The sequence below is a fragment of the Nansenia antarctica genome (genome assembly GCF_963989245.1).
Source record: "Nansenia antarctica genome assembly, chromosome: 14".
Classification (NCBI taxonomy): Eukaryota; Metazoa; Chordata; class Actinopteri; order Argentiniformes; family Microstomatidae; genus Nansenia; species Nansenia antarctica.
In genome coordinates, this window is record NC_137684.1 from 24556337 (window position 1) to 24628425 (window position 72089).

General features: G+C 41.9%; 2 protein-coding genes across 2 annotated transcripts; both read left to right on the plus strand.

Annotated features, from left to right (window-relative positions):
* Nucleotides 1-3207: 3207 nt before the first annotated feature.
* LOC308170010 (polypeptide N-acetylgalactosaminyltransferase 18-like) lies at nucleotides 3208-56472 on the plus strand (the record flags this gene model as incomplete). Its single annotated transcript, XM_080544741.1, has 11 exons — nucleotides 3208-3454; nucleotides 28721-28916; nucleotides 29985-30151; nucleotides 33627-33810; nucleotides 38697-38894; nucleotides 39409-39523; nucleotides 41995-42180; nucleotides 42748-42885; nucleotides 44677-44772; nucleotides 48897-49061; nucleotides 56326-56472. The coding sequence occupies 11 exons, from the start codon at nucleotides 3208-3210 to the stop codon at nucleotides 56470-56472; spliced, it is 1839 nt and encodes a 612-aa protein (XP_080400867.1).
* A 14390-nt stretch (nucleotides 56473-70862) lies between these two features.
* Nucleotides 70863-71270, plus strand: LOC308170380 (phosphatidylinositol N-acetylglucosaminyltransferase subunit Y-like). The gene has a single exon (XM_080545166.1). It carries the CDS (start codon nucleotides 70989-70991, stop codon nucleotides 71199-71201), a length of 213 nt encoding a protein of 70 aa, XP_080401292.1. The 5' UTR covers nucleotides 70863-70988; the 3' UTR covers nucleotides 71202-71270.
* The last annotated feature ends 819 nt before the right edge of the window (nucleotides 71271-72089 follow it).

Here is a 72089-nt window from a genome sequence, read left to right on the forward strand (position 1 = left end):
TCAGGACTCTCCATTTCATTAGTCCTCCACTCTGACACATCCGTCTACTTTGTACCACCCAAATCATTGCACTTGGCGAAGGCTGCACAAGCAACACATACACTGACATTCTAGGAGACTTCTTTCTTTAAAATAAAAATAAAAAAGCAAATTTACAAAGTACATCTGTCATCACTTTTGATAGGATTGGTTTGGCATTCCGTGTGACTATAATAAATGCTTTTCCAATTTGAAAAGCCTAGACATAATAAATGACAGAGATTATATTGGAACCCAAATTAATTTCCATCAAGTAAATCACTCTGAATGCCTTCAATAGAGCCATTTCAGTTCAAAACCCATAATATATTCAATAATTTGAAAGAGAGCATTTTCCTTCCATTGAGAGTCGATATATCTGAGGACAATGGGCTCTCTAATAAATTAATTCCATGACAAGAACATACATCTAACTGTAGCGGGGATTCAGAATCAGGCTCTTGTGATGAAGCAGCCTTGCCTGAGACACGTAAACTCACGTGTCCCCCTCAGACCTTGAGGGTGTCCTCTTGGCCTAATGATAGATGGTTGTCTCTTCCACATGGAAGACCGTGGTTCTAAGCCCGCCTGTCACATAGTGATGCTTACATACTGTATGTGCTCACTGTGAGACCTGTCCTGACCACTTTTCTTATCTCAACATCTAAGTGACAGTTGAAGCCTTCTTCCAAATGCGACAGAGCAGGAGGTTAAAGGCCATTCCTATTTCCGGTATTCCGTCTCTGCATGGCCATTTCGAAAGGTCACAGAGACAATGCCCTGTATTAGCCTCACGCCAAGCTATTGTGCGTGAGCTACTCTCATACATTTCTTTGTAAATCCTGTGTCATTCAAACACGCTATGCAAAACCTTGAAAGTCTCTTTCATTCTATATATAACACACCAACCCTTTTCATGGAAAAGCCTTAGATATGACAGTTGTATGCAAAAACCATTCCAGTAGCAGCACGTACACATAATGGATGTTTCACCCGATTCTGTGACTGAGGCATTGCATTAAAGGGACTCTGCTATAGGCACACCACTACTGTGCAGTAACCTTCTATATAAACTACAGTCTATCTCTATGTCATCAACGCCTGTTGATTATGTGATTAGCTAGATTCCAGTGCCCGGCCACTCTGCCGCTGCTGATCCTTCACTATGAGTAAACACTTATCAAGACATAGAGCTTTTCAATTGATTCAGCCACAGCTTGATTTAATTAAGGCCCTCTCTCCTCCAACAATGGAGCATGACCCTACATAATCATCTGATATTGTCTGAAAGCTGTTATAAGCCTCCTGTGGATTTGAAATATTATTAAAAGCCTCTCGGGGTCGAAATGAGACACCCTCGTGTCCCGTAGAGATTATTTTCCAATTACGGGGGGGGGGCCGTTGTTGGTTCCATAACAATTTACACAATATCCTGTCATCAATGAAGAAACATGATGACAAGGGGGGAGAGTGTCTGGAGACTCCTCCTGTGGCTGCTGCCGCAACCATAGAAATCGAATCAATATGGCTGCTTGCTTACGTCTGAAAGCTAAGCACTGGGCTCGAATGTTATTGGACATAATGCCAGTGAGGATGTCAGTGAGAGCAGGTGGATAATTAAACTCAGTCAGAATAGAGGTATATATTTAGCTAGTTACTATTTCTGATATCTGCGTGACAAGAACATAATCAGATAACCTAGACAGGAGTATAACAACACTGTGCAATTACAGGAACTGGTATTGATGCTTTCTGGATCCAATAGTTCTAGTATCCTAATGCACATTATGACTGTGACACCAATCATTTGGCCGGATTGTTAAAAAAACTAAAACAATGATTATGTTCTACCAGAAGAGAAGCCCACCAGAATTGTGTTTTTCTCCTGAAAGAGATTGAAAATGTTCCTGCTTTCTCAGAATATATAACAGCTCAGTACCTCGGCTCAGAGTGGGCTGTTTAGCATGGATCCTAGGCTTCTGGTCAGAGCAGTAACATCCAACCACTTCTTAAGCAGTCTTAGCTGCTTCTGTTGTCACCACAAGGGACTTTCCAAAAATCTTGAAATGAATATAAGACTTTATAATGTTCCATGGTATCGAGCTATAATACTGTACTTCTCCTCTCCATAGAGAAAGTGAACATTTCAAGTCGTATTTCGATGCTCATGCATATTTCAGTCAGAAGTCAGCTGCCTTCTCTCCAGCGCTCATTGACAATGAGGTTTTAGGGTGCCGCCATAAAGGTGAAGAGAGTAATTTGGTGAATCATTGAATGAAAGACAAAGATCAAAGCCACCGCCTGAAGGCACTATCTGTGGGATCCATCTGTTGGTGCAGCGTTACTCTGAAGTTCTCTTAGCTGTAGGCCAGCAGGTCTCCCTGGAGACAGCAAGGTGATGGAGATGAAGACGTTTCTAGCACTTCTTGCCTGTCACATCACCTGTCAGCTGACCTATCACAGTCAGCATTGCTCCACTCTCTCTCACCTTGAACCTGCTGTCTCCTCTGTTGGCCAACCTTACCTCTCTATACAGTGGGGTATATACTATATGCTATATATAACTTCAGTCTTCTGTGTGTATCTTACAAAATGAATACCTGGTTTGAAGTTATTATTGGTTAGCCTACTTACTTGGTTATTTTGAATGTGAACCCTTTTATGTGATTATGATGACAACACGCAGGCACACACACACACACACACACACACACACACACACACGCACACACACACACACACACGCACGCACACACACACACACACACACACACACACACACACACACACACACACACACACACACACACACACACACACACACACACACAAAACTCAGATTAAGCTCACACTATCTGCCTCCACTATTTGAAGGACGAGAGAGAATTGCAGAGAGAACACGCCTCCTACGGTACAATTGGATTGTACATTTCCAGTATAATATTTCATTGGTCGCTATGTTTCCCCTCGTGTCTCTCTGATGACTTCGGAGCGTCGAATTTTTAGCTGGTGCGCTTCCAATCGCAGTTGCACGCGCACAAGCGCATCTGTATTTGCGGTGTTTTGGCTCTCTCTCAGCGCGTAACTGCAATGTAACATTATTCACTTCTGCAATGAAACTGTCGCCCTGTCACTGAATACAATTTGGTTGTATTGCGCACTGGACTGTATGGAGGGGATGCTGTCGCGATGGTTTGCAGCAGGAGAACCAAAACTTTGGTGTCGACATGCGTTATTCTGAGTGGCATGACCAACGTTGTCTGTCTCCTCTACGTGGGCTGGATCACTAATTATGTCGCTAATGTGAACACCAAAGTCAAAGTCCCAGAGCCCGAGCCACCGGAGAAAAAGTTTGAGGACAATAATAAAGGAGAAACTCTTAAGATCATCCAGAGACTCGACCGACTGGAGAATGTTGTAAACCAACACATTCAAGGTAAAAGCACATGTTTGCTTTATGTACGTCTCCGGGCGAGTTATTGCCTATTCAAATGCCATCATGTCATCATCACGAGGAAATAATATGTCGCATTTCATCTCAAGGAATTGCAACAGATTCCATGATGCTGAGTATGATCAGTAACCCAGACAAGTCGTGACGTTAGAATTATAAGGTTCTATCTCCATTTTTGTGAAAATTGAGTTTTTTTTACATAATCTGATCCATTAGGTGTTTATTAATGCCTGTGTGGTGTTATCTTTCAAATGTTGACATTTTTGAGTTAGTAGTTCATAAAATACAAAGGTTCCATCTCACAGAACATACTGGAATGTAAAAACTTTGACGCTCAATATCTCTGAACTGCCCTAAACGGAGATAGAACCTTATCATTCTAAACGGAGATAGAACCTTATCATTCTAAACGGAGATAGAACCTTATCATTCTAAGCTCACGAAATGCTCTAATGATCTTGCAAGGTGGACTATTTGAAAATGCTTTAGGCTATGTAGACTGCAACTTCTAAATCAGGACAGGTGAGATTAATTGTGCCTCAAGTACATTAGATAACCTATTATCTTATAAAGGCTTACACCACTCGAGAACTCGTGCTTAATCATTTCCAGACGATAAGACATGACAAAAATGGTATCCTAAGATTAATGGCAGTAATTAGTGTCATTCTTTAAATTGCTGTCAGTTCCTAGATTTTAATCTAGAAATTAGACCAATAATATACTACTTATAAGCCCTTTACAGACTCGTCATACACCCTTCAGAGAGGGTAGCTTCAGACTTCAGAGGGCTTCTCTGAATTGCATGCAGGTAGCCTACAGTTGTCATTTAGATTGTGACATTTTTTGGTGTGTGACAGATTTACAGTTTCTGGTTCATTGTATTACTATTGTCACAATATTGTGTTTACATCCAGTATCATGCAGTACATTGGTTTGTAATTGGCATAGTTGTTCAGCTGTGGGTGGCATTACTTAAGTGGAATAAGTATCAGTTCTTATTCCACTTGTGTGATAACAAAAGTCTTTAAATTTCATCGCTATGTAATTAATATAGCTACACCTTACATTACAACGGTATATAGACATATATAGGTTTTATATGCATATATATAGGCATCCCAAGTGAAAGAAATGTATAGGCTACTTAAGTGTATTGAAAATAGATTCAAAGTATAAATAATATGCTTAAAATATATTCATGAATTTCTATACTAACCTAAAGTACACTTAAGTTGTACTTCTGTGTAGCCTACTTATTCAAAGTATAGCCTACATATACTTTAAATTGTACTTTAGTATTCTTACAAAAAGTATACTTTTATTGTCCTTAATAAAGGTTGAATATTAAAATGTTAATAAAAACATAAATACTGATGCATTTCTAATCTAATTGTGTTCTTTTAGTATACACAGAAATATGCTAGTGACACAGTGAAAACATCCATATTTTAGCTTATTTCAAACAATATCTAGATAAAGGTGATGTAATTGAACCAAAAACTAATGAAAATGTAACTTTGTTATCATTTATTTAACAGAAAATGAACACAGATGCCAATTCCTAGTGAGGAAAAACGTAGGACTCCCTATGCCCTAATACCTGATATTGCCCCCTTTGGCACCTAGACATTTCCTATAACTGTCTACCAGTCTCTGCTAAGTCTTAAGCTTACATTTTTGGACGGATGGTCTCACATTTTCCTCAAGCTTCCTCTGATACAATAAATAATTCATAGTGGATTCTGTGATGTTGAGCTGGCCAGGTCCTGCTGCAGCAAAGCAGCCCCAAACCATGACATGTCCACCCCCATACTTCACAGTTTGTATGAGGTTTTCGTCCTCAAATGCTGTCTTTGGTTTGCGCCAAACATGTGTTCTGTTACTGTGCCCAAATAAATAGTCTTGTCATGATGGGTTTTTTTACCTTGTACACCTCCCATAAAAATCAAACGTGTGCAGTTTCTTTGTGGTGGTAGATGCATGTACTAGAGCTACCTGTAGGTCCCGTGATGACATTTTAGGATTGTTGGAAACTTCTTTAAGCATCTTGCGCTGAACTCGCTAGGATAGCCTGACCTGGCCATGTTGGTAGTTGTTTTAAATGTTGTAAATTATTTTCCCGGACAGTGGAATGGCTGATTTCTTTTTCTTTCTTTTTTTGAGTGGGGCAGTCCCACTCATATAGTGGAGATTATGACAGGAAGGATGGGTGAGAGAGAGAGAAGGGATGACATGCAGGATATGACCGCGAGCCTTGCGAACCGGGAGCCTTGCGGTTCATGGTCAGCGCTTAATCCACTATGCCATTTTGATCTCTCCATGGTGATACCACTCACTTCAACAACCAAGAGCAAACCAAACAACATGTCTGAGGTTTAAATAAGACAGGCTCCTCCAAAATCCTCTCTAACTATGTCCTAATCATTTGCACCTGATGTGGTGCACTTGATTCTAATTCTAGGCATTTTAAGTAGTAATACATGTGTGGGGTGTTTTTTTTCCAGTTTTATTTGTTTAGTTATATTACCTCCATCTCTCAATGTTGTTAAAATGAAGATTAAATTAACATATGTTTAAATATTAAATCTATATAGGCCCATATACTGTATATTTTATTTTAAAATTGTTTTATCTACATCATTTAGCATTTTAGTATATTAAATACAAATCTTTGTACAATTTAACATCGGTCATTTTAGTATCCTTTTAATATATAATGATATTATCCTTTAAATATGTTTTAATTATTTAAACTCAAGTATACTACAAAAATGGTACTTAAGTGTATTTTGTTTTGCTTGGGGTTGCAGATTTCACATTGTTGAGGTGCTTTAGAATGGTGAGGTACTTTAGAATGGTGAGGTAGTTTAGAATGGTGAGGTACTTTAGAATAGTGAGGTAGTTTAGAATGGTGAGGTAGTTTAGAATGGTGAGGTACTTTAGAATGGTGAGGTACTTTAGAATGGTGAGGTGCTTTAGAATGGTGAGGTGCTTTAGAATGGTGAGGTAGTTTAGAATGGTGAGGTGCTTTAGAATGGTGAGGTAGTTTAGAATGGTGAGGTGCTTTAGAATGGTGAGGTAGTTTAGAATGGTGAGGTACTTTAGAATGGTGAGGTACTTTAGAATGGTGAGGTACTTTAGAATGGTGAGGTACTTTAGAATGGTGAGGTGCTTTAGAATGGTGAGGTGCTTTGGAATGGTGAGGTAGTTTAGAATGGTGAGGTGCTTTAGAATGGTGAGGTAGTTTAGAATGGTGAGGTGCTTTAGAATGGTGAGGTAGTTTAGAATGGTGAGGTACTTTAGAATGGTGAGGTACTTTAGAATGGTGAGGTACTTTAGAATGGTGAGGTACTTCAGAATGGGGAGGTACTTTAGAATGGTGAGGTAGTTTAGAATGGTGAGGTAGTTTAGAATGGTGAGGTAGTTTAGAATGGTGAGGTACTTTAGAATGGCGAGGTAGTTTAGAATGGTGAGGTAGCCTACTGTACTGCCAATACTGGGGGTGAGTGAGCACAGAGCAGATGAGTAAATTTAGCACTTAGAGCATTTGGCAAAGTACTCTCATAGACAGTCCCCCTGTAGCTGGTGCCATATTAGGTTACTGGGCAACAGAGTGATCTGTTTATGTTGTCATCGATAGGGAGCCGAGGGCAAGGAGCTGAGGAGATGGCTTCACAACATGTTGGACCTCGAAAAAACCGTATAGTCTATTGATTCTCACCAAAATGTGCATGTTCAGTTTCCTTCTGTATGATGATAATTGGAAATAACTCGCAAAGCAGAGATGAGCACATTTTATTTAATGTACGTATTTTATTTCACCTTTATTTATCCAGGTTAGTCTTGTTGAAATAGTCAAATCTATGTTTCAGGAGAGATCTGGACATGAAGAGTGTCGCATCTTATCCACTTTGGGCTGGGTGAGAATCTTATGTTAGCCATGTGTGTTGCCTGCATTTGTCGAAGGCATATCGAGTCTTGCATTATAAAGAATATTTCTCGACACAAGTAGAGAAGGTTGCATGATTAAAATGAAATGCGAATCTTAACTATTGGGTCGTCCCACAAGATATGGCAATATTTAATTAAAGACATCAAGACTACCATACTGCAGTTCAGTGCAGAGCTTCACTTAGGAGATTCATAATGGACTGACACTCTCTAGGGACGCTCAGGAGTGGTTTAGGGTTATAACACGCACGCACATGCGCACACACACACGCACACACACACACACACACACACACACACACATACTTCACCAATACTCATCCATGCATACGCCTGTCTCATTCCTACCTAGCAGAGTGTTTTACCAAGTGTGTAAAAAGACTTTGGTATGATGACAGGTTGCTCAAAGGGCCTGTTCCCATTTCACACGTGATCAGTTTGACTTGGAATCTAATACTGCATGACTCTGTCACTGTCGTTTACTGTCAATGGAGACTTGCTCACTGCCCGCAAGATGGGACGAATCCCCCCCCCCCCCCCCCCCTTCCCTTCCCTTGGGTCCTACAGAGTGACAAATTGGGAGCTTGTCCTCCAGTTCCTATGTTTCAAATCTTAAAGTCAACTTTGTAGAATATACATCAGAGATTGTGTATGCTCAACATTCGTAGTGAAATGCTGTGGTGAGTTTTTTTTTAAAAACAGAACGTTGCTGTTGTAAAGTAGTTATAAAGTAAAACACGTGGAATAATCATTGTAGAAGGGGAAAGCTCACGTCTCCATCATACCCTCTCCCCCTCCCCTCCCCTTCCCATGTGTCCCCAGCACTACCGTAATTAGGCCCCTATACTTTCTTTTTATTTATTTGTTGTTTCTTTTTATTATTACTACTCGATCTTCTCAGTTTGTAAAGCGTCTATGAGTGTCTAGAAAAGCGCTATATAGGTCTAATGTATTATTATTATTATTATTATTATTATTATTATTATACCCCAGCCATCTTATCTTGAAAAGGAGATAATCAGCCCATCTCTATTTTGCATGCTCACTCCCTCCCTCCCTCCAGTTTGAACAGCAGTCATGGCCTCTTGCCTGACAGGGACTTATTTCCCCCAGAATCAATTTAAAGAGGGAGTCCAGTTTTCACGCTTGTCTGAAACGTCTGATTACATTGTCATCTGAGGGAGAATGACACAGTAATGCAGCAGCAGCAGCAGCTCCTGCTCTGAGTCTGGCTCCTAGAAGACACTGCTGCTCTCCTGAAGGGGAAGGAGACATCATTATCACCTACCTTATTGAGCCTGTCTGTCTCAAAGTGATCAGTGCTCTTGAATTCACTCTTCTCTGCTGCTGGACCAGTGTTGGTGGTTGGAGGTCGCCCTGGAAATGCTCAGGCCACGGTTACCCAACCGCACTGATTGCTTCCTCTGCTTCCTCACTTCCTCAGTGAAGTGCAGCGCAAATTATTCTTCAAGGTTTCAAGGACCACTTGCAGTACATTCCATTCAATGGCGGATATGCATAAAGGTGGAGTGACGTCATTCACGGCTTACCATTGCTGCCGTTAGTCCTCCATACACATACTATATACTGTACATCCCCTTGTACAGCGTCCTTGGGTTTTTGAAAGGCGCTATATCAATTAAAGTTATTATTATTATTATTATTATTATTATTATTATACCACAGTGCAACACAAACCTTTTGTAAGAGCATCTGTTGGGAAAATGGCAACATGCATGAGCAAGACAATGGTCACATGTTGTGGCCTGCTGACGCTTAAACGAGAATGGAGAAACAGAGAGCAGCTAATGTGTCTGAGAGTCTAGCTCAGAAAGATTGCTGCTGTTCATTGAGTAGTGAACTGTCGGTGTCCCCTTTAGTCATCAGGTGTTGCTAACTCCCTCTGGATCGGAACTACAGTGTGCACTGTAACGATAAGCATCCTGAAGACAAATAACATTTTAGTTTTTTCCATATTCATAAATCCATAGGTGATTTCTGGGGGAGGGGGGAGGGGTTAGGGAGAGTGGTGTGTGTGTGGGGGGGGTACAATAGGAAAAAAAGCAGCTGATTTGTTTTGTTCGAGTGTGCAAGTGTCTTCAGGGAGAATATTGCTGCATGGAGCAGAAATAACGTGTTCATTTTCATCCCATTTTCTCACTGTGGCTCCTGGAAGGGACCAGCGGGGAGTCTAGAGCAATCTTAACGGAGGGGGGGGGGGGGGGGGGGGGGTTCTGAGCCACGTTCATGCACACTGCAGTTCTAGTAATTTATTTTGGGTCAGCTAATTATGTTCTTTTGCTTGACAATGAATTGCTTAGTCTTAATTTGCCTGAAGAGGATTCCAGCTCTTTTGACTGTTTATTTTGCATTCTGTTTCCTTATGATGACATAAAACACCCCAGTCTTGTCTCTGTTTACGTCATGGGTGACCTTTTGGAAAGAGATGTTATGTATCGTAATTATGGAAAGCAAAAGCTTTGGTATATTAAAAAGGTTGGCATGAGAAACAATGAGTGAGATTTTCCTCAATCAGATGTTTTGAATCTTGATTAGCTCTGCAGATGGTACTTCTTTGAATTAGAAAAAAAAAACTGATGCAGCAAAATCATAGCCATTGTCTTATGTCTGGGGAGCTTTACATATTCACTGTCTGTCTGTCTGATCTCTGATTAGACATTACATTTCTCATTTCTATAATCACCATCAGGCTGAGATTCTGACTACTTTCTGACTTTTTTAGAATGTAAAATATGAGAAATATTTGGATGTGAGCGGTATGAGAGATACTTTGGTGATACTCCAGTTGAAAAAATGAGGAAGGAAGGCATGAAGGACAGAAGAAGGAAAGAAAAGAAGGAAGGGAGGAACAGTCCAGGATGCCCTCTGGTATTCTCCTCTGATTGGTGTATGGCGTACATTTTTTATGAATTTATAATTTCTAAAGAAATGCACAAATAGATCTTGTTTATAGTAAGTTATAATCATTTAGGGTGGCAAAATTACAAATTACTAAAAAGTTCAGAAACATTCCCAAACCATGGTATTTTTCTGTAATTTTGGAAATGATCAGAAATTGTTCGTAAAACACTATGTTGGCAATCTCCACTTCGCGTTTAAATTGTGGTTAGGACACATTTTTGTTTGTGCTTATTCTTGTTGCTTTTGCTTATGTTTGCTAATGCCTTTCCGTGACAACGTACCCTAACCCTAACCACTCAAAGTTAGTGCCTAATACTGCCTCACCGCAAGTCACATTTTTGGCGTTTCATACAAACCGGGTCGTAAGATTTCATACAAATTTGGTGCCGATCTTTTCGTATGTACTCATAGAAATGTGGTCCCGTTGCCTGATCGCCAACAGCAACAAGACTGCCTACAGGTAGGTAGGAGCCCTGGCAGAATGGTACCAGGGCAACAACTTCTCCCTCAACATCAACAAAACCAAGGAGCTGATCATGGACCACATGACATATACGCATACGGGGGGCGGGGGGGGGAAAGCCATCCACATTGACAGGATTGAACTGGAGAGGAGAAGGTCAGCAGCTTCAAGTTACTCGGTCTCCACACAATTGACGCATCACACCGGCACAGTGATCAAGACACCTCAGACCCTCACCAACTTCTGCAGAACCACCATGGAGAGCATCCTGTCCAGCAGCGTCTCTGCCTGATATGGCAGCTGTCAACTGCGATCAGGTATGCGGCTGGCAATACGTCAAACTTGCTCACTCATTTGAGTCGGCATTACACCCAGATGTAAACTTCACAGGTACAAAAAGAAAACGGAGTGAAATGCAAACCCAGCTACCCATGGCATTTAAGCAACCACTCGATAACAATTCAGACCGGGCCACAACAATAACAAACAATTGACCCGAACTACCCACTGTACATACTTTGTGTTTTGTCCCCCGCCCCCACCTGTGGTGTATGTCCCCACCTGTCCTACCCGCTGTACATACCTTATGTTTTGTTGTATTGTTCTTCCCATGATGGATGTGTGTTTATCTTGTAGATAGTAATAGTTATTTGTCTGTATTATCTTGTAGATAGTACTAGCTTTTTTGTCTGTCTTACATGTAACGATGAATTGAGAATCAAGGACCCCAATTGAAATAAGCCAGTGGCTTTCTTGGGTTTTTATCCTGTTAGTTGACCTTGTATGTAATATGTACTTTCATGTACCTACTTCTGCAAATCTTCTAATAAAGTTTTCAATCAATCAATCAAACGCCATAGGTGTTTTTATAGCAGCGGACCATACTCCATTGTCGAAAACACAGGATTTAAACATAATGTTGAAAGTAATGGAGCGTCGTTACGTGGTTCCCTCTCATCCGCATTTTAGCCAGGAAGTCACACCAGCCATTTATAAACAAAAATATGAAAATACTATGTATGTCAGTACAAGCTGGCAAGTCCTAATGTGAAGTTGAAAGCTGCTTGAATGAATGAATGGACTTTATTGTCATTGCTACAGTACAGGTACCAAACAACGAAATTTAGGAGGGGTGGCTCCCCTGGTGTTAGGAAAGGAAAAAAAAATGCTTATGTGAATACAAGTACAGTACAGTTCATTTTCTAAATGCTGCACTGTAATGGATGTTTATTTTATTTTATTATTTATTTATTTGAGAGAATATTCATTTTGATTTGCTTTTCAGTAAATGTAACTTTATTATGTAGAGTACTGTTCATTTTCTAAATGCTGCACCTTAAAGGATATATTTTCTTATATTTTATTTATTTGAGAGAATCTTTATTTTTGATTTACTTTTCAGTAAGTCGTACTTTTTTATTAGTAGGTTGCAGCAGTATTGACTGACTTTATTTTATTTATTTAAGAAAGAGCCACTGTTTGTTCAGTAAACCACTGTTTAATAATAATAAAAAATGAAAAAAAGTTATGTTTTGTGATAATTTTTACCCTGCTATACCGAAAACGTATCGAACCGTGACTTAAAAACCGAGCTACGGACCGAATCGAAATATTTGTGAACCGTTACTGTACCCCTACTAAATATACAGAATGAGAACGATTATAACATTATTCTCCTGTCTGACGAGATGGATTTCACACTAGATTATGTTTAGGGGGAGTCTGGAGGCTGAGCACAGCAGGGATGCTTTGCTATGGATGCCCTTGGCCTGTCAACTACGATGTTCTTGCTTGAATTAAAAAAGAAAGACAAAATAGCTTTTGACAGAGAACAGGGTCGTGAACCTTGCGAATCCACTGAAGTAGTTTGTCAGTTTCTCAGCGATAACTGCTCCCTACAGTTTTATTATTTTCTGTGAACTGTGAATGGCAAATTAACCAGGAGGAGGAGGAGGAGGAGGAGGACTGACTTCATTGGATGTTCTCTCTCTAGTTCTGTCTCTGAGCACATGCTCACAGTGGAGTGCTCTTTAGCTCTGTAGCCGGCTGAGGCTTTGCGCTCTGCTTCTGCTGTGCGGAGGATAAATCTGTGTTGTCACCCATCTGTGCTGGACAGATTATTGACCCTAATCCCCCCCCTGTCGAAAGGAGAACAAATGCACCGACCTCCAGTTTTCACTTGATCTTTATGTTTCACATCAGCGGACAGTAAGTGGACAGACTGCCCTAATCTGAGGATGAAATGTAATTTTCTGTCTGTCTACGCAGAGAAGAATCCAAGTTTGCAGAGCAACAGACTATTTTTTATAGCACTTAGAGAAATTAAGTCGTTTATGTTATTTTCCACTGGCGATGACTGAGGACGTACCGTGGGGGCATTAGAAAGGAAATATTCACTCAGGGCAATACATACTATACAGCACTGTGTACACATTTAAATTAAATGATGAATTTATGGGCGAGGTTTTCACAAGCTTTCTGCTCTCCTATGATCTTGATTAACATTCATGACATACAAACATATGTGTTCTACGCATTTCTGGATGTTGATGTTCTCTGGAGCTTAAGATATCCTCTTTATGACAGTTGCACATGATTTATCTTCCCGGCCCCACATTGAAATTGCTGTAACAGAAATCAAATTGTAGAGTAACCTAATATTCCCCGTCTCCCTCAGGGGACTTGCTTTTTGATCAGTGTTTTTCAGAATCAGAATTCTCCAACCCCCCCAAGCAGATCTGTAGATCCGAGAGGATTGGATAGTATAAGCAATAAGGGGGGAAAGTGTATGGCAGAACTATACTGTATAATGCTGAGACTGCCAAAGCAGGGTGTGACAGTTAGCAGTGAGCACTGTTCTATGTTCTATCTCTATGGGGATGACTCTCGAGATGAGGCCCAGGCAGCACAGAGCAATAATGACAATCTTCCCTCCTGGATTAATGTATTCATGTATGGCTGGATGTTGTAAATAGAGGCAATGGGATGTACTGTAACGCCAGATGAATTAGGCAAACTGGGAAACCTGGGAGTGCTGGATAAATAAGAGAGAGAGAGGAGAGAGAGAGAGAGAGAGTGTGTGTGTGTGAGAGAGAGAGAGAGAGAGAGAGAGAGAGAGAGGGAGAGAGAGAGAGAGAGAGGGAGAGAGAGAGAGTGTGTGTGAGAGAGAGAGAGAGAGAGAGGGAGAGGGAGAGAGAGAGGGAGAGAGGGAGAGAGAGAGAGAGAGTGTGAGAGAGAGAGAGAAACCCTCATCTCAGCAGCCGAGAGGGTGAAGAATAACAAAGCAAGCAACTACATGTGCGTGCACACACACACACACACACACACACACACTGACACACACACACACACACACACACACACACACACACACACACACACACACACACACACACACACACACACACACTAATCTACACAGTGCGCAACTGATTCCTGATGCAAATCAGAGACCCTATAAAAACTAAGATATTAATTCCCAAATTACATTGCATTAAAATGGACTCAATTCAACTTAGTGAGTGATTTGTTGATGCCATTTTTGCATTTTAGATCATTTTAAGAGTGTCATAAAGGGGTCTGAATACTTCTGTACGTATTATGAGGTATTTATTGTGTTTGTAATATGAAACACATGACACAATCGTAGCATCAATTTCAATGTTTGTTTATATCGAGCGACAGAACAGAGCCCCCCCCCCTCCCCCGGCAGGATTTCAAACATGAAATGTTGAGACAAAGTCCTCTAGGTGGCCAGAGTGTGAACGTATGCGAGCAGGCCGTAGTGGGGGCGAGGAAGGCTGAGGCAGAGGAATGTCCGGGACATCCGAGGCACAGGAGGCACATCCTACCGATGCATCTGACCGATCCTACCATGATCAACTCCTCCTTATCCACAGGATCTGTCCTGGCTGCCTTTAAGATAGCCAGAGTCAAGCCTATCCTCAAGAAACCTACCCTTGACCCGTGCTCTGTCCACAACTACAGACCGGTATCCCTTCTCTCCTTCCCTTCCAAAACCTTTGAACGTGCTGCATCTAAACAACTGACTGACTATCTCCGGAAGATGGAACATCTGGACCCCCACCAATCCGGCTTCAAGGCTGGGCACTCCACTGAGACTGTTCTCCTTGCTGTCACGGAGGCCCTCCACTCTGCTCAAGCTTCCTCCCTCTCCTCTGTTTTCATCCTCCTCTCGACACAGTCAACCACCAGACCCTTCTCTCCATCCTCTCAGAACCCTCACCACTGGGGTAGCCCAGGGCTCTGTCCTAGGGCCTCTACTGTTCTCCCTCTATACAAAGTCTCTTGACTCGGGAATCTCCTCACATGGGTTCTATTATATATCTATCCACAGCTATGCAGATGACATGTCTTGCAGACATCTCTACATGGATGTCGACCCACCATCTCAAACTCAAATTTGGAATAAGGCGTCTGCTAAATGCCAAAAATGTAAATGTAAATGTAAAATGAAACATGATTAGCAGAAAATAGTTGATTGGAAATTGATGTCAACTCAGTTTGTCTCAAATAAATCACATGAAATTAAGGAGAGGCCTCCTAGATGCCTAGACAAGACATCCTAGATGCCCTCACCATATTAAGACATAATTCTGTGTGACAGTTTGGAATTGCCTCAGATTTGTATTTATCCCTGGAGGGACATAGCTTGCTCCCTTCCCTCTCCCCTGTCAAGGATAGTCGACTACCCACCTAGAGATACAATGATTACAACAGGGAGCAATATCACTTAGAATATGGAGCATTGCAGTGGTTTAGATGTTAGCGACTAGAAAATGCCTCTAATGGAAACTGTCAATCTTATTTTTGGGACTTTCAGGTGCAGTGATCTCTTCACTCCAGTGCTTTACCCCCGAAGCGAAACAAACTAATAATATCAATACGCATCACATCTGCTGCTCTTCTCCCAGATGTGACTTGAAACTGAACTTTAAATCTGGAAAACAACACCTGTGAAAAAAAAACATCAAAGTGAGCAGTAGAAACACAGAGCTCGAATTTTCAGGCCTGAGTGGTTAGGCATCGTAATTACCTCAAATCCCTGTTGCCAGTAGCACCTGGATCCCCCTCAGCCTCCCCAGGGGTGGGAGAACAACCATCTGCCCAGCACTGGCTGCTCTCCGGTAAGGCTTATTATAACTCCAGGACCCCCTCCATGGAGCAATGTTATGGAGGCTAATTGGTGATCCGTTCCACATACAGCACACTAAATCATCTTCATCTGAAGGTCTCAGCTTTTCATCCTATCTCACCTAAACAATAACGTGAATGTTGGAGTGGATTAATCAATGCTATGAACTGACCATTGATGTCAGTACACTGGGTCTTGACTGCGTGGGTGCTGTTTCTAAGCAGCTGTGGAGTGGAATATACAGTACATAAATCAACTACAGACACAACCACTTCGACCAGAGAGATCCTCCTTCGGGGCTTAGCTGCATACTTCCAGCTAACTAACCACCGGGATAGCGATCGGCAATTTTCCAGGAACCCCCTGTTTCAGACATTTGCACTCATCTGATTCATTACCCAAATCCCCCAGCTAGACCCACTGTGCCACACACAGACAGCGCTGATTTCTGTGTGAACTGTCCTTTTGGCATCTGAGGAGGAGAGGCAATGGCTTGCGTCTTGAAAAGTAAGACCAAAGCCATAGTAACAAAAGAAGAAGAAACAAGGAACTCAAAAAAGTCCCAGCCCCTTCTTCTGAGTTGAGTGATCCTTGTCATGGATAGGCAATGGGGATTGATACAACGTCGATGTGTCCCATGATGCTCGCTGGGTTGCGTCAGGTCTGGGTAAGGAGTTGGAGAGGGAAAAAGAAAGAGGGAGAGACTCTGCCTTCGAGGCATTTCAAGTGATTGATGGAATGGGAGCTTTTGGGGATCTGATGCCCTGTCTTGTGTTTTGAGCATGTCACAAAGGGAAGCGGGGCAGGCGCTCCAGTGTGAGGTTCAGATTCCTATTTGATGTGCGGAGGAGTTCGGTTTTGATTACATCAGTGACTCAGTTACACCCCACACATCAGATCCTGCCTCTCAGGCACCTCTGAATATTCTATTGTGCTTATGGATCTCAAAACAGGACCGGCAGATACTACAAACACTACACTGCACAGTATGATCATTGATTTAATGTTGCCCTCAAATGATGTGTGGGGGCGATTCCTACACGTACCATACACACATGCAGGCACAAACATACACATGCGTGCACACACACACACACACACACACACACACCTCCTACATTACCTTCTGGCATTTTTCTTGGATAGTAGAGGGAAGGTATGGAATAGACTCTTAATATTCCTCAGAACACTGAAGGTTAAAACAGAACCTAACAGTAACTAATGCTGCCAGATTATCCTCTCTGTCTAGTCTCTATCAGCTTTTCTTCTTCTTCTGCAGCACCAGAGAATCAGGGAGTGAAGGCAGACACTTTCATAACTGTTGTGACTGAGAATATTGGCCGTTATCATGGTGTCACTTCTCTCCTCTCTGTTTGATTATGATCGTCATCAGGCCAGGCTGATACTGAGGGCAGGCCAGACAGGCACTCCAGGGTGACACACATACTGTATCTACACAGTGAGCACACTCTCAGTTGTATTAGCATTTTCTGTCGGTGAAGTGGAACGGCTGTGACGCAGGAGGTCGAGTCGGCGTTTAATGATCGCATAGGTTGGCAGATCGGCGGTTCGAGCCCCGGCTGGCCACATGCCGAGGTGTCCTTGGGCAAGACACTGAACCCCAAATTGCTCCCAGTGAGCGGGCCGGCACCTTGCATGGTAGCTTGCCGCCATTGGTGTGTGAATGTGTGTGAATGGGTGAATGAGAGGCCATTGTAAAGCGCTTTGGAATAAGGCGCTATATAAGTCAGTCCATTAGAACAAAATGGATTATAAAGACTTAGTTTTTAGTAGTTAACCGCTGTATATATCCTCTATTTATTATGAACTAAGTTGACCAAGAAGTATTCGTTTTGAGCAGTGAAATGTCCTTCCTGTACCGTACATTCTGTTTGTAGTATTAGTTTGTTGTGAACTTGTCGGAGTACGGATTTAGGGTTAGACGATTTAAGACGATGTTGGGTACTGGCATGATATATATATGAATATTATTGTGTCGATTATGATTACTGACAGGTAGGTAAGTAGCAAACTCACTACATGGTGGGGTAGTGATGGTCTAGGGGATAGTGAGTTGGAATGGTGATCAGAAGGTCATGAGTTCAATTCCCACCTGGGAACACCACTAGTGGGCCCTTGAGTAAGGTGCTTAGCCCTAAATTACTCCAGGGAGACCGTCCTTGTAATCTCTAATTGTAAGTCACTTTGGATAAAAGTGTCTGCTAAATGGTTAAGATGTAATCTCTATGATTAAATGACACTGAAAGTTAACCATGTTCTTTCGATAACACGTATTGTTAGTTTATTGTTTTACAATTCATTTAATATTGATTAAATGTAATTATCGTGTGCGTGGTGTTATCTCCAGATACCAGTTTTCCAGCTAACAGGGTTGATCATTTAAAAGACTGACAGTTTCCTCAAGGCTTTCATCCGTTTGGAGTCATCCTCTCCTTTCTGAACTACAACTCGCCTCTGCTTTAGCAATGGACTGTGCTTGCAGTGGTACCACGGTTCTGGTACCACAGTTGTCTGTGACAATTCGTGATCTTAGAATTATAAGGTTCTATCTCTGTTTAGGGTAGTTCAGAGATATTGAGCGTCAAAGTTTTTACATTCCATTATGTTTTGTGAGATGGAACCTTTGTATTTTATTAATTACTCACTAAAAATAACACCACACAGGCATTAATAAACACCTAATGGATCAGGTTATGTAAAAAACTCAATTTTGACCAAAAATTGAGATAGAACCTTATAATTCTAACGTCACGAATTCATGACGATTCAAGATGACAGCGCCCATTCAGCGCCCAACAGCATTTCCTGGCTTCACTGCGGCAATTGTATCTCTCATAGGAAACCGGTGGGCTGTTGTTCCCTGTATCTGGTCATTATAGATGATCAAAGTCTACAGCGCTACCCAATCCATCTCTGCACCACCTCCCAGCCCAACACAGCACAGCCCTAGCCAAGCTCAGCAGAGCTCCACCATACATACCAGCCTCTCAGCTAAGGGCCCGTCCTCCCCAGAGGTCTGAGGTAAATGCGTGTCTGCAGGAAGTGAGTAAAATATGTATATTTCCCAGGATACACGTGTGGGCTCTCTGTTCCCACAGGCCTCTCTGGCGGAGAGAGACGGTGAGACGTGAGATGGTGAGGAGAGGAGAGGATATGCAAATGTGGAGCTTAGACTCTCAAGACACGTTTCCATCCCTGGCCTCCGCCGAAATAGGGTGTCTCTCCCCTGCCCTCTCTTGCTGTAGGTCACACCTCATTATTTAATGATTTCATATGATTGCAGTGGTCTTGACCCTGGCTTCATTACGTTGCTTTATTTTCACAGTTTGCTGCATTCCCGGGGGTCTCAGACAACGTGGCGTTTGTGTAGCCTGTTTAGACGGTTTCATAACAGCTCCTACCTAGCAATCTTAGCATTCCCTTCTCAACCTTTTAGTAAGTAAGTCAAATGTATTTCTATAGCACCTATCCCAGACCAGCGGTCACAAAGTGCTTTACATAATAAGAACATAATAAAAGAGCAAAAGACGTGACTTTCAAATTAGGCATTTTTATGATTTTGAAGCATTTGTTTCCCTTCAGCCTCATAATGCCTTGAGAGACGCTGACTGTTTCAGAGAAAATAAGTCTTTCTGTCAGCCTCTCTGGTCAGTCGCTGCACCCTCTCTCAACCTGCTGCTTCCAGTCTACCGTTCTGCACAGGACATTAAATATTCACTGCTGCCTCTCTCATGCAAGTGCAGTGGAGTGAGAGAGATAAGGGACAGAGAGGTGGACATATCTTATCATACCAGCTCTACATCAACAGAAGATAACTTGTATGTTTTGATGAATGAAGGAAGATGCAATATAGAATAGATTTGTAAGTACCTGAGCTGCAAATTAGCTATTTAGATGCCTTGACTGTGGGTAAAAAGTCAAATGTAAGCAATGGAACTTCCTTGTTGTTTCACGTTGTTTCACTAATAATTAGCTAATTAGGATAATTAGCTTGTACTTACAGTAGCTCTTTTTGCATAAACTGTCTCTGTAGTAACTGTTGAGACACTCCGCCAACAATAAGTTATTATCCCTTATTATCCCCCTGTTTATCCCTCATCTGATTTTGAGAGGAATGTCAGTATATTTTGCTGATGCACACACAGACACAGACACACACATACACATACACACACCCAGTCACACACACACACACACACACACACACACACACACACACACACACACACACAGACCCAACATACCTGGGGCAAAGTGAAATGTCCTCCTCACAGAAAGGTGTTGGTGCGTGTATTCACACCACTGATACACTATCAGTGCATTCAAATAACATTGCTATTTCCGTCCAGAAACCCAAAAGGTCAGAGACAGTATCACTTCTGTAAAGACCATTTTTGTCCCTCATATTTCAAAGAGGACCTTTGTGTGCTGAGTTTGTGTGGTGGAGAGACCTTATCAGTTAAATTAGTGGCCTTTGTAATGAAGGGAAGCTGTAATGAAGGAAAACGCTGCCTCAGATGATACAGTTGGTTTGTACACAGTTATTTATCCTGAAGTCTAAAAAGAAACATTTTCATTAACTTTCTGGGCTGTTGTTTTATATAATGAATATCCATTTAATAGAATAAGCATGGTCATGCAATGCTTTCGTTAAGTCATTGAGGTCCTCATTACACAATCCTAATGGTTCAGTTTAGTTATATTTCAATGATAGATCACTGCCCTTTGATAAATATGAATTACTCTATGGTACTCTATGGTTACATACAGCATGAATCAATGACGGTGCCTTCACACACAAAATAATTACAGTAATGTTGAATAAACAGTCTTATATGGACGGGCCAGTTCTATTTCATGGTAAACTCTTTCCGTGATTGTGCAGCACCTGACCCACTTGACTGTGTTAAATGCGGTGTTTATAACTTTTAGAAGATGCAAGCCAAGCAGGTGCAGTCAGATTTGACATGAGTGGTTTTAAACAATAGCATGAGCAAAGCACTTTTCTTCCATCACCCTCCAGCTGTGGGGTAATTGCTCTTCAGGAGAATAGCAGATTTTGTTTGTTGCTCGGGGGCCATATGTTTGGCACACTTGTGCCCCACTCTCCTGAACACGAGCAGAAGTCAAGCATGTCATTGTTGTGTGAGCGGGACAAGGGTGTGACCGAGAAATGCAAATGCCTTGTTCAGAGGGAAACAATTCCAATCTGTTTTAATGCATATTTAAACCAGTGTAATGAATATTTCATTTTAAAGGACATATGACAATATTGTTCTTGACTAGTGAATTCTGAATTCTGTTCTGCATCAATGGTGGAAAACCAAAGATAATACTAGTCCTGTGCGAATAGGGCTTTAAATGAATTATTAATTCTGGCAGGTCATCCAGACACCCCCCCCCCCACTCCCATGTCTGAGAAAAGAAGGACATGAAACTGAGAAGCGCAGCACATTTGATATAGCATGTTTCCACTTTAGCTTTACAGGATGTTCGTCTCTGAGCAATTAGATTTTCCTCATCTCTTTGTGTATGACAGATGAAACCTTATTAACAATGCTGGAATGTGATTAGGTCAGAAATAGTATCTTCCATTTTGTTAAGAGTTATATGATCTTGCAGAGAGAGAGAACTATTTAAAGTGTGCAATATTAATTCCAGGTTGGACCTACAGTAGCAGCGTACTCAAGACTCCAGTAGAGTTATGAAATACTGTCCAGTCATTTCCAGCTTGTCACAGTGATGGTGGACTGCAGGGGGACCCACAGAGAGGGTTTTATGACAGACTAACACAGTGAACTACGAGGACAGATACAGAAGCCTGACACACCATGTAAACAACAGGACGAGGGAGAAATGGTGACTGATGGGTATTTAAATGTTTGGTAAAACTACTTTGCTTTTGATAACAAAACCATGGCTCAGACAGCCTTTTAACAGCTCTGACACCTGACATCATCTCACACAGATGGTGTCGTCTCACCAGTGACTTTTAAGTGTAAACCTCACCTGTCTACCCTTGGTGTACACCTGTTACCCTTGGTGTAAACTATACTATTCCAGGTGCATTACAATAAGTACATTTTTTGATGTGTGATGACCATCTGTTCAAATGATGATTAGATTATTAGATTATTAGGATTAGATGAATCATGTCTGAGGTAAAGCACAGGGCTGCAGACACACAGCAGCACTTCAGGACCGATGTTCCACAACTTTCTGCTGCACAAGAACAAGAACTTCCTGTCTGATCTAGTGCAGGTCTGGTCTGCACACAAGCAGATGAAAACCCCATTCTCCTAAATTCACCCTGTTAATGCTCAGAGCACTGAGAGCAAATTAGATTCTCCAAAAATTCCATTAAATCCTCTCATTCGAGTGTATGTGTGTGCGTGTGTTTGCTTTAGAAGTGCAAAGCCTGCTGGGATTTGTCCTATGAAGCTTTAGCAGTAGGGGGCTGTTTAACTGATGTAGTCAAGGATTTGAACTCCCCTCTCAGCCAATAGGATCTCCTGTTACAACATCCCAGAGGAACGCAACGAGAAAAACAACATCAAACAGCAACAAAAGGTAGAGTAGAAGGTATCTCTACACTACACTGCACTGCGTAAGTAATGAGAGAGTGAAGCATTTTCTCTTCTTTTGGCTCTACACTGAAATGAATTACTGTGAGGTTAAAGTAGAGATTCCCAGCTTTTATTTAATGTTATTTGTGTTTGGTTTCACCAGTCAGAAATTACACCTTTTATGCACAGTCTCCATATTTCCGGTTACCCAAAAGTAATGGGACTTGTCAGGTGTTTTCCGTCAGATAATTTGTGCAGGCATAAGAGCTGTCAATGCCTAGTATTGGTTCTAGATTTTGCATTTGCCATTGATTTGTGATTGCAAGTGGAAAGCAAACCGAACAGTGATGTAACTGCTGACAGCAGCAGCAGAATTTATTCTTCAGTGACATATTGATTGCTCAAGGATAAGCAAATGCCTCCAAATTCAATGGATGGTGCTTCATCATACAGTAAGTCACAATGACCTAAAACATACTGCCATAGCAACTAGGGAGTTTTTCAGGGCCAAACAAGTGTAAACACAGATTTAAATCCAGTTTAACATTTCATTTCCTAATGAGATTGTATAAGATTGTAAAAATACCTTAAAAAAAACAACTGATTTACTCATATTTTCCATTTTATTGGACAGAATCAGTGAAGACAGACAGGAAAGAGGGCATGTCAGCAGGGCATGGGCCGGACTTGAACCCATGCTGACATGGGCACATGTGTGCACTGTAGACCGCGGTGCTAGACCACTGGACCACCCTAGGCCACCAAATTCTCATTTTCAATGGAGATCTGGCCAAGAGGCCCCGGCAAGAATAAAAACAAACATATAAACAGAAATGAATGAATGAATGAATGGTCTTTATTGTCATTGCTACAGTACAGGTACCAAACAACGAAATTTAGGAGGGGTGGCTCCCCTGGTGTTAGGAAAGGAAAAAAAAAAAAACTTTTAGAAAAAAATCACAAGAAGGGAAGGAGCTGGTTTACATAAGTAAAGGCTATGTACACAATCCACTGTACTATACTGTACAGATAGTCGACTAGGGTTGTCATATTGCACAATAGTATTTTTTTCACGTTATTTAAAGTGTCACAGTTTGCAGGGTCAACATAGAACAATACATACAATACATTAGAACGGCAAAGACAGTGAAGATAAATAAATAAAGTCAACTATGACCTGCTGAAGTTTATTTTTTGAAAATGGTAAGTGATGTGAGTGCTGTGAGTTTGAGTGTGTTCTGTAAGGTGGTCCAATCGTTTGCTGCTGCAAAACTAAAGGAGTTAAATAAAGATAAAAAATAATAATAATCGAAATGTTTTTTTTCTTCTGTAATACGACTGCCGTTCACAAGTGTTTTAACACTGCTGTCATTTTGTGTATAAAAATGCAAAAAACACAAGTAAAAAAATAAAAAGCATGCATGCATTGGTCGGGAAGAGAACCCAGGTCTGCCGCGTGATAGGAGATCAAACCCACCACTGCACCACCAATGCTTTTGCACACTGCGCTTCTTGCTGATCGAACATCAACATGCTAAAAACACATACTGTAGCTACACATAATTAGATGATCCTCCAGTCCTTGCTTTTGAACACGTCCTAAAACATAAGGTTGTTTACAAGCCATTTATCACTTACCCAGTAGCCTACAGCAGACTATACAGTGAACCTATACAGTGAAAAAAGTATTTAGTGATCCTAAAACTGTTGTTTGTTATATAGAGTGGGCTCTTCAACACTTCAAACTTTCGTAATGTTTAAAAAAATGAAAAAAATAAAAATAAAATAAATATAGCTTTTTGGTCATTTGCGCAACATGAGAATTGCCGACATGTGGATCTTTTCACCAGACCGTCTGTACTTAAGAATCTGTACTTTAACCTCATAGTAGTTGTTTGATTTCAGAGCCAAAAGAAGAAAAAATACTTAACTGTCCTATTCCGTACACAGGGCACTGTATATATGATGCATATCCATCCATAGTGTATCATATTGGGACTATGGACCAATTATCTATATATGCTATAGACTTAGACTTAAACTCAAATATGTACCAAACAAAGGTGGTTAGCATCCAATATTTTTAGGAACTCCTTGTCTTAAGGTCTGTGTCTTTACTATAAAATGTATTCGTTCACAGGGGTCATGTAGATGACCACATCCTGTCAGTATCTGTCTCTCTCTCTCTCTCTCTCTCTCTCTCTCTCTCTCTGTCTCTCTCTCTCTGTTTCTCTCTCACAGAAAATACAGAGCTACTCTCGTCGTCTGTCTCCACCCACACACACACACACACACACACACACACACACACACACACACACACACACACACACACACACACACACACACACACACACACACACACACACACACACACACACACACGCACACTCACACTCACACACAGAGGAGTCCAGAAGGCATGTCTGCCACCACTGTTGTAATCTAGAGTGACCTCATAAAAAGACCAAGCTGACCTCTGTAGTTCTGTTTGCTGTAACAAGATGTAACCATACAGCAAAATTGGAATATTGGATTATAATGTACCCGTACAACATCCTCCTTGTGCCTTGCTGCTCTGTGATTAACAACAGATACAAGATGAACTAATAACTTGTTTTCGTCTTCCCAGAGCTTCTTGGCGATATCACGATACATTCTAACAGTGCTAATATTCATGTTCATCATATTTCTTTCCATCCTGAAACCCTGTAGATTGAGAGTGACTGGTTTCTGTTACCCCAGCTGAACAGACATTGAAAGCAAGCTGGCCTGGCATGTTCTCTGCAAGGTCACTCCAGCCTGCTGTTTGCTATGACATCAGTGTTTGATGGCAGTTCCTGCTCTCATCTGTGGCTATATTGTTGTCGGTTTAGTGTGTGTGTGTGTGTGTGTGTGTGTGTGTGTGTGTGTGTGTGTGTGTGTCTGTGTGTGTGTGTCTGCGTGTGTGTGTGTGTGTGTGTGTGTGTGTGTGTGCCTGTTATACCGTAATCTCTTTTTTTTTTTTTTTTTTTTTACAATTGTTGTTTGTATTAATTGTGTTAATCAGTACAGCCAAAATTATTCTCTTGCTGTGTTTTTTTCTGATTGTATAGAGCCTGCTGTAAATAGTTTCTTTTATATAGGGATTTTTAGATTATTTGAAATATTACATGTAATTGACTTATATATTAAGGGCCACTTTGCTTGACTTCTTCATTCTACCTCTGAACCACCAATGGAGGAAGAGAGAGCATTCCACAGCACGACAGGAGTGTGTGTGGGGGGGGGGGGATCAGGAAGAGTGAGGACCCAGAGCTGCTGCTTAGCCATGTGCAATATTCAGTTTGATGTTGGCGGGGGGGGGAGGGTTCTTAAACTGTCAGCCTCTGGAGATTTGCATGCTTTAATCTAGTCTCTCTAGTTTATTGTGTCTGTGTTTGATACAGTGCGTATTATGAGGGGTTGGTGAATAGTGTGTGTGTGTGTGTGTGTGTGTGTGTGTGTGTGTGTGTGTGTGTGTGTGTGTGTGTGTGTGTGTGTCTCTCTCTCTCTCTCTCTCTCTCTCTCTCTCTCACACACACACACACACACACACACACACACACACACTATTCACCAACCCCTGACGATATGCACTGTATCAAACACACAGGGTACTCCGTGATCACAGGTGTAACAGTGTCACATACAGAGGCAGAGGTTTCGACGGTCAATAATAATAATAAGAGTATCTTGACCTCCGACAAGCTGCTGTACGGTACACTCATCAATCATGCATGTACAGTAAATGTTTCATAAAAGTCATGCACTACTTACAATGTAATTTGCTTTTGGTTGCCAGTCATCAACAGAGTGTTCTTGCCCTATGTGACTGTGAGTACACATAGTGGATCCTTTTCCCAGTCTTAAACACTGCTATCCATTCATGCCTTCCCACACGCCTGCACACCATGCCTGCTCTAAAGTGGCTAGATATGTGGCCTGCGGTGGTCCAGTGCTCTAGCACCGCGGTCTACAGTGCACACATATGCCCGTGTCGGCATGGGTTCGAATCTGGCCCATGCCCTGCTGACATGCCCTCTCTCTCTCCCTTCTTCTCCTTACTTTCCTGTCTGTCTTCACTATATCTCTCCAATAAAATGAAAAATATGTGTGGGACTGCCCCACTCAGAAAGAAAAAAAAGAATTAAAAATAATAATAATAAAGTGGCTAGGTAAACAAAGCAACGGCGTGGACTGTACTTTTCTCTTGTCCATAGACTCAGAAATTAGGAAACAAACAAGTCATTTAATATTTTAGGTGAACTGTCAATTTAACCTCAGAGGTCAACTGTGTCTTCCAGTACAGCCTTCCTTTGGAACGGTGTAAACATTTACCTTGCTTATTAGACTGGTAATGAATTTTAATGGGGAGAGAAGAGATGAACTGCATCCCCAAGTACACTGTGAAAGTGAAAATGACTTAACCATCAAAGCTATAGTGCTGGAAGTGCAATTAAATGTTCAGAGATTTTTCAGAACTTGTACAGAAGTGGAATATTTTGTTGAATTATGTCAGATGAATATAATTTCAGCTGCAGCCTAATGATTTACATCTCACCGTTTTTTTTTTTTACAGCTTGTATGATGTTTTATTCATTGTTGCATTGAATTCATGATGAACTCATACATCTCCCTTTGTTGAAAATAGCTTTGAAAAACAATAGAATCTAGTTGTTTTCCCCATAGCAGGCGCAACGCTCCTGCTATAGGAAGGAGATATAGGTTAGACGTGTTTTGGAAAACGTCTTGTGCTAGGTGATGTACAGTATGCTATACGACTTGCACTCAACAATACATATTTTAACAAAACTATAATAATATTATTATCTATCGTGAGCAAACAATGTTTTCTTGTGTGCCGCCAGCCATTTCAATGCACATCAGTATTCTGGTTCCAATACTCTGGGGAAAGTGTTCACTGCACTTATGGATAATAGGAAACATCACCTCAGGCAGGCCGCAAGATTTTATTTTACCTCAGCCGAGACGCTGTTCTGTTGCGTGATCGCCAAAGCGTGTTATCTGTGATCATCATAATCTGTTTTTAGTCTTGCTGGAGCTTCATGTCCATGTGTTTGAGAGCTGACGCCTATTCAGCCTCAACAAAGGTATCTCAGTGACAAAAGAAAACACTGCGTATTATTTTGCAATCACAACAATTGTGTAATTCAGCTTTGCAGCTGTTATCACAAATCATTTTAGAGTGATCAGCACGGTCGTATGGGAGTAAATACAGACCCACGCTGATAATCCTTGGAGAGGTAAGATACCCCCTCCAACTCTCATCTCTGGTCTTTGAAACCATTTATTTTGTCAACAATGGGAACAAAGAGGTATATAACCGCAATGCAATCTTACCCAACTACTGTAGCGTATCCCATTATCCAGCCAAGGCCGTATTGTAGAGACAGATCTGTATGTAGTAACTGTGCTGAGAGAGGCCCGTGCAAGGCCCTTTATGTCAATACCCTCCCTTGATGCAGTTGCCGGCCGTGGCAGAGATGAATGATTGTGTGCTGAGTGAGTGCAATGCAGTGGCTGTAATTGAATAACCTCTGTGGATAATTAGCATTCAGTAATTACCTGCCCAGAGCCCTTTCGTCACTTGCGTTGAGTTTTGGGGAGGACATTACTCCACATAAATAGCTCAGCGACATCCACTAAGTTGCATTCTTGCCAGAGCACAATATTGGTGTTAGCCGTGAAGGAGAAATGTATTGTCTGGTCCAGACAAAAGGATTCTACCCTTTGTGCTGTAGTGTTCTGGTACTTTTTAAGCAGAGCTGTAGGAGAAATTCACAAGACAGGTATCATTAAGGCCACAGCATACGTAGTATGTAGTAGGGAAGCAAGCACATGGCATTTTAGATGACGCATCAATTCAAATGCTAGTGCTTCCACGAAGCCTGTATGCCTTTTCCCCTTTGGTGTCAAATCTCTATTATTATGTTGCTATGCCTTATGAATGGGAAATACTGTGCTTTCTATGCCATACTCACATATTCCTCTCTCTCGTTTGCTCTCCCCCTTTCTCTTTCTTACCCCCTGTCTCCTCCCCCTCTCTCTCATGCACTCTCTCTTTCCCTCACCACTTACTCTCTTTCTCCCTCTCCCCCTCTCCTCCTCCCTCTGCTGTACTTCAGAAGCACCTCAGAGGGACAGTGAAGACGCGGCGGCAGAGTCTGTCTCAGACTCCTCGCTGTTTGTCCGTTGGGGTCGCGACCTCGGTCCAGAGAGCCGCCGGGCAGCCCTGAAGAAGTTCCAGTACTATGGCTACAACAGCTACCTCAGCGACCGCCTGTCCCTGGACAGACCCATCCAAGACCTTAGACCTGATGGGTTAGTAATGAGAGTAGAGACTCTCTGAACGTTTAGGCATTTTGGTCACTCTTTACTCTTGTACTCTTTAAGTAGTTTCAGTTCTTCCTAACTTTAAATTAGGAAATGTGGGTTATTACACAAGGCAAGGCAAGGTTTGCCTAACAGGAGCATGTATAAGTTGAATAAAAGAGCCCTCAAAATTGAACCTTGGGGAACTCCATACTCATGCTTGTGCGGACAGATAGATAGGACCTGAGCCATTGTAAGACTGTGTCAGAAAGCCTACCTAGATCTCTGACCTGTCTAGGAGTATATCTGATCAGCAGTATCAAATTCTGCTCTAAGGTCTCATTAGGACTGAGACTTTTCCCGCATCAGTGTTAAGATTAATTTAATTTAAAACGTTAATAAGAGCTGTCCCAGGGCTGTGATTAGGCCTAAACCCAGATTGAAAGTCATGGAGAAGGCCACAAGAGGTCAGGAATTCATTAAGCTGTTTATAGACCGTTTTCTCAATTACTTTACCTATGAATGGCAGGATCGAAATGGGCCTGTAGTTATTCATTACAGAAGAATGTAAGCTGCTCTTTTTTTAGTAGCGGTTTGACCACGGTAGTTTTCAATGTTTTCTGAAAAGTGCTGATACAAGAGAACTATTTCCAATTTGCAATAAATCCACCGCAAGACAAGCGGAATAAGGACAGTGTTGATTGATTACAGTATTACTATAGGTAAAAAAAGGGCAACTTAGTGTAATGTGTACCAGCATTTTCAAACCATTCAATTATTTTTGATTCTTGCTCATCGTCATAGCCTAACATGTTATTCTTCTTGACTATGATTCTGTCTTGTGGTTATGTGTGTGTACATTGTCCATTGTGATAGTCAAGTGTAATGTGTGCATGTTTGATGTATTTGACACTGCTGTATTGAGCTTTTCCATCTGTACCGACAACGAATTCCACCGACCTTGGTCGTGTGGTCATTAAACGATTCATTCATTCATTCATTCATTCAGTCTTTATACCTTTATCCAAAAGTAACCTTTTATTTCACCAGTGTTATGTGTCTGTTGTTTCTCCTCAGGTGCAGGAACATCTCCTATCCCTCCAACCTCCCCCAAGTCAGCATTATCTTTATCTTTGTGAATGAGGCTCTGTCCGTCATCCTGCGGTCCATCCACACGGCCATGCACAGGACCCCCTCCCACCTCCTCAAAGAAATCATCCTGGTGGACGACAACAGCGACAATGGTAAGACTGTGCAGCAGAGACGGTTTGGAACCCATCTCCTGTAATCAGTAGGCTTGCCTAAGGCCCTGAAAACAAGCATTAGTTCCTTGAGCTTGGCGAGCTACGGGCACCTAAGGGTATTCTTTCAGGGAGGTGCCAAATGCCGGGTGGGGTTGGAATTCCTGTTTTTATGCACAATATACTCAATTTATGAATGAATGAATGAATGAATGAATGAATGGTCTTTATTGTCATTGCTACAGTACAGGTACCAAACAACGAAATTTAGGAGGGGTGGCTCCCCTGGTGTTAGGAAAGAAAAAAAAACACTTAGGTGCAGTGTCTGGGAGTCAAATTCCCAGGAAAATGTGCTGTTCTGTAAGTGCATTTTGTACAATTCTACATCGTTTTCAGCTAATTTACTCAGACCTCTCCTATATTCCTATACTATCCTTCAGCTTCTACTGGCCCATGGCTAGTCAATGTGAACAGTGAAGTTGTCCATGGTTAGGGAGACTGAAGAGTGAAGTTGTTCACCCTGTTTTACAAGCTTATCAAAGTCAGGTGCTATTTTTGAGGATGAAAGATGCAGTATGGCAGACTAAGTGTTCATCATTCAGTTGAGATCTGTGCCTTGATTTATTGTAGTTCATCACCGAAAAGCTTTGCTCACACATAAGTGGAGCCAAACAGCACCAATCTACTCTGAGCCAGCAGCAGTCGTGTGTGAGCGAACTGTGTTTCACTCAGAGGCATAGAACTCGGGCAGAGTGATGGTTTCAAACTCCTCCCGGAGTGAAGTGTTACACTGGAGATCAATAAGCTCCAGCTGCATGTTGGGTGGTGCTTTCTCATAATCGTAGGAGAGAGGACGTGACACAAGTTCCATCGAATCTTAAGTCTTGCTGAAGTCAGAGAAGCACTAATGGCGCTTTTTCCACTACCGTACCGTACCGTGTGAGCCCGGTTTGTGTTGCTTTCTTCACTGCCAACCGAGCCGTACCGGGCCTAAGTACCCGCGCTGGTTTTAGCTACCCTTCCTGACTCGGAGCGAAAGGTACTATCCGTGCCAGGCTGTGTGTGACGTGTGACACTGCAGACCCTTGATTGGTCAATGGAAATCGTCACAACATCGTCGTCCCACGCCTATGTAAACCACGCCGGGTCGTGACACCTCCACAGAAGCCAGTGTCGGAAAATGAAGGAGCGACACGTCCCTCAACTGCCTGGTGAACAACACCAGCTTGGCTCCGAATGTGAGTGAAAGAAGGAGGGTGTCGATTAGGTGTGCTCATTCATCTGACACAAAGGACCCAGAGGAGAGTGATTAGCGTCTATACTGTACATATGTAAACATGATATACAGTATAACACAGTACATTCTGAATGGATCTTTTCACACACTGTACCATATAAATTCACTCATGAAAAGTTATTCTCACAATTTTTCAATTCAGACAGTTATTCAGACATTTTGTACATCATACTGTACCTAGGTACATACTGTAGACATTATGGGATACATCTATTCACACTTGCCATGCCAGAGTACAGACTGCACATCAGGAGTTTAGTCACACACAGTGGCGTGAAATGTATTTTACGGCTAACATATTTGCAATTACTGTTAACGATTTATTGGTGTTGCATATCAATGGTATGGATTTCCTCCACACGGCTCTCAATTAATGTATGTGTAAGCTTAGTTATTGCAGCTGGACAGAGCTGCATACTGATGGGCTTTCCAACCAAGGGCAAGAAGGAAGATTTAACATGTCTGTTTTACCTCGGCTTATAAGTTATAACTCAACATGAAAGTGTGTTTACGAGCATGCTTTATTGAAGACAAATGAGGATGAAATAGTTCCAGTCGAGGATTTATGTATTGATTTTTTTAGAAGGCCTGCTTTTTCAAGCTGAGAATGTCCTTAATAAAGTATTTCCATTTGGAGACAGAGCAGTGGCACTCAGGCATTTAGGTTCCAAGGCCACGGCATGCAGTTCGGAAAAATGAAGACGTCAATGTCACTTTGTGACCGACGATATTCTCTCTGTAGATAACCATTTCCTGATACACTGTGAAGCAAGAGGACATGGCTAACTGCTAGGGTGGCCCAACTCAGACCAATCCCATTCTGAGAAAAAAAACGAAGAGCTCATTCCTGAATGTGACATCAAGGGTTCTCTTTCAGTCTCACATTTCAGTCGACTCGGTTCGATCCCACCCGCTATGGGACATGCAATCTCGTGTAACCCCCTATTCAATCATACCTGGTACAGGCTGGTGACACTTGCACACCACTTCATCTTTTCCACTCTTAACTTTGTTCTACCGAGAATCACATGATCCTGTGGTTTAGCTAGGCATTCAAGAAAGACTTTTGAAGAATTTGCTACGTTTGACAGATTTTAACTGGGTTTAATCCAAGCATGGACTGCCATTCTCTACACCTCGTTTGACGAGCTATGTGCTCTGCTGGATACTGAGGCACTTGGATTGAGGGTAAAGTACGTGGATTGAGGGTAAGGTACGTGGCTTTGCTGCAGAGCGGGACTCCCTCCCTTCTACGTGAAGGAAACGAAGGATGAGGTCCTCTCCAAGTCGGACATGTCCGCAGAGCTTCCTCTGGTCTCAAAATGTAGCTCCCCAGGGACCTCCCAAGAGGACTAGGCTAGATGGGATAACCCTGTAGAGCCATCTCCCATCCATGCGACAGCGCATGCCTCTTCTCAGCTAGAAACCGTCTAGAAGCCGTCAAAGCATCATGGAAGCAGCCCTTCTCAGGCAAGGCACGGAGCGGCTTCAGCCTCCACCAACCAGACGAGTAGGACAAGGCTGGGTGGTCCTGAAATAACATTCCCAGATAAAATCATGCCAGTTATAAATAATGGTGCTTATTTATATTCATTATTATACAATTCAGGTTTTCAAGTATTGTAGTCAGTGACAAAATAAAGTGGCTTATATCCTATAATTTACTCCCTTTAATTACCACCATTCATTTACCAGGTTTAAGATGATCCGCAATTTCATTGACCCTTAGTGGAAAGTGAGGTGACTTTTGCAGTACATTTGCAATTGAGATCAAGGTTAAACTTACATGTAAATCATATTTAAGCAGCTGTGAGTTTCAATTCTCTGTTGGGTTTATGAGCTATGTTTTAGTAGCGCCTGGATGTCTGCAGATCATTTTCCACTTCCTGTATGTGACATTACTCCCCTGCTATGCTCTGAATGGTAGATCAGGACACTGCAATGTCTGACCTCATGAGTCCCCGATCACACCACCTGGTTGCCATGGTGACAAACTGTGATGACCACCTCCCAAGATAGGAGAATCAAATCCCCATGCTTATGCCTGAATCGATAGAATTTGGGACTGCACAGTATGAGATAGTACCAAAGGTAAAGGTAGGGTCACGTTTCCAAGGTAACCTTTTCCTTAATCTGTGTGTGTGTGTGTGTGTGTGTGTGTATGTACACATATGCATGTAGCTGAATTGAAGGAGAACCTGCATAACTTTGTGGAGGAGGCCAACGCGCAGCGTCCAGACTTCATCAAGGTGGTCCGCCATGACAAGCAGGAGGGTCTGATCCGCTCCAGGGTCAGCGGGTGGAGGGCCGCCACCGCCCCCATCGTGGCCCTGTTTGATGCCCACGTGGAGTTCAACATCGGCTGGTGAGAGACAACACTCCCATTCCCACATCATTATAATAATAATAATAATAATACATTAGACTTATATAGCGCTTTTCTAGACACTCAAAGACGCTTTACAAACTGAAAAGATTAAGTAGTAATAATAAAAAGACACAAAAAATAAATAAAAGAAAGTGTAGGGGCCTAATTAAGGTAGTGCTGGGGACACATGGGAAGGGGGGGGGGGAGAGGGTTAACTGGTGACGGCCAGCTTGAAGAGGTGGGTTTTGAGGGCCTGTTTAAATGTTGGGAGGGTGTTGGCCTGTCTGATGTGGTTGGGGAGGGCGTTCCAGAGGGACGGGGCTGCGGCTGAAAAGGCCTTATCACCCCAGGTCCGGAGCTTGGTCCTGGTGGTCTTGAGGGGGGTTTGGTCATCAGACCTGAGGCAACGGGAGGGGGTGTGGAGGGGGACGAGGTCGGCAAGGTAGGAGGGGGCCAGATTGTTGATGGCTTTGTAAGTGGTCTATTGTGGTAAATTGTCTATGTTTATTAGGAGAGGACGGCCTATGGTCTTTGGAGTCTCCTTGACTAGGTGCAGATTCTAATTGTGGAATAGATAGATAGAATTTCACAGTCATTTCATAATAAAATAAGGCATGTCAAGAGAATTGTTTTAATTATATGAAGTTGCCCTCACTTCTAGAGGTGCAGTACACTGTTAGAAGAACGTGATTCAAAACATGCAGATTATTTTTTGAAACAAAAGAAAAGGTATAAGATCTGGTATTGGAATGGTGTTTAAATGTAAAGCGAATGCAAGTTTTATGATACACTGAATGTGATCTGTGATCTGTGTCTCCATACAGTCAAGTCCATAGCATAGGCTAACACCTGCACATCACATCTACAATGTTCTGTTCACCTCAACTCCTAAACTAACCCTCAAATGCCAAGGCTCAATGGGCCAGCTCTAGCCCTGCTCTCACAGACTGTCCTGTTTACCTCAACCCTAAACAAGGTTGAAGTAAATTCATGAATCTCACAAATTAAAAACCCCAATAGGCCAAAATGTAGTCTAGAAACTTCTAGAGCTCCCGTTAAAGGCGCCCACTTGGGGGTTCCAAGCAGTTTAACCGTGGCAATGTCTACAGGCGCCATTCGGTCTGTTTATCAAGAATTCTAATGAGTGGACACTGACTTCGTATTATAAAAAACGGTCACAGTGAGCACTACACAATGCTCAACTTCCTCCATGGTTCATGGTTCATGGTTCATGGCAACTTTCCAATTTGCATGGAACATGAGGTCTGAAGGTCAGGAGTAGTCCTTCACCACACACTGGGCACCAATCGTGTTGCCAGCGGTCCCTTTTTCCAAAGATGCAACCGTTTCCTTTTCCAACAGACAGCAACGCAAGTGGTGTTTCTCCGCAACGATGGCTGTCATCCAAGAGTTGATCAGGGATTGCATTGTCGAATCTAGGGGTTGTATCTGTTTGAGAGAAACTCTTTTTGTTTAAATAGTTAATCCCCTTTTGATTGCACTTGTCACCATAATATTCTATAATATTTTATGCCCTTTACATTGCTATTATAGTCTAATAACATACATTAGACAAGTCACACTGCACCAAAGCTGTACTTACTTGAGCGAACAAGCTGAGTCAAAGTAAACAAAAGAAAACAAAAAAAGAATATATATATATATATATTTTGTAGCTGTATGGAATGTTTTCTTCACTGCGGTTTATTCAGAGATGTCCAAAAATCAATACCGCTGTAGTTTCTCGGTGGCTGGCTTCCAACAACATTGCAGATGAATGTATGGATTGGAGCCGAAGATAAAGTGGCCAGGACAAGCCCACTAACCAATCCTGGTAGACCATTTTGAACTGTGTGTGATCAGAGCTCAAAAGGCTGACATCTCCCCCAATGAAATGGATATGGATTCCAGTTTAGTAATGCAGGCTATGAATTGAAATGTACCAAACAATGAAAACCAGGATTAAGAGACATTAACAGTTAACCATATCATATAGTATTTTATAGATATATAGTATATAGATTTAGACAGGAACTATCAATATATAAGTACTTATTATGGTTATGCACACACACAGGATAAAGTAGAAGCCGCACACTCTCGTTCCAGATGCAAAAAGTGTATATTTATTGACATTTATTTATTATTGGCTTCTACTTTATCCTTTAGTATTCTGCTCCGTCGACAGCACCTCGCCCAAGTTTTCTGCGGTGTGCGTTCTCTTCTTTTTCAATTATGCACACACACACACACACACACACACACACACGCACACACACACACACACACGCACACACACACACACACACACACACACACACACACACACACACTCACACACACACACACACACACACACACACACACACGCACGTGATCACTGCGACTATGGAAGCACAGTAGTAAAACCTCAAAGAGCAAAGTTGGGAGATGCTCGGATACATTTTACAACTCGATTCTCAGCATCAGTGGCCGAGGTGTGTCTATATTGTTGATGCTTTTGTTGCATGTAATTGGCTGAGCAAACAGGTTAAAGGTTAAATGTATTGTAACTCGGCAGCCAATGAAAAACATGAATGCTCCCCCAGTTTCTAAACACTTTTTTGCCTAGTAAGCCTTTTTAAAAGTAGGTACTGGTAGGTACTCCACAACTGATGAGGAGTGTCTAAAAACCCCAGGTAGAGCAGCAGGGACTCCTCATAATCAAGAGCATTTGGAAACTTCAACGAAAAGAGTGTCTTGGAGCTCCCAAAAAGTAGGTGTTCTAATTCTGCACATGGGGTGGTTCAAAACACCATCTTATGGGAGCTCAAACACTTCTAGATTAGACTTCAAACCTCTTAAAGGTGCTTCATACAACTCTTGATTAGTTGGTGTAACAACAACACACCATGCCATGTTTCAAAACCTCCCATGATTAGCGTTTCATACATCGCCTTAATACCCATCACAAACATGTGTTTCAGCATTTTATGTATGGTCTGCAAACACCCGCAAAAGAGAGGTTTTGAATGCTTTAAAATGTATATTGATTATAGAGTACAGAGTTCAATGGGTTAGTTGTCAATGGCAACTGAGTGTACGCCTATCAGAGTTTCCTGTAATTTGTGGCTCTTCAATCGCTGAGGAGTCTGGACAGGATCCAAAACAACCCCACACACACTCTTGATGTGCTTTGGCTCAGGTTTGAGAACGCACAGTAACAGTTCCTCTCAGTCCTCCCAGCTACAGATTGGGTGTCAAGACTACCGGTAATTAATGAAATCATTCGCCTCAGTGCAGCGACAAGTGTTTAAAGACCAACACGCAAAGGCTCAAGCCTATCTTTTATACGCACACACACAATTCTGCGAACTACAGGTTTGTGAAGATGTGTCAACATTAATCTAAAGCTCTACAGCATAGTACAAGCCTGTGTTCTGATGTCTGCGTTGTACAATTAGCTCTTCCCGTTCCAAATGTATGTATTTATGTATTCGCAGAGCCGTAATGTGGTCATTTTTAATGAATTATTCAGAAATGACTGTCCTTAATGACTGACTGCTGTGTTTATCGCACCACTCCGCTAGTAAATGTTATAATTATCTGGTCTCTGTCCAAATACCAGAGGGCAATAGATTAATTTGCCTTTCCTAATGTCCATTGAATTCTAATGTTCCATTAAATTATACAGAAAATGTGCATGCCTGTGTAACTTTTCCTTGATTGTGGCTTTGATTCATGTGAGACCCATTTGATATAAAGTTCATAAGTTCATAAGGTTATCCAACCTTGTTGTTTGTTTCGTTACCATAGCAACACTTCCCCATCTCTACCTCAGGTGTGTTTTCTGTATGTGGAGCACTAGCGTACAACCTTTTCCTAATGAGCCGTTAACAATTAGTGGGCTTGGATGAAAGAATAATATTCTTTTCCACCGGTTTCCTCCCTCTCTTCCCTGTGATGTTATGAAAGTGATGAACGATATTATGTATAATCATATTATGATTGTAAGAAGCGCTGGTTTTTTCTGTGTTAATGGTATATCTATATATAATATATATATTATAGGAAGAGCTGCTGTGTTCCATTATCCACACTAGCATTTTATTCGTTTTTGTTATATTTATTGTTTATCCATTAAAATGTTATTTATCCAGTTTAGTCCTATTGAGATACACATACCACATATATTATACTCACTGAACACTTTATTGGGAACACTATACTAATACTGGGTAGGGTCTCCCTTTGCTCTCAAAACAGCCTCAATTCTTCGTGCCATTGATTCCACAAGATGTTGGAAACCTTCCTTTGAGATTCTGATCCATGATGACATGATTGCGTCACGCAAATCCTGAAGATTCTCGAAAAATGTTCAGGTGCTCTTTCAAGCTGTGAATCTCCCGTTCCTCCACATCCCAAAGGTCTATTGGTCTATTATTGGTCTATTCTAAGGTCTATTGAATTCAGGTGACTGGGAAGGCCACTGAAGAACACTGAACTCAATGTCATGTTCACAAAACCAGTTTGAGACGACTTTTGCTTTGTGACATGGTGCATTATCATGCTGGAAGTAGCCTTTAGAAGATGGGTACATTGTGGCCATGAAGGGATGCACATGGTCAGCCACAATACTCAAAAAAGGCTGTGGCATTCAAGCGATGATTGATTGGTATTAACGGTATTAACATCCCAAAGTGTGCCAAGAAAACATTCCCCATTACACCACCTGAATGCATGAGAAGGTGTACAGGTGTCCCTAATATAGTGTTCGGTGAGTGTACATTACATTGCAGCTACAGCATGTATTCTCCATGCATTCTAAATGGGATGTGTATATATTGGATTGTATCCACAGAGACAGTCCGTGCCTTTTTCAACACGTCTGCTCTCCCCTACAGGGCTGAACCTATCCTATACAGGATCCAGGAGGACAGGACCCGCATCGTCTCCCCGTCGTTTGACAACATCAAATACGACACGTTCGAAATTGAGGAGTATCCCCTCTCCGCCCAGGGGTTTGACTGGGAGCTGTGGTGTCGCTACCTGAACCCTCCCAAAGCCTGGTGGACCCAGCACAACCACACCGCTCCTATCAGGTAGGCCTACGTGAGAAACAGGACTTTATTCCCTTATCTCACGGCACACTGCAGAGCCAAACCGAGCTGAGCCGCGATGAGCTGTACCGACTGGACGCTTCTGTATAATCCAGCACAGTTTAGTTTTGGCTTTGATAAAAGAATGATGTAAGAATGATAGAAATACTGGATAAAGATGAGTTATTTCTCCCGCTGTTGCATTAGTGTTGAAGAGTAGATTCTTTCTCCTGATCTTTTTTTCGACAGCCTTTAACTCAGTAACGTGATGCAAGACATCATCCTCTCTCTTGAGTGGGGAAAGTGAAGAGGCAAACAGCCTCTTGTACTCTAGGTTTAGTATAGAAAACAAATGTTGACGATGAAATCAAATGTGCACACTTCAGCTATTTTATTTTAAAATTCATGGAGCTACTAACCCTAACCCTAACCCTAACCCTTTTACCATTGGGGAAGAAGAGCTCACACAGAATAATATGATACACAAGTGATCCAATCGGCACAATGTTTTTACCAGGAGCCCAGCTCTAATTGGCTGCTTCGTGGTGGACAGGAAGTACTTTGAGGAGATCGGCTTATTGGACGAGGGGATGGAGGTCTATGGTGGAGAGAATGTGGAGCTAGGTATCAGGGTGAGTCAAAAGTGTGTGTGTGTGTGTGTGTGTGTGTGTGTGTGTGTGTGTGTGTGTGTGTGTGTGTCTGTGTGTGTGTGTGTGTGTGTGTGTGTGTGTGGTACATGTGTGCATGGTATGTATGTGCGTATGTGTGTGTGTGTGTGTGTGTGTGTGTGTGTGTGTGTGTGTGTGTGTGCGTGCGTGCGTGCGTGCGTGCGTGCGTGCGTGCGTGCGTGCGTGCGTGCGTGCGTGCGTGCGTGCGTGTGTGTGTGTGTGAATTACACTGGGGAATTTCAATGTATCTCGTAGTAACTGCATTGAATGTGATTTTCAAATAACATGCAGTCTAACATGTCTGAAGTTAAGAGACTGTATCGAGTGCATGCCAAACTTCTGTTCCACTACGAAATGGCCTAAAGCGATAGTTTGACCATAATATTTGTGACTTGAATGAATTAATGAATTAATTAATGAATTAATGAATGAATGAATGAATGGTCTTTATTGTCATTGCTATAGTACAGGTACCAAACAACGAAATTTGGGAGGGGTGGCTCCCCTGGTGCTAGGAAAGAAAAAAAAAACTAAAAAAACAAGAAGGGAAAGGAGCTGGTTTACATAAATAAAGGCTATGTACACTATCCACTATACTATACTGTACAGATAAAACGACTAGGGTTGTCATATTGCACATAGTGTTATTGCACATTCATTTAAAGTGTCGCAGTTTGCAGGCTTGAAATGTACACATTTGTGCCTCAGCACTACACCTGATTTTTTCAATCCAGCAGCTGCCATCAATCCGTCCAGACTGTCCAGGGCCCAGAACCTAGTTCTTTGCTGTGTTCAGGGCCTGGATGGCCCTGGGGTAGAAGCTGAGCTTCAGTCTGTTTGTCCTTGCGGCCATGGTCCTGTACCGCCTTTTCGAGGGCAGCCGGGCAAAGTGTTCGTACCCAGGGTGGGTTGGGTCTCTGGAGATCTTGGAGGCCTTCCTGAGGCAGCGTGTGTTGTACAGCTCTTCCAGAGAGGGGAGGCGCCGGTGATCTTCTGGGCTGTTCTCACTTGACTTAAACTTCAAATAGAGTTACTATCCCTTTAACAACATTTTCCTTAACGAGCTATGTACGCCGGTACTTAATTGGCCCTAATGTTTCAGATACTGTAATAGAGACTCCTGTCATGGATCATCAGTGTTGTTGTCAATAATTATGCAAATGCCATATTTTTCGACAGTAATAGGAATCGCACATCTGTCCGCAGGGCATAACATTCACAGTAATTAATTGAACAAGTAGGGGTGGCGTCATCAGTAATGTGATTTGTCCGTTTCTCTACAGATGGTTATGGCTCCGAGCCTGGCAGCCGATAACCACGCGCTGTTGGTTAATAAAAAGGATTTTATTCGTTGATCTTCATTAAGTCGTTTTTTTTTCCCTGTGCGGGTTCGCTGCTCATTGTCTCCTTTTAGATTGTTTCAGTGTGTTATCACAGCAGTCAGTCTGGGTTCTTCTGGGTGAATAACAATGTACTTGTAACACCTTTGTGAGTGTGCCCTGTTCAACTCCATTTTCAGCTCTAACTTTTCCCTAAATCCCTGATTCAGTTCTGTTCACTTTGTGACCAGGAAAACATTCGTATAAAAAATCAGTATTCAGAGCTTCCCATGACTGCAGCCCAGGCCACTCTGCCAGGCCGTTTGAGGTTATAGTGAAACAGGAGGATTGTGGGAGACTCACTTAAACACTTTCACACACAGACTGGTCTTCTTCTTCTTCACCTACTGGATAGTCCCTAATTTCCTTCCCCACTATCTCTCTCTCTCTCTCTCTCTCCCCCATTCTCTCTACACACACACACACACACACACACACACACACACACACACACACACACACACACACACACACACAATCAGCCTTGGGTTGGATATGCTGCATTATATGCTACAGAACAGCTCCTATTATCCCTGTACAGTAAATCCCTTAACAAATATATGGGGGATATCTAAAATCCCTTTTGGGGAAGGTGGTAAAGAATGCTGCAAACAGACGGGAAAGCCGTTTCAGACAGGCAAGCTTTGGTGGCGCCGCCGCCGCAGGGTTCACTCAGCCGAGAGCAGAGGGATTTCTACGGAGGCCCCCTGGGGTCACATGGTAGAAAAGAAAATATTTGATGTGTGAATCCGTTCCCTCGATTTAGTAAATCTGTTCCCTCGGTTTAGTAATCCGTTCCCTCTGTTTAGTAATTCGTTCCCTCGGTTTAGTAATTCGTTAGGGTTAGGGTTAGGCCCTACGAGCCAGAACGATCGCAAGGATTAGGGTTAGGGTTAGGGTTAGGGTTAGAATCCTTGCGATCGTTCTGGCTCGTAGGGCAATGTGACCCCAGGGGGGCTGCGTAGGTTTCAGATGAACGATGACGGTGAATGTAACCCTTTTTCTCCTCTCTTTCGAGACGTATTTTTTAAGACTCTTTTGTTTGTGTAATTCCAGGTGTGGCAGTGTGGGGGCAGTGTTGAGGTTCTGCCCTGTTCTCGTATAGCGCACATTGAGCGCGCTCACAAGCCCTACACTGAGAACCTGACCGCTCACGTGCGGAGGAACGCTCTGCGTGTGGCAGAGGTGTGGATGGATGAATATAAGAACCATGTTTACATGGCCTGGAACCTCCCCCCACAGGCAAGAGCCAGTACTCAAGTTGTAAAAGAAAATCAGGAGGGATGGTGGATTTGATCATATGTGGGACAATTTTAGCATCCCCACAGCATCAGTGACTTCAGTGTCAGTGACTTGGTAAAAATGTAATTGGATGTGTGCGTGCCCCCTCCCTCGCCCACAGTATTTTACTCAATATGCTCAAAACTAAATGTTGAAATAGCAGTAATACTCCGTTCATTGATAAAATGACATAAGGGATGGAAAGGGGGGATGGCAGTTTTAGAAGGGGGATGATTATTTTGACCGTTTTTATTTCAGGGGGGGGATGCCATCCCCCCTCAACTGGAGTGCTGGTAATAGGACAGGGATGTTAAAGGAAACTGTCATTACCCATCTTAGGGCTAGTTTCCCTGACCGTGATTAAGCCTGGGACTGGACTAAAGATCCTGTTTAATGGAGAGCCTGGAGAGTGATTTCTAGTCCAGTAGAAAGCTAATCTGTCTCTGGGAATCTGCTGTTTATGCAGTGTAATCATAACCAACCACAAACTTAATAGGTTATGTTTCTGTACATGGTGTCTTTATCCAGAACTCAGGGATCGACATCGGGGACATCTCAGAGAGGAAGGCGTTGAGGAACAGACTGCAGTGTAAATCATTCAGATGGTTCCTATCAAACATCTACTCTGAGATGAGGACCTACAGTGACACCGTTGCCTATGGAGTGGTGAGTATGCTGTCTGTCTGCACTCACCGTTGTTTCTTGTCGAAATTAAATAGGTGGTGATGATGTTTGATCTAAAAAATCGGTTCACACTGAAGCGAGGACCCAGAATTTGTGACTCATACCTGGCGAAAATAATAACTAGAAAATAATCAATCTAAAAATAAATCATTTCATTTAGGGGCCACATGCAGTCACTTACCTTTCTTCTTCTTTTTTTTAAAGTGAAGCAGGGCATCCTCAATAATTTTTCCTTATGCAGAAATCTTCTGTATAAAGGCAAGGCACCATTGTGGGAGTCAGTCTCTACCCTCTTGCTTGTGTACTGTACCTATGTACTTCACCTCCATTGGTTGAGTATGCCTGAAAAATAGGTCACTTTAATTGAAACATGAGTAAACTGTGAAAATGTCCATAAATAACCCCTCCTCCCCACTTTGTTTGGGTGTTTGATGAACACTTCAATCGTGTGTGTGTGTGTGTGTGTGTGTGTGTGTGTGAGTGTGGGTGTGTGGGCGTGAGTGTGGGCGTGAGTGTGGGTGTCAGTGTCTGTGGGTGTGGGCGTGAGTGCGGGTGTGGGCGTGGGTGCACGTGCACGTGCACGCTAGAATGATTTGATGCCAACACTGAGCATGTGTGGGAGTGCTGCTGTGAATACAAACATGAAGGCGTTGCTATCACGACATCTGAGGGGTGTATATATTTGAAGTACATATTTCACAAAACTACCTCACTAGGGATTCCACTGAGTACAAGTGCTGAGGGTGTTTGCACGGCTCCACTATTTGTTCTAGGATAATCATATTGAATATCTGACAAACTGTAGATCACACAGGGCAAATGCAGGGTAAAAATAGAGAGATGTATTTCTGTACGGTACAGTAGGAGCAAGGTTGCGTTTCTTGGCAGGGGCCTACTGTATAATGCACTTGACAGAAATTCATGCCCTCAATCTTAATAAAGGAGGATCGGGGGGAGGATCAGACAATGTCCATATTCACTCACATCATTGTTTTACATAACCTACTGTACACCATACATCTGTATACCATAAATAAGCAACAGTAATCAATTTTCACCCAGTAATCTATTGTTTTCATTAGTCCATACTAGACAGATTCACAAACAACGTTGTTTTAAAATGATCGTCAAGAAATGTCTCTTAGAATGCCTTGGTCAGTCCTGATGGTCTGAGTGAATTCCTACAACCCCTAAAAGATTCCTGCCTCCTACGCAAGGTCCTTCTGTTGAACAGCACCAGAATCTTTCCTTAAAAGCAATGTGTTGGTGGGAGAATAATGGGAAAACAATAGTTTATACTATTTTGCTGCCTACGGTGGTTTCCATGTGTCTAAATTGTATTCACACACACACACACACACACACACACACACACACACACACACACACACACACACACACACTCACACACACACACACACACACACACACACACTAGTTTGTGTACTGCTTCTTTCTTCCATAAAGGTCTAATTAACAGTCCTGGTTGCCTAGACAGCGGAAGGCTTAAGGGCTTTTCAGAAACATATTGTCACTGAACTGAACTAGTGCAGAGAGAAGCTTCTGCACTCTAAGTCTATCTCCCTCTCTGTCCCTCCTCTTCTGTCATTTAACGCTCTGTGTTCTCTCCCCCTCTCATCCCCCTCTCTTCTCTCTTCTCTCCACTGTCCCCTCTCTCATCCCTCCATCCCCCTCTCTTCTCTCTTCTCTCCACTGTCCCCTCTCTCATCCCTCCTCCTCCTCTCTCCTCCTCTCTTCTCTCCTCTCCTCCAGTTGAAGAACAGTCTAAGGGGTGACCTGTGTCTGGACCAGGGACCTGACTCAGACAACATTCCCATCCTGTACCTTTGTCACGGGATGACACCACAGGTGAATGCCCTCTGAACTCTGACCTTTCCATCTGCAAGGACCCATGTGACCCTGTCCCAGTAACATGTGACCATGTAAAACGCAACAATACTGTCTTAATACCAATATTCACAACAATTATTACAACCTTCAGTACATTCATCTCTGTCTCATTGTCGACATCCACCATATTCATCACAAAAGTTCTCGGAAAAAGTTTTTTTCTCATATGAGCATAATAGTATCTGACTTCTCCCTGTTACGGTATTGTAATAAATAGTTTCTTTCTGTTAAATATTTAATATAATAATTAAATATGTATGTTTGGCAGTCTACAGTGCATATTCACATTAGCATAAATGCATCGCATAACTCCGACAAGACAGCCTGGTGGCGCAGCATCTTGTTAAGTATTTTAGGACAGTTTTGCAGCGCTGGATTGTCGGAGAAGTCAATACAATCGACTCCTGCCTGTAATTCTAGACCCTTGACTTCTATCTGGGTCATACAAAGCTACGGTATCTATCTTCCCAAACTGCTGCGCTCGCAGTTTTCTATGTGTCGCTGTCACAATCAGTTAACATTTTTGTCCCAGAGACGTTTATTCAGCTTATAGAAATGGAATTAAATTAAATATTCTGCTGAAATTCCAGATGATATTGGAAATAGAAGGCAGTTGTAGGCAGTTGAAGTCTTTTTTTGAAGCAACTGCCTTCGATTGAAGCAATTGAAAGCAGTTGAAATACAGTTGAATACAAACTGAAAATAGAGAATGTTTTAGCATTTAGTATTCAAGAAGAATGTGTGAAAAACAAAACAAAGTAAAAAAACAACAACATTAATTTAGGGAAACATGTCGTTGTTAATTATGGTAAACCAAACAGTTTGAACCCTTTTTTTTGTTGAAAGGACTTGCATGTAAGTGGGAGTCAGTCTGATGATAAATTAGATCACACCGATTGAGATGTCATCCTATCCCAGGAATAAAAGGATAGCATCATGAGGAAAAAAGATAGAGGGTATCATGTTCTATGTAGTAGTGAATTAATTGAAGGGGGATTAGGGAACATTGGCTGTGTAATGTAAAATCCTCAGTCCTTACAGTAAGAGGATAACCCCGACTCCAACACACACACACGCACACACACACACACACACACACACACACACACACACACACACACACACACACACATGCATTCACACACCCCCACCCTCCCCCTACATTAATTTAACGAGGCATGCTAGTTCGCTAATTGAGATGAGTGCCGGAGTCTTGAAAACAAAGAGCAACATTAAACAGCTCAATGCTAATGTGGCGGCTCGTTTATACTTCCCCCATTGCTCTGAATGACTTCTGAGTCGTCTGTCTGTTATGTTATTCCACTATTGTTACTTCCATTGGGGATTCCCATGAATACATGATCTTGACGCAAGGTTAAAGTAAAACCACTTTAATCTGGATGAGGTATCAAGCTTTTTACTAAACCCTTTGGTGTGTGTAGACACAATCAGGGATGCAAGGTGAGAACGGAGAGTTAGGAGAAAGCAATTGTTGCTGGGTGTTTCATTAACGGGGGGGGGGGGGGGGGGGGGGGGGGGAGCAGCACAAAATAAAACAACTTTTGTTCCACCAGCTTCAAAGATGACTGTCTTGCAACCCCATTAAGATGGGGGTAAAATCGTATCAACATGAGATACCGTGATGCGATGAATCCCATGCCCTCCGGCGCTCGTTCTAAAAGTTGTCCTCTGCTCTCACTGTAGAACTCATAATTGGTATTTGGGATTTATCCAAGAGGATCTACAGCATGTAGCCTGAACTACAGCTTCCATCCTAAAATTACGTCGCAGTATTTCTCCTCTGCTCTCACTGTAGAATCCAATCCGTGATGGATACTTGGTCTCGGTCGTCGTGCCATAACAGTATAATACAGTAGCCTGATCCCTGATGTTTTGTCTGTTGTCAGTTTCAAGTTTCAAGGCCGTTTGCCACCTGGGTCTCTCTCAGTCTGTCTGGCTGCAGGTCTGGATGTCTTGAGTTTCACTGAGGCCTGAGTATCAAATGAGTTGTGTCGTTGATTACACTGATTACATTGACACTGCTGTATTGAGCTTTTCCATCTGTACCGACAACAGATTCCACCGACCTTGGTCGTGTGGTCATTAAACGATTCATTCATTCATTCATTCATTCATTCATTCATTCATTCATTAGAGCTGTTTTTCCAAACCTGTCCAGTATACCAAAATTCAGCTGCATGTTTTTATTCACACTTTTCTTTTATTGACATTTGAGCACACCATAAATACCTACTGCAGGAAGTTGTTGACGGGTCAAACTGAGATATACAGCTTGATTACTTACAGTATGGCACACACAGTTAGTTACCATGACGATTTCCACTATTTCCTCTCCCCCATGGCGACTTCCATGATTTCCTTCCCCTTTACAGAAGAGGGTGTATCGTGTATGGTGTGCGTGTGTGTGTGTGTGTGTGTGTCTGTGTGTGTGTGTGTGTGTGTGTGTGTGTGTGTGTGTGTGTGTGTGTGCGTGCGTGCGTGCGTGCGTGCGTGCGCCTGCCTGCCTGCGTGTGTGTGTGTGGAGGTTTTTGGGCCAAGTTGCTAACTATAGTGATTCCTCCTCCCACTCTTCCGGCTTCTCAGCCCTGCTGAATTGCCCACCCACCCCCAGCTCCGCCCCCCCCTTCTCCCAGCTCTGCCCACACGGTGAAACCTCATAATTAGGTATGGAGACAACATGTCTTATGTATATTCTCCGCCACAGCTGTTGTTGTCCGTGCGCACAGTCAAGAACAAGTGGCGAAGCACCAAACACCAGTAATTATTGTCTCACTACAGTACATCTCTACACCCCTACATTTACACCACTCCAGTAGCTTCCTCTTTCACCTCATTCTTTACTCTCGCTAGCGGGTTTATGTTGCTGAGTAAAAGAGAGGGACACCATCTGTCAGAGTTGTGAAAACATGACATTACAGTCGTTTATTTGCAATGTTTTATACAGTGTATTACCTCCATTCTACTGCATCCTATACACTCATATGAGAGAGATGCCGTATATGGCAGAATGTATAGGCCTATTTTTATTGCGGGCGGCTGTGGCGCAGGAGGTAGTGTCTCCGTCTAATGATCGCAAGGTTGGCAGATCAGCGGTTCAAGCCCCGGCTGGCCACATGTCAAAGTGTCCTTGGGCAAGACACTGAACCCCAAATTGCTCCCAGTGAGCGGGCCGGCGCCTTGCATGGCAGCTTGCCGCCATTGGTGTGTGAATGTGTGTGTGAATGGGTGAATGAGAGGCCGTTGTAAAGCGCTTTGGATAAAGGCGCTATATAGGTGCAGTGCATTTACCATTTACCATTATTGTGTGTATGAAGATTACTACTTGCAGTGTTGGTACTGTGTATCAAATAGTTTGCATTAGGCATACAGTATACAGTACAGAATTCAAGCTCTCTCTTTGGTCCAGTTCTTATCATCAGGACTGTACATTAAAGGACCCGTAAGGGGTAATGCAGGAGAGAGAGAAAAAGAGAGGGGGGGGAGAGAGGGAAGGAGAGAGAAAGAGTCAATGAGAGAGGAATCTTCTATTCCACTGAGACCAAATTTTGATGACATTTGACTGGTGAAGCTTCTTTTGGAATTGAATGTCAGTCTATGTTTAATCACTGTTTAATCACACACACACACACACACACACACACACACACACACACACACACACACACAAACACACACACACACACACACACACATACACACACACATACACATACAGACATCCACACACACACATACACACACATCCACACACACACACACACACACACACACATACAGACATCCACACACACACATACACACACATCCACACACACACATATACACACGCAGCTTAAAGGCTCAACAGTTGGTTTACCTTTGGATAATTGCTTTTTCTAAATGTCTTCGATGCCTTGTTTGCATTGAAGAGACAAACATAATTCCATCCACTTACCTTTAACACGTGTGCTGGGTTCAGGAAGCACGACATTTCTACAACCTTCCTCAAGCTTCTCCTTCTTCTTCAACTCTGTTCTGTTGGCTTGACGTTCATCTGGTGCTTGTTGTCTTGTTTCCCTTAGAACGTGTACTACACGAACACACAGCAGTTACACCTGGGGGTCCTGAGCCCCACCATCGACGACGATGACAACAAGTGCCTGGTGGACGTGAACAGCCGTCCGAGACTGCTAGAGTGCAGCTACGCTACAGCCAAGCGCATGAAGTTCGCCTGGCTCTTTACTCAGGTAAAGGACATATATATAGTGGGGTGGGGTGCAACATTTTGGGGCACCCCTAGTCAAAATTACTTTTACAATTAATATCTAAATGAAAAGAAACAAACCTAACCTCTAAATGGTACAAAGTTAAACATGACACATTTCATCACATTTAAAAGCAAGATTCATTTTTATTTTTAACTTTGTACAGTTTCAAAATAATAAAACAAGGAATGCTTGCTAAACAACCCCAAAGCATAATGGATCCACCTCCATGCTTAACAGTTGGCAATATGTTCTCTGCAAATGCTTTTTTCTCCAAACATTCTTTGGTTGTGGCCAAAAAGTTCCAATTTGGTTTTGTCAGTCCAAAGCACATTCCAAATGTTCCAATAGGCTTCAGGTTTCTCAAGGTTTTCTTTTGCATACTTCAGATGCTTAATTTTGTGTTGAGGTTGTAGGAAAGGCTTTTTTCTGGAAACTCTGCCATGTAGGTCTTTGTTATTTAAGGTACGCATTTCTCACCAGATCTCAGGCCATTCTATCTCAAATGGATCTTGGTCTTCCAGATATTGCCTTGACTTCAATTGTTCCATTTTCCAATTGAAGTCAAGGCAATCCATTTTCTAATCTTTCTATTTCTGAGTTTTGTGTAGCCTTTTTGGTAGCCTTCTCCTTGATGGTGGAAGTGAACTATCTTGATTCAGACATCCATGGACAACTGTTGAGAGGAACCCATGTTTTTTAATAACAGACACAACAGTCAGCTACTTTAGAAGGCATGGAGTTACTTCAGAATATATAGTTCAACCCTGGAATTAAATTCACCTGACTCATTGAAGCCCTAACGAGTAAATCACCTTGGTTTGGGCCTTAGTAATCATCTTCTCAAAAGATAACAAAGAATAATCCAAAAGGGTTCCCAAACGTTTGCATCATCTCCTTTTTTATCATTTAAAAACTCTTAAACTCTTAAAAATAAACCGTGCTTTAAAATGTGTAGAAAGGTGTCATGTTTAACTTTGTAGCATTTAGTGTTAAGGTTTGCTTTCAATCACTTGGAGATTAATTTACAGACATTTAAAACAGGGGTGCCCACATTATCCACCCCGCTGTATGTATAATACTGTACACACAGCATTTTAACAAGGAAAGTATGCAGTAAATATGCAGTATTTAAATATATATATTTACATGCCAGCAGAGGTTAACCACTGCCCCTATCAGCTCTTTATATCATGATGTGATGTGTGAGTTTATGATATCCGCTCTATGTATCTTCTCCATGACCTTTTTGCCATTAGAAATGACACAGCAAAGTCATAATTAGGTGTCTAGATGAGGCTAATTAGGACGTGCTCTGCTCTGTTGAGCATCTACAGACTACAGAGGAGCAGCTGTGTGGTGACTAGCCTGAGATGTGACTGGGCCGTACCTTTGGGTTCACAGACTTGCACTCAGCACCCCTTGATTCTCATTAAGCAGTGTCACAGGGAACGTCAACCTCTAATGAAAGGCAATAGCGGATCACCGGTCTCATTAAACATGTTAGTTAGAGCTTCTCTCTGTGGTGAATAATGAACTTTGTCCCTGACTGTAGAATTAAAAGAGAGACAGACTGTTGCGGTTAGTCTCAACCCTAATTAGGACCAATGTAGAAATTCACACTTAAAACATATTTCATTGTCTTTTGATAACTTTGAGAGCAAATCCCATTATGCCGCTTCCCCCCAGGGACTCAAATGATGGACCCTCCGTTTCATGAAGCTAAGTGGGAAGTCAAGAAATGTGTTCTGTTCTGTTTTCTATGGAAACTCTAGTTGAATAATTGGACTGGAATAAAAAAGAAAAAAAATGTAATTCAGCTTTATATTCAGAAATATATCCTTGTGGATATGTGTTAGTAATGATGAATGGAGACTCTGAGTTAGTACTCATCCTGTCATTCCATTAACAACGGTGCCACAGGGGAATAGTGGACCGCTGGTGTATCAGCTGGTATATCCAGTACTGTCTGTCTCTGGCTCTTAGATCAAAAGCAGTAGGGCTGTCCCAGGAGAAGGCACCAGAACTTTAAAAACCTGACAGTTGGAGATGTACTGTAGCGCTTAATGAGTGTTTGAAGCCAGAGGTCCTTTCTTCCTCTGTGTGAGGAAGGGAAAGAGCGGCAGAGAGGGAGGAGAAGGAGCGAGAGAGGAGGGAGAAAGAACGAGCGAGAGGGTTTGGGTGTCTCATCTCAAGGCAGTCAGGAGCTGTGAATTATTGATAAGATATATTTTTGAAATATTGAACTGTGTTTGACCCCCTAAGGGTTGAAAGCAAAATTGCATCGTAAATCCACGAGAGTCGACATCAAAACATTTTTTAGCAGCTTCTTACTGTATTTTATTGGTTGGTTATTATTTGACCCCTTTACAGGCACCATACCACTTGCAATCCCACAATAAAAAAGGTAATCTAATACAACAAATATGAAGCTGGGTTGGAACTCCGTATAATCTGCTCAGCTGAGCTTGTTCCTATGGGAGCACCCTTTGGAACCAATAAGCAAAAAAGGTTATTCAAAGGGCTATCCTGCAGAGACAATCTTTATCTAGAGCCTTGAGAGGGAAGGCTGTGCTGCAACAGAGTGCACCATTTACTAGGCTGCCGTACGTATGTGACACAGTCTGATCATTTGGTCCGTATGTCGGCAACCAATCAAAATGTTCAAACTTTTCTTTTGAAACACGGAACTACGTTTCAACGTTGTTGAGAATCACAACACAAACTCGCTAGTCAAGCCAAAATTCTGCAATTCAATGGATTGGGTGAGTAACCCCCACTGCTACCTAGTTAACTAGAACACTATTTTACATTGTTAGCAGGCTCACAAAACAAGCTGTGTTAGTTGACTAGGGAGGTGTCATTGATTTTCAACAACGCAGAAATGTATCAAGTTTTTCCGAAAGAAAAGTCTGATCATTACATCAGATCCCGACATGAGGACCAAAGCATTAGAACGTGACACATATGCTCTAGTCCCAGCCTACCCTGCACACTGTTCAAAACAGATGTTTTTGAGAGCAAAGTGTTACTGTACAATTTGCTGCAGTAATACTGCCATCTAAAGACTTATGCAAATCAACACATACAACAGCACAGAATCTTGAGTTGGTTGATTATTGGGTATAGCTACTGTGCCAGAGCCAGTATAAGGTATTGAAAACTATTAATAATTCACTTTCAAATAAACTTTCCGAGAAGTTTTTAGGAGAGCAAGTGCACCATAAAATAAATTGGCTATCACTTAACTTGAACAATAGGGTGGAGTGGTACTGGTGTCTGTAGGTGTGGAGGTTAACCTTTTCATATAGTACTGCACAGTGAAATTCCCGAGCTCATATTCCCTTAGCTCACCTCTAGAATCAGAGCGCGGGTCACATTCCCCTCCAGCCAACTGAATTCTGTTTCCACTTAGATAGCAAATCAATATTCTGGTGCGGCCCACTCAGGAGATTGGATGGGAGCGTTTCATGGAGAGCGGGGGTTGGGACAGCGCCAGAGCTAGAGTCCATCTTACACACTGGGGTAAAACACAGACTCGTACACTAAGTACATAGCACTCAAGGTGATATGCATACAGAAAGCTAATGCATTTCTGGGACAGTTCACACTTAAGAAACGAGAAAAATGATTGGAAGGAGGTGATTGAAGGAGGACAAACAGTCTGCATATTAATTAATTCATGTCTTAATGAAGACAGATTAATTTAAACCCACCATCTGTTAATAATTGGAAAAAAACTGTTGAAGAGATAAAAGAAATGGAAAGAATTACTTGCAAAGTGGGAGGCTGTGAAGAGCAATTCACTATGAACTGGAGTAAATGGATCGAATGAATGAGTAGGAAGGAAGCCCCCCCCCCCCCCCCCCGATCCCACCCCCCCTCCCTTTGTCTCTTACTTTTCTATTTCTATCCCTATAATTTCTCTCTTTCTTTTCTATATTTTCTCTCTAGTCTTTATTCTTTATTTTCTTTATTTCTTGTTCTCTTTATAAAAAATAAAAAAACAAACAAAAATGATGCAGGACGAACTTAAACAAGTGAAGAAAACTTGTAAAGTGTGTGAAATGAACTTGTAATGAAATGTAATGTAAAGTCCTGCAATAAAGTATAAAAAAAAAAAAAAAAGACAGATTAATTTAGGAATCAAAGTGAATTAATTATACAAGGGATTTAAATGGGGCTCTCTGCTATCGGAGTTCAGTAAGTTCCGTCTGGGCAATATAAATGATTAGATGCCCTGAGAGATGAAATCTCATGTTGTTTTTATTTGAGACTAAAGTTAATTGCAATATGCAGTCATTTAAATGTTTTGCATTTTGATCTGTTGTTCGTGGAGGTTAAACAATGTCAACCCATCTTGTGTTTCAGATCACAGTATTGCTGATTCAGTATGTTAGGGCACCACAGTCAACAACATTCAGATATTTGTGACACATTCTAATGCTTTGGTCCTCATGTCGGGATCTGATGTAATGATCTGACTTTTCTTTCAGAAGACTTTGATAAATTTCTGCGTTGTTGAAAATCAATGACACCTCGCTAGTCAACTAACACAGATTGTTTTGTGAGCCTGCTAACAATGTAAAGTAGTGTTATAGTCAGGGGTGCACATAACTTTTTGGGGCCAGTGCTCAGAGGAGCACCTAGGGATGCTGCTTGGTGCTCCCCGAGCTCGCGAGTCACGACCCGTCCCACAGGATGGATGAAAAAGGGATACATGGATAACTTATATTAGCAAAACGACATTTATTCATAAATAAAGATGAACGAACAAATGATTGTGTGCAAAACAAAAGAAACAAATGCTAAATCAAATGACTGCTCTTTAAGCATGAAAGTCTGTCAGACTCCTTTAAACACAATGAAATCAACTGATCTCTTTAAGCACTGCTCTGTTCTGTAAACACTGAAATCAACTTTTCAACAAAAAGTTACAGCCTAAGCATGTATTTATACTACAAGCTTAATCGTCATCATCACTGCTCTCTTGACTGCTGTAAATTATCACTGTCCTCAATTTCAACCATGGTAGAGGATGTTTATTTTGTGATCAAATTTTTTTTTTTTTTTTTTTTTTTTTGGGTGCGCAAAAGCGCCCTCATGCGGCTGATCTGCCGCGCAGCATGCATTTTGGCGACGCATGCGCACTGGCGCACCAGTTATGTGCACCCCTGGTTATAGTTAACTAGGTAGCAGTGGGGGATTACTCACCCAATCCATTACATTGCAGCATTTTGGCTTGACTAGCGAGTTTGTGTTGTGATTCTCAACAACGTTGAAACGTAGTTCCGTGTTTCAAAAGAAAAGTCTGAACATTTTGATTGGTTGCCGACATGCGGACCAAATGATCAGACTGTGTCACATTTAGACAAACCCCTCTGGTCACTGCATAGGGAACTGTACAGGAAGACAGTGAAATGCTGGTTATCTAATCCATTGGCACCTCTTCAGACTTGGAGATAATCAAAGGACTCAAGGATAACAATAACATGTTGCAGCTCTTTCATTTGTCTGTTCTGAGCTGGTGGTTTGGTTTTGTGGTGAAATCAATCATAGTTACCGCAAGATGCTAGTGAGGTATCAACTTCTTATCCATTTGGCCTGTAGCATTTTAGCAACGCTCCTTTGTATTTGCTTTTTATCTCTCTATTTTTCAAATGTGCATGTGAATAGATACTAGTCTAACGAGATATGAAATAGGCCTTCGGTAATTCTTATCAGAGAATAATGCATCCAACTTCATCCTGTCAACATTATCTACAGTATTATATATATATATATATATATATATGTTACGGTACATGTGGGAATACGGTACATGTGGGAAAACTAGGGTTAGGGTTAGGTGCTACGTCGACTTGGTACGTGCTGGCATGTCTAACCCTAACCCTACCCCTAACCCTAACCCTAACCTTAACCCTAGCACCCTAGCACCTTACCCTAACCCTAGTTTTCCCACATGTACCGTATTCCCACATGTACCGTAATATAATACACTACACATATATATGATAAGGTCATTCCTGTCATTAAAGCCTGTTGTATCGCTCTACTCCAGGTATTTCTAAAGAATACATCCTCCTGGTCCTCTTATCTTAAACTGTCACTCTAATCACATCACAAAGAGGAAATTCTGTCTGCAATTATGTTTGTTTGGCTCGAGGGATGGAGGCTTAGTGTGTGTATATGGAGGTTATTCTATACACTGTTAATCTGTACATCTCCCCATTAATAGGCAGAGACCGGGGCTGCCGCTACGTACACGTGCATCACACACTGTGTGTAGGGCACCAAAACAGCCCCCCCCCCCCCGTTCTCCCCTAGCCTAGCACCCGATACCTGCCTAGGGCAAGCTACTCTGCACCGCCATCCTCTACAATACATTAAATGCTGAGTTAGTTAGAAAGTATATGTTAACTCAAATGTATTAACTGCTGACTTGGAAAATGTATAGATGTATGTATACATTGCCTGTAACATATACATTGTCTGACAGCTATCTGAACTCCTACCATCTGGAGTTGTATTGACTGCAGTGATGCATGCAGACAAATTGGATCGGTTTTTGCAGTGTCTAGGTTATAGCATCCTCAAGGAATACCTTCAATACGTTTTCATTTTTATAGCTTCTTAAACTTGGTATGGAATGGTATGCTGTACCACACACACACACACACACACACACACACACACACACACACACACACACACACACACACACACACACACACACACACACCACACATCTCTCCCATTTATATAGCTGTTTACATAAATGGTAAATGGACTGACTATATAGCGCCTTATTCCAAAGCGCTTTACAATAGCCTCTCATTCACCCATTCACACACCAATGGCGGCAAGCTACCATGCAAGGTGCCGGCCCGCTCGTTCGGAGCAATTTGGGGTTCAGTGTCTTGCTCAAGGACACCTCGACATGTGGCCAGACGGGGCTCGAACCGCCAATCTGCCAACCTTGCGATCATTAGCTCTACCTCCTGCGCCACAGCCGCCCCTACATGACCCCATTAGCTTCCATTATCTTTACCATAGGGCTTTAGTTCCCTTGCTGAGAGGGTGATTCCGGTATTGATGATATTGAACTTTTCTCTGTACCTTCACTATTTCCCATTCACAGGCACCTGCTATTGATGATACTTTGCCTCTGAGTAGATAACTACGGTTGTATTTAATTCAATTGAATTGAATGGAATTTAAAATTGTGCTTCCTGTGTCCACACAGGGAGGCTCCATTCAAAACAGGAAGACCATGCGTTGCCTAGAGCTGATGGAGAGCAGCGAATCAGAGTTCGGCTACAAGCTGGTGATACAGAAGTGCTCTGGTCAGAAGTGGACAATCACCAACGTACTGACTTCATTGCAGATCTAATAAGTGTTTCATACATCAGCTAACCACATCATATGAAAAAGCAATCTGACGCCCGACCCGAGCAGTCGATGACATCGCACACTACCATTGGTTGATTGCGAGACTGACAGCGATATAGTTGGCCAGGAATGCACCCCATGATGAGGTCACAGCAACCACTGGACAAGAGAGTTAAATGTTTTGCTCCTTCCCCCAAAAAATTTGAGGAAGGAAGGAAGAAGGAATTTGATTACAAGTAAGATGACGCTTAACTGTAAGCACCTTCTTGAGTCTCTGTTTTGGGGCTTTTCCACTACGGTGCTGACCCGGGTCAGCCCGCTTCGGTCTGCTTCTTTTCCCCTTTTCCATTAGTCGTCCCAGGTCGGTTCGGTTCGCTTCTTTAGCTCCACATCGACCCCAGGGTCCCTCCCCAAGCCATTTCATATCCGGATCTTTTTGCCAGGCTGCATGTGACGTGTGACGCTGCACACCGTTGATTGGTCAATGGAAAATCGTCATCCCAAGTCCATATATTTCTTCACTAACCGCCATCTTGAAATACCACATTCGCTCTAGGAAAATGTCACTACAGTTTCTGTAATAGCTTATTAATAAAGATTCGAAAAATTATGCTGACCATCGTATTATCTTAGTTTAATGTCATTTCAATGAATCATAGAACTTTTATTTACAACAAGCACAACACAAAAATCGCTATTATGCACCGTCTTTGCCCGTGAATAACACCGGCTGTGGAGGTGGTACAAACACAATACTCCTTTGCTAACTTCACCATCTGTCTACGGTCATTTTGAGCCCTTAACCACCACGCTGACACCCCGAGAAGTTATGCTTTTAACCGTAAACTCGATGAACCGGGAGTTCACCCGGCCGCTGCTGCTGTGCTGTCCAGCCATTTTCGCCGTTCACTCATGAGTCAAATGCCGGTAGATTCGCGTCTTGTCTGCGTTTCCCGATGATGATACTACAGTTCATAAAGCAGACAAGTGAAGGCAGTGGTTTTAAGGGTTCAAAAAACATGACTTTATTATGTGTACATAGCTTCCTCTCTCTCTTTCTCTTTCTCTCCCAAAAAATCACGGCTGTTGTTGCTGTGTGTGTACACCCGGAAGCTTTTTGCCAGGCTGCGTGTGACGCGTAACTCCGCCTACTATCGTCTACTCCTCCTACTAGTCCGGGTCGGTTTGTGTATAATGGAAAACCAGAACTGATCTAAACCGAACTGGGCCGACCTGACGCGAACCGAACTGGGCCGACCTGGGCTGCTGATGGAAAAGCCCCATTGACCCAAAGACTTCATCATTTGATAAATGTTACACATTTTCTGTAGTGATATGTGGGTCTTAACAGGCAGAATGGCTTACGATATCAGACTGAAATGTGTCGATGTATTTTTTTGTGGATGGTTATGGCTTGCATTGGCTCAAATATACCTGATGTACATTTTGCTACCGAGTAGCATGTAATTGTTAAACTTTCCGTTATATTTATGTTCATTTGGGTCTCAGGTTGGTAGATTGGTTTTATTATGAAACCAATTGTTGAGTTTTGAAGATATTATGTTGGGGAAATATTCAAGCTATTTTATATGGTAAGTGTATATATACTGTACTTGATATTTATAAGAAACAACAATAAACATGCTGACTCCTAAATGTTTTGTATGGTTGCTTTCCTATCTTGAAATCTGCCGAAAATATGATATGATAACCTCATTATCAGCCCTCGCATTAAAATTGAAATTCAATCAAAGTGGTTCAGTTTGGTTCGTGCACCGAGAGCTAGTTTGTCGGACCCTGATTTATTGCTGTGCCTGGATACTCTGTGAATTTAAAGTGGTATTAGAGGATTGAATAGGAGATGGGGTGCTTTCAAGTTTATACCAATAGCATGATCACACAAAGGATAGATGTCTGGATAGATGTCTGCAGTTTCATTCCACAGCTTGCGCGTCCTTCGGAGAAATATACAGTATATCTCTCGACTTGCTTAAGAGGAGGAAATCCGTTTTCATCTGTCAAACATCAGTCCTCCTCTTCTTCCGCACTGATGCTGAGCTGAAGAGTTATAGGTAATGAAAGATGCATGAGATTCAGCTTTCAAAGCACATTATAACATCACTCCAATAAGATTGGTGTCTGTATTCACCCTCTCACATAAGCAATTTACAGTATTAATTTGAAACAGTGCAAGGGCTCATTACAGTTGTGGCTGAAGAGGTTTCTGCAAGAGAGGCATCCAATCAATTATATTCGGGTAAAAAAAAAAAAAAATCCATCACACTACTGAAAAAAGTGTACATATTTATTTCAGTCATACAATTGTGTCGTTTATTTTGTGAGATGCACTGGCAGAATGTTGTGATTCTGCAACATTCTGCAAATTTGGTTCGAAAGTGCTTTGGGATGTATAAATGAGATTTTGAAGGGGTGCCTTCATTCACTAAATGTTTTGGACATAATATGCCAAATGGCCGCTGGCACAGTACAAAACAAATCAGTAAGAATATGAATAATTATATCTGTATCCACTGTTCGAAGAATTATTGTCCATGCACCTTTATCAAGAACCTTTTGTCTGCCTTTGTGACCACCGTTTGGTATTGTTGTCAGAGAGCCCTTTGACAGACCAGATCGATCTTTGGTGATATAGATCTCCTTTCCGGCATCATGCTCTTTGTAGTGCACCTTGTCTAACAACATTTCACATTTTTGAGAAAGTCTGACTGAAATAGACGCTTGAAAAGGTTGCACAGATAATAGTATTTCTAACAGTGGATACAGACAGATATCGAAGTCCTATAAAAAGACTGCTTGCCTTGGACACACAGCTTAGAAGTCTTTTCCAGAATCAGAATCAGAGTCAATGACATTTACATTTACATTTACATGTTTGGCATTTAGCAGACGCCTTATTCCAAAGCGACTTACAATCAATACATTTGAATACTAAGCATGTGAATCATCAGTCCACCATTCGTAGCAGGAAGAGTAATCCAGCTCAGGCCCGGGGCCATTGATAGAAGGAAAAACCTTCTCCCTATCACCTTCTTCTAAAACCTAGTTGTTGTTGTTTTTTTTGTTTGGTTTTTTTACACTGGAGAAACAGAGAAATGGTACAAGGGGGGCAATAGAAGTTCTTAGGGACACAGTAGAGGGGAAAGCGGATGTCTCAGGAGGAGCAGTTAAGGTGTAACCTGAAGAGATGGGTCTTCAGTCTACGACGGAAGATGGGTAGTGACTCTGCCGTTCTGACAGCCGTGGGGAGCTCATTCCACCAGCGGGGAGCCATTGTTGTGAAGAGACGTGATCGGGCAGCACGACTGCTGTGTAGAGGTGGTGGGGCCAGTCGGCCAGCCGAGGTGGAGGAGCGGAGTGAGCGGGCTGGAGTTTGGGGGGTTACCATATCCTTCAATGAGAGGCAGGTGTCTTGTTTGTGAGGCGCACTGCCATGGGGAAGAAACTGTTCAGGTGGCGTGAGGAACCTTTTTCCAGATGGAAGACTTTGGAAGAGGTGGGGATCGGGGTGGGAATGATGATGATCTTTCCTGCTCTCTTACTGGTCCTGGAGTGGGGAGGTGACTACTGCCTTTATTAACATGGCAGATCAAACTTTTCCAACCCTTCAATCTGGAGTCACTCAATATTGTATTGCTCGAGAGATATACACTCACCAAACACTTTATTAGGAACACTATACTAATACTGGGAAGGGTCTCCCTTTGCTTTCAAAACAGCCTCAATTCTTCACGACATTGATTCCACAAGATGTTGGAAACATTCCTTTGAGATTCTGTGGTCCATGATGACATAATTGCATCATGCAATTCAGGTTGCATTTTTCATGTGCACTTTCAAACTGTGAATCTCCCGTTCTACCACATCCCAAAGGTGTCCTATTGGATTTGTGAACACTCTTACTGGAGGCTCCCAAAGCTCAGAGGTAACTACTGAAGTGTGGCAGAGAATGTCAGCTTTAATTCAACTTTCTTTTAAAATTGGTTTCACCCTTTAGATCTTTTTTTTAAGCATACTCCCTCTATTTCATTGCTCCAAGAGTATTGTCCAAATTAAGTACTCATGTTTGATATTTGGTCGAAAATCCTTTGCATGCAATAACTGCCTGTCTGCAACCAATTGACCCCACCAGACACTGAGTATTATTCTCTGGTGATGCTCTGCAGGCCAGACCAGTACTGCAGCCATCTTCGGTTCAGTCTTTTGCGGACTAGTGGTTCGCACCTTGCAGTGAAACCTCTGTATTTCTACTAGTGACATATTCTGCAGATAGAAAACACAGCAGTAGTACTCTCTGACACATTCATGCCAACGTCCTGGAGATCACTCGCCAGTGCTTTCTTTCTTCTTAAATGATGTTACAAACTTGATTTTAGTAAGTCTTAGGTTTCGGTTTTATGTTTATGATGGATTTTTCTGATATTTCAGCCTCATAACGGCGTCCTTGACTTTCATTGATGTCTCTTTGGTCCTCGTGTTGACAGATACGAATAGCAGAGCCGAAAGGCAAATGCGAAGCCTAGAATCAATACTAGACATTGACAGCTCTCTTATGCCTACACAAATGATGTGACAGAACACACCTGACTTACCAGAAACACCCGCCAAGCTAATAGGGGTTTCAGATTCAGATTCAGATTCAGATAACGTTTATTGCCATTATGCTTGACACATATAGGAATTTGTTTTGGCATTACAGTAGGTGCGTTTATGTATACATGAACAAAAACAAATACAAATGCAAATGCAAAAACAGGACAACACAGGACAGATAGTGCATTGTATAGTGCTATATATATATGTATATATATATAAAGTGCAGTGCAGAGTTTTTCAAAGGTCCAGTGCATATTCAGTCCTGGGCAGACTTGGGGGCGGGGGGGAGGGGGAGGCCAGAGTAATTTAGCAGCCTGGCGGCTACTATCAGTAGTCTAGTCATTAACTAGTCATTTAGCAGCCTGGCGGGGTACTATGTATAATAAGCGTTGTCATTACTAAATTATGAAAACAATCTGAAAAAATACATTGAATTAAAGCTGAGAATCTCTACTTTAACCTAATAACAATTGTTTGATTTCAAATTGATTTCAAACTGTTGGAAGAGCTAAAAGAAGACAAAAATCTTTCCTCTTTCCAATATTTATGGGGGTCATTGTATGCATTTGGGCAGCCATATTGAATTTTCCTTATACTGTAACTGTTTTGGATAAAATTGGGTACCCCTTTTAGGATGTTCAATATCACTTAAGGAGTAAGGACTATCAGGACAATGACTATTGATTAGTTATCCTTATTCACAAGTCTATACTCCAATGGCTGTCTCACTGGGAGCCAGAACCACATGTCTGAACAGCCCATTTCATTGTGTCACACTGTGTGTGTATTTCCCCTGGCTGCAACATGGTATCATTGCAAAATGTTCTTATCCAGGCAAAGTTCTATTTCATCAAAATAAAAGACATCTAGGTAATGTCCTACGCTCTTAGAAGTAACCAACAATGGTTCCATGTTTTGATAACCCCATCCAGGCCCTGAACACAGCAAAGACCTAGGTTCTGGGCCCTGGACAGTCTGGACGGATTGATGGCAGCTGCTGGACTGAAAAAAAAATCAGGTGTAGTGCTGAGGCACAAATATGTACATTTCTAGCCTGCAAACTGCGACACTTCAAATGAATGTGCAATAACACTATGTGCAATATGACAACCCTAGTCGTCTTTCTGTACAGTATAGTATAGTGGATAGTGTACATAGCCTTTATTTATTTATGTAAACCAGCTCCTTCCCTTCTTGTGTTTTTTTTAGTTTTTTTTTTCTTTCCTAGCACCGGGGGAGCCACCCCTCCTAAATTTCGTTGTTTGGTACCTGTACTATAGCAATGACAATAAAGACCATTGATTCATTCATTCATTCATTCATTCATTCATAAAAGGCACCCCTAAAAGTGCTCTATAGAACCATTTTATATGGTTCCTATAAAAAGAAAAAGCACCATGTGGAAAAAAAGAAGCATAATCTAAACTTGCATGCGTACACATGCCAAAGAGAGATTGCAGGTAGTTGCCGTGGTTAGCAGAGACCAGTGATTGCAATAGCATTGGATACTACATTTTAAGCACATTGTCTTACATATTGAGAAAATAATTCTTAAAACTTGTCTTTGTATCCAGACAAATGTACTTGTTTTCAGTCGGACGGCACTAGTTTTAAGATATCTGTGGGTTCTTTGAGACTAGATATTTGTACCTGTTTTTAAAAATCTTGGCAAGTAACATTTTCCTGTTCTATTGGCAGATAATTTTGCTTATTTTAAGTAATATTTCTCCCATTTTATTGCTTTTTTTCTTGTTTTTGAGAGCTGACTTTTTGCAGTGTAAAAATGTCAGTTATTAGAAGAGGAAGGGGTGCTTAGGTGGCGTAGCGGGTTAAGCGTTGACCATGTAACCGCAGGGTCCCCAGTTCGATTCCGGCCGGGGACATATCCTGCATGTCATCCCTCCTCTCTCTCTCACCCATCACTCCTGTCTAAATCTCTACTATATCTGTCAATCAAAATGAAGAAAATATGAGTGGGACTGCCCCACTCAGAAAAAAATAAAAAATGAAGTGGAAAGCCATCCCCAAAAGACTTTTGTGCATACTCCTCACCAACCACCATAACAGAATACATGTATGAACATAGCAGATGTAATACTACACTCTTAGAATCAATAACAACCAACATTACAGGTATACGGGTCAGTGAGATAACGCAACACAAAGAACCGATATTCACAGTTATCCACAATCCCTGAGCAACAGGAGGGAGCAATGTAGCAAGTTTGCTGGGGAATTGTGAATTGTTGTAATATCTCACTAACTACCTGTGATATGCCCTCCGCCACCCCTAACCTCCAAAGACTTGTAAAACAGCAAGTTTTTTCACAAGTAAGAACACTCTCCCTCCATATGGACCCTGGAGGGACAGGAGAAACTCTATGTCAGATAATAAGATGTTAGGACACAGTGGTGTGCCGTCAGGGCCAGCAAGGCCTTCTCTGCTGGCCTAAACATCATCAGAATATACATTTTATTTAATATATTTTTTACACAAATATGTATTAATGATTCCCCATAGTCTATTCTCTTCATTTCATAGCTTTCCTCTTGGTTGCGCTGCTTCCAGTCTCCAATTGAGATTTGGAGGGCTGGCCTTTATGTTAGAGCTTTTATCCAATCAAAATGTGTTGCTAGGGGGCTCCCAAATCTGCCCGCCTTCACAACAGACGGTGCCGCGAATTCGACCTGTAACTTTACGTTGGAACGAGAAAACCTGTGGCGTTCCTAGTAAACCTACGTAGATGCGAGCAAAATCAACAACGGCGCCTGCTGGAAGGCTCAATCTGATGTCAGCACCCAGCACGTCTTTTGATTGGATACGCACTATTGAGATGCGTAGCAAGGTAATTTGCGTATCTTTATACCGTCTGCAATCAGCTACAATGGCGGAAGGGGGAGAAGAGGCAGATGTGGTGGCAGATCTTAAAACAACGCCATTTTCTAGAAGAACTTTCCAGGAAAAGATAGACATTATCAGAGAACGGCCAACCCCGACTCTTGCGAGCCTTTCTCAGCGGGGAAAAGGGTTTGTCCGGCACTTTCAGATCGCTAACTACGAGCGGTACCCCTGGCTCACAGGCTCCGAAAGGCACTGCAAATTGTACTGCTGGCAATGCCTGCTATTTGCAACAGATCGATCGGGTGTTTGGAGCCACACTGGTTTTGCAAACTTGAGTTGTCTAACCAAGGGAGCAACGAGACACCAAAGCACGGCTGGGCACTTACAAGCAACGGTGCTTTTGAACACCTTTGGGGACACTCGAGTGGATTTACAGCTCAACAGACTGTACAACAGAGTAATTGAAGTATTCCTGAGGAAAGAAAGGAGGATGGATTTTGTTTTCAAATGAAGTTGTTTTGGTGAGTACAAAGCATTTTATTTTTTATTTTATTTGTATATATTTTTGTCATTTTATTTCGTTATTTCATTTTATTTTCGTTTCAATATTAACGAATTAATATATAGGTAATTAAAATTCATTTTATTTTCGTTTCAATATTAACGAATTAATATATAGGTAATTAAAATGACAAATATAGGCTTATAAAATAAATGTTTGATGCGTCTGTTGCAGGTTGCAAGAGATGTGGAGATTACGTGGGTGGCGCACGTGAATCAGCTGTGCAGTAAAAGTACTCAAGGAGACTTGTTGAATTGTTTTGTCACGTTTCTTGACGATAAAAGTGCCTTTTATTTAAAAGTTTTGACAGTATCCAAGCGAAGCGATCTTAAAGATCACACTCTTCATTGTAAATGCGGATTTATTGATTAAAAATGCTTCGGAAATATTAATATAACTCTGTTGTACTTGTCTGATTATGTTAAGGTGATGCAACGCCCGGTTATACTGTGTTTCTGTCTAGTTTCTAGAGCCATGGCGTCATAATGATGGTATTAAGAGGTAGAATAATTCAGGTAGGACTGTGTCGGACATCACTGAAGGCCTAGGTGTGAAATGCACCGCCCGCCACTGTTAGGACATTACAGGCATAATGCATGAGAACATATTGGCTTGAAGGAGGAGAGAGGCCGCCAATGGGCCTGACCAGACCACTCAACACCTGTTCTGGTGGATCTACATTAAAGTAGTACCCTCTGGATTTGTGCTGCTTATATTGGTTGATTCAGTACACATTAGTATCGCTCTGGGGTCTACGGCTGCTGCTGCTGTGGGTGGGCGTCTACAAGCTAGTATACACATTAGCGGTATATTAATGGGAAACACATGGCAGAGTGGAGCATATGTGACCTTGCTGTGAGTGTGTTTTTCATGTGTTGTCAGACGCGTGCCATCTCTCTGCTCCCTAATGGTGTTAATCTCTGAGAAGAAGAGGCACATCCAGACTTCTATTCCTACCACTCTGGGAATAGACTAATGGGAGACATACTCTCTCAGCTCTCTCTCTCTCTCTCTCTCTCTCTCTCTCTCTCTCTCTCTCTCTCTCTCTCTCTCTCTCTCTCTCTCATTCTCTCTCTCTCTCCCTCTTTGCTCCCTCTCTCTCTCCATTTCTCCCTCTCCCATCTATTCATCAAACTTTTTTGTAAAGCATATTTTTGTAAATTAGATGCAATAATAATGTGCATAAAAATAAAGAACATGAACATGACTATCCAAAAAGGAAGAATGATCAAACACGAACACGAAAAGGTCAAACGGTTAGATCAAAGCGGCTATGCTGCATCACAGCACGTCCAATTAACACCCACAATTATGAACACATAAACATAGCAAAGACACAGCTTTACATGCCCCGGTGACTTTAATGGGCAGTGAAGCCCTCGTAGACCTTGAAACGAGCAGTAATGATGCAAAATGTGGGGAACCCTCTCACTCATGCCTCGTTGTAAATTTGCTGCTGAGTAACCAAAAGATTTAATTTAACGGTAAGCTTAGTTGATTCTGAGTATGGCTATAAATCTGAGGTATTAAGGTCCCGCTGCTCTCATTTCATTATTGCATTTTATGAGAATATCTCATCGATAGGGGATCAGGTTAGTCTACGGGGAGGTGATTAACAAACTCAACGCTGGCTCAGCAAAATTTGAACATAGGAACTAAAACGCTGCTGGCAATATATACTGTTCTTCCTGTCTTGATTGGCTCAGCTCAAACTCAAACAGGAAATTACAGTTCTGTAGTCAAATGTTCTGTAGTAAATTTCAACTAGGTAGAATAAGAAATGCACTGATGAACTTCCTTGAGGGTTTTTCACCGTATGTTATAATGCACACAACATGCTAAAGCGGTTGCATTGATACAGAGCTTTGAGTCTGAGGTTTTCAATTTGTTCTCTGTTTTTTTTTCTCAGTTTTTCAGTTTTATACACAAGACAAACAAACTAACAAACTAACAAACAAACAACAAGCTGCCAGGCATACATGTCTAGTATGATTTGGTTCCAAGCAATTCCCAAAATGCAACATTGTCAGGTATTACAAGGATACAACTAAAGAGTACAAGTAAAATAAAATAGTAAATAAAAAAAATAAAAAAAGGAGTACAGGCTTGCATCACTACAGGATATAATCAACCATTCTTCCCAGATAATCAATAATTGGACCCCATGTGTTCTCTTTGTTCTCAGTTGATTCATGTGTTACTGTCGTATATTTCTGTAGTATGTATGATCTATGTATGAATATGTAGTATATTTTAAACACACACACATACCAGGGCATGCAAGGACATGATGCCCTCTAACAATGAGGGTTCTATGGCAACCAGATGACCAACAGGGACCTTTGGGGGTTGGGCAAAGACACACATACACGCTGGCCCCTCCCCTCTGGAACGGAACGGGGAGAGAGAGAGAGAGAGAGCGTTCTCTTCCCAGCCCGGGTCCACGGGGAACAGACGTAATGTATATATCTGCCTGTAACTGATTAAATCGTCTTAAAACTCAATAACTGTTCTTTGATCCATAACTAACAAGAGAAGTAAGCAACATTACCTTCTTGTGCACCCTGCAGTACTTCATGCGTAGATACTTCCATTGTTGAAAGTCAACCTCATCACCTCATTTGCTCTCTGTCATGCTGAGGGCGAGACTTTTGGCACTGGTAAAGGTTATGACAGCTAGGTGATCAAAGAAGTAAGTAAGTAAGTAAGTAAGTAAAGATTTATTTATATAGCACCTTTCATACAAGAAATGCAGCTCAAAGTGCTTTACAACAGGAATAAGAACATAAAGTGAATACAATAAAAACATATACAAGCATAGAATGAATATAAAAGCAGGGTAAAACAGTAAAAAGAAAAAGGTAATCCTAACTGTCGTCTGTCTCTAGACACAGCAGCGCAAAGTCCCTGGATTTGTAGCCTAACTGTCGTCTGTCTCTAGTCACAGCAGCGCAAAAAGTGTTATTTAATATCACTATGCGTGATAGGCCTAAAATGCATCACTCGGTCTGCCATTATTTCCCCCTCTACTGTATAAAAGTTAGTGGTTGGAGGCTGCAGAAGCTCTCCAAACTTAATATGGTTGAGAAAGGCCAAGGGCACTTTTTATGTGAGAAGAGGATGGCACCATCTGTTGGTTTTATGTGAGGAAGTAAACATGCTTTTACAAGACATACTGTACTACAACCTACACTCACCAAACACTTTATTAGGAACAATGGAACACCTGTCAACAGTCCAAGCTGGTGGAGGTGGTATAATGGTGTGGGGAATGTTTTCTTGGCACGCTTTGGGGATTAATACCACTCAACCATTGCTTGAATGCCACAGCCTATTTGAGTATTGTTGCTGACCATGTACATCCCTTCATGGCCACAATGTACCCATCTTCTAACGGCTACTTCCAGGATGACAATGCACCATGTCACAAAGCCAAAGTCGTCTCAAACTGGTTTCATGAACATGACAATGAGTTCAGTGTCCTTCAGTGGCCTTCCCAGTCACGGGATCTGAATCCAATAGAACACCTTTGGGATCTGGTAGAACGGGAGATTCACAGCTTGAAAGTGCACCTGAACAATCATGTCATCATGAACCAGAATCTCAAAGAATGGGGAATCAATGCCACGAAAAATGTAGGCTGTTTGAGAGTAAAGGGAGGCCCTACCCAGTATTATCAAATCAAATCAAATGTGACTCAACGCGCTTCACATGATGACAGAGCGCGCAAGCAGGCAAAGGTAAAAAACCTGTACACTGTGCATCCAGGAAAATTCCCTTGCAGCCCTCTACTCATAGAGCGACTACTACTAGTTTGCCTACCAGCGCACAGCAGCGGCCCCCAAACCCCCCCCCGGGGGGCCCCAGCCGCCCCACACACCCGACCCTCCCCACCACCAGCAAACCTGGCCCAGCCAACCAAGCACAGACCATAATAGCCCCGCACCAGGCTATCCAAGCAGGAGCCCCAGCGGCGAAACAGACCAAGCACGCGAGGCGGCCGGGGGCCCCCGAGGAGAGGCCCGAGGACCACCGGCGCATAGCAATCAAGCAAGGGCGAAAAACCTGTACACCTTGTATCCAGGAAAAATTCTACAGTGTTCCTAATAAACCGTTCAGTGAGTGTATATTATGAGTCTGTGTGTATGTGTGAAGAAGAAGAAGATACTATGTGTGAAGAAGATACTAAAAGCAGATACATTTCTAATCTTACAAATATTACTTTTTCAGAGTTTCACACTGAACTACAGTAGCCTACTTTTTTTAATGTATTTAGCCTACAAGCAAAACGGGCACAGGTTATTTTCTCACAATGCATTTGGTGCACACAATGAACTGCAGATGCACTGGAAGTGGGGATATCAGACTCCATTGTGTAGCAGACTTTTTTCCGATTTCCTGTGTTTAATCTGAGAGGGGGGAGACTCAGTCTCGGCCTCATTAAATTATGGGTTCCAGCCTGAAGCAGAAGCTTGTCCTTGGGGTCTAAATTACCTGCCGTTGTAACAGAGAGCTAGACAGTAGCTGTAGTTCTATCTAATTACTCTGTTGTTTTTCAGAGCCTAGGGGTATTCTATTATGTTAGCTGTTCTCTCTGCCGATGCCCATGGCTCTCTCACAGGACCCGTTTGGTATAATATAATATAATATAATGTGAACTCACCTAAAACTCCTGTATGTTGCCCCTAGAAACTCTCAGAGCTATACTCACGATGAATGATAAGACCATGGACAAGACATCAATTATTTTATACATCACTTTCTACCGCAGTAATAATGGGAAGCAGTCTCAGTGGAATCTCTTGCTAAGCCAATATAACTTTGTTTACAGTACTAGACTAGACCTAATAGATTTCCATAATTCTGTCTGGTACGTTTGAACAATTCATACTATGATGGTTCATTTATGTGCTTGAAGGATTTCTACTTGACTAATTTCGATAGCATCTATGAAGTGATCCTAATTATGTAAAATATATTAGCTGGTACTGTATCATAGAGTGAGGTAAAATATTTGCGCTCTGGTGGTTTTTAGAGTAATGCTGTAGCGCCACCTCGTGGTAAATCTATGTAAGACATGTCAAATGTATGTCTATAAATTGTACATTAAAGCACTATGTTATTCATAGTGATTCGTAGGCTATACTTTTTTTTAATAGATTCTAATATTTGTAATATAAGCACTCAAAATTTACTTTTTAAAAATGGTATATGTTCAACGTTTCAATGTGCTGCCTGCCAGAGGCTCAAACGATAGTTGAATTTCAAGAGGAAATAGGAACGGTATAATCAGATTCTGATGGTTGCTGGTCGGAGCGATATTGCTGTTGCACATGTCATCACAAAGTAATGCTCTTCCTGGTCAGCGAACATAAACAGAACAACATATTAAGTTAACGTCCGTCTACACTGGCTACAAGCTATTTCGGTCATGTTACAGAATGCTTTAAGGAGATTAGCGAATGAAAGTCGAAATATTGAAAGGTCTGTCAAATATGTGCCCTTAGTAGGACCTCTGCTTGAGTCTAGGAGACATCTGACAGATGTGAAGGTTGAAGTGAGACACTTTGACACTTCCCTGCTTGAGTTCCTGGTGTGTCCTCTCTCCAAGAAGCAGCTGAGGTGAGTCGATTTATTGACAGATTGCGTGAGACTTGGCAGCTCTGCTCTTCCTTCAATCAACAATTATCATGACTTTGTGTTTTGCTAATATTTAGCTGGAAGTCAGTTAGTTAGCAAATTGACTTAGCTGCCTGCATCAATCATGACATGTCATGATGGTTCAATATCAATACAGCATTTCGTGACGTTAGAATTATACGGTTCTATCTCCATTTTTGTCAAAATTTAGTTTTTTTTTTACATAATCTGATCCATTAGGTGTTTATTAATGCCTGTGTGTTTTTTGTGTTTTTTTGTTAGTAATTCATAAAATACAAAGGTTCCATCTCACAGAACATAATGGAATGTAAAAACGTTGACGCTCAATATCTCTGAACGACCCTGAAACGGAGATAGAACCTTATCATTCTAAACGGAGATAGAACCTTATCATTCTAAACGGAGATAGAACCTTATCATTCTAAACGGAGATAGAACCTTATCATTCTAAACGGAGATAGAACCTTCTCATTCTAAACGGAGATAGAACCTTATCATTCTAAACGGAGATAGAACCTTATCATTCTAAACGGAGATAGAACCTTATCATTCTAAGCTCACGATTTGTCTCCTTTCCTCTCGTCTCTCTCTCAGGTACGAGGAAAAGACCAATGAACTCATTAACGAGGAGCTTGGCATCGCATACCCTATCATCGATGGGATTCCCAACATGATCCCTCAGGATGCGAGACTGATTCAAAGAGATCCTGAAACAACCGTGGAGCCAACCCCGGCTTGAAATACTGTGAACACTTAAAAGACTCACTGGTTGTGACCCTGAACTGAACACTACATATTAACGATTCATCACACGTTGTAATAGAATAACACAGATGAGATGTTTTCACTGTCGACCCTCGCGGTACTGGTTCCAATAGTCTCCCTGTTTGGACTTTTTTATTCTGCTGCTACGGATGAGAATTTCCCTCAGGGTTGCACGAGCACCAGCAGTGTCTGTTTTTACAGTCTTCTGTTACCTGTTACCATTCCCGTCTATGTGTTCTTCCACCTATGGAAATGGATAGGGATCAAACTGTTCAGGCACAATTAGTGCACATATTCATGAGTAATAGCTACTCAGCTGTATGATGTGGGAATTTAATAAATGGTGATCATGGGGTTTATGAAAAGTTGTGGTATTGTTGCATATTATTGTCGTCATTAAAGTCAATAATAATAATAATAACTTCATTTGTATAGCGCTTTTCCTGCAAACGTTGCAGCTCAAAGTGCTTTAATCATTATATAATCTTAATTTAATTATTTTGTCATTTAAATGCAATATTAAAAGGATGGGTTTTTATCATCTTAATTTAATTATTTAGTAATTTAAAGGCAATATTAAAAAGATGGGTTTTTAGTCTTGACTTGAACATATGTGCTGAGGTTGCATCCCTAATGTAAACTGGCAGTGCATTCCACAATTTGGGTGCATACAATGACATTGTGTTATCACTTGAGCTCAACTGAAGCAGGCTACTTCCGTTCAAGAGACCCTTGTGCTTCACATGTTACCCAATTTACTTCTGTCAGACCTCAAAACCACACATATCGTAAGAGGAAACCGCTGCTGTCCAGACACTGGGAGGGTCTTCACATGTTGTGTAAGGGACAACGCTATGCATCTCACTTGAGCAACGGGTGTACTTTCATAGGAGAAATTTAATTAAGTTGTTGAATTATATAATTTTGTCATGGACAAACTATATGAAATCTTTTTTATTGAGCATGAGCGAAGTCTACCTAAAATAACTGAACAAATATGTTGAAATATGTTTATTTACTTAGTTATAAGGTTCTATCTCGGTTTAGGGTAGTTCAGAGATATTGAACGTCAAAGTTTTTACAATCCATTATGTTTTGTGAGATGGAACCTTTGTATTTTATGAATTACTAACTCAAAAATGTCAACATTTTAAAAAATAACACCACACAGTCA

Excerpts from the sequence above, each read along its gene's own strand:
- LOC308170380 (XM_080545166.1), top strand. The coding sequence starts at position 70,989 with ATGTTTTCACTGTCGACCCTCGCGGTACTGGTTCCAATAGTCTCCCTG.